At 43.3% G+C, this 72,089-nt stretch overlaps 1 protein-coding gene and 1 pseudogene across 1 annotated transcript; both read left to right on the forward strand.

The window, feature by feature from the left end:
• The first annotated feature begins 25,395 nt into the window (after window positions 1-25,395).
• Window positions 25,396-33,950, forward strand: ALOX15 (arachidonate 15-lipoxygenase). Its single transcript, XM_064270353.1, has 14 exons — window positions 25,396-25,503; window positions 25,807-26,011; window positions 26,245-26,326; window positions 26,435-26,557; window positions 26,719-26,822; window positions 27,029-27,189; window positions 27,795-27,938; window positions 29,176-29,385; window positions 31,813-31,899; window positions 31,983-32,152; window positions 32,305-32,426; window positions 32,997-33,097; window positions 33,224-33,391; window positions 33,499-33,950. Exons 1-14 carry the CDS (start codon window positions 25,396-25,398, stop codon window positions 33,676-33,678), a joined length of 1,965 nt encoding a protein of 654 aa, XP_064126423.1. The 3' UTR covers window positions 33,679-33,950.
• Window positions 33,951-54,081: 20,131 nt separating this feature from the next.
• On the forward strand, window positions 54,082-67,365 carry LOC100660889 (polyunsaturated fatty acid (12S)/(13S)-lipoxygenase, epidermal-type-like; annotated as a pseudogene).
• Window positions 67,366-72,089: the final 4,724 nt, after the last annotated feature.

Below are 72,089 nucleotides of genomic sequence, written 5' to 3' on the forward strand. Positions count from 1 at the left end.
GTTTTCTCCAAGCTATTTATGTTATTGTATTAGTTTATTTTATGTTTGCTTACTCTATCCCAGCTTCTTGCTTTGTTTTGTTTTGATATGCCCAAATAGGTTGCCTGAGTGAGCTAGCTTGGTTATTTTTGCCTTTGAAGCTCTAACGTCCTGTCACCAGATGGCCAGAGCTATTACCAGGTATATGAGCCTAGGAGTCCATTCACTTTTCTTGTATGGATTCAGCTCAGGAGTCCAAGTAGTTGGTCATCAAATGTGTGGTACAGGCTCTGTCCTACAGTCTTAGGGGGTGGGGGTGATTGATGTAGGTACAGGTATCTGGTTGCAGCAGGGGGTCACACTCCGAACAAGGCTGGTGGCTGACAACCATCCCCTGAGTGCCTGTGAGGAAAGAGTGTCCCTGTTCCCTAGAGCGTACAGGTGTGTGGGTTCTGCAGATGGACCATGGGCACCCAATGCTTTTGGTTGTAAGGACTGGCTGGTACCACTTCTCCTCAGACCCGTGTTGTGGGTGGCTAGGTACGTGGGTGGAGCCACCAGTCCTTAGGCTCCTGATGTGGGTAGGTGAGGACCCCATTTAATAGGCAAAGTGGTGTCAAACATCAAACACCCACCTCTCCACTGCACAGCTGAAACTGTTGCAGTCTGCCAAGAAGGGCCTATTCTCCTGAAACGGGCCTACACAGGTCCATGCAGAGGTGAAAAGTATTCAGTCTGTGGACCGTCTGTGCCCGAACAGGAGCTGCTTCTGTCCTGACCCCCCTAGCTTAGTGGAGCTGGCAGATTATCTTTTCCCCCAGTTGTTAATTTATTCCTTCCCCAAGGCTGGAAGAATGGCTGAGGACCTGAAGTAAGACCTATTTCAGGCCCAGGGAAATCGGCAGCCACTGAAGCTGGCTTGAGGGCTGGGAGGCGTGGTAAAATCAATGCAAGTACTTAGCTTTTGCTGAGAGTGCCTTTCTTCTTTGGTTTCAGAGGTATGTGTAGACTGTCTCTCCCTGAGGAAACCACATCCAGAACACTACTGCCAGCCCCGCCACGGTTGCTCCGGGGAATGGTGCCTGAGGATTCCCAGTGATTCAGGTTCTGCAACTCCTTGCTGCTTCTGAACTGTCTTTCCCTCCCCCTGCCACTCAGTCCATTTTCTAACTTTGCCTTTGATGTTCAGGGCTCCTAGCTTGTCATATGTATAATTGTTTCACTTGTTTTTTCGGGTGTTTGTTGTACGAGGTATCACTGGAAGCGTCTGACTAGTCTGCCATCTTGGCCCCACCTGCCTGGAGAGATTTCTTTAACCATTGCTATTTTCCAGGATCACAGGACTTGGGTAAAGTTCAACATTTTCAGTCCCCCTTTTTGTTCACAATAAATGAAATCATTCATTGCTGAACAACTCTCAGAGATGATAATAAAGCTCTTGAGTGAGGCAAGGTAGGTCCAAGAAACAATCTCCTGAGGACTCTTGTTGGTGTCTTGCCTGCAAAATCAGTTGAACCATCTGTGAAGCACGTTGAACGAATGACAACTCTTGGAGGCACTTGATGAGCAGAAAGTCTAGGAAAATAAGAATGAGAACAATTACTAAATGTTGAATAAGGGAGTAAAACCAAGAATTAAGGACTGAAAGGATCCAGTTGAGAGGGTCCCAGGACATTGGTGAAGCATCCCTAAATATTGGAGTGGGGACAGCAGTGGTGATATGATGAATTTCTTGGTTTGTGGTCCGGATGTTTTCAGTGAAGGCGTAGATATCAGATAGGTTTCTGGGAACATATGCAGAGCAGCTGCTACCAACCACTGCACAAAGGACCCCCTGAGAAGCCAGAATCATGCCCCTGTTAGACAGTTGTGAAGGACCATTCATTGAAGTTCTTTCAGTTCTCTGGGATGATGGTGGTTGGCTGAAATTGTCCACAGTCCTGCTTGCCTCCTGTGGCAAAGCGTGGAAAATTTGGGAATTACAGTGGATTTCTTGAGTGGCTGACATGATGGCATCTCTGAGCAAAAAGTTGCCCATGCATGGTCCATAGTAGGGACTAAGTCTAGGCTTACTCCCAGTCGTTTGACTTCTTGTTTTAGGACCTTTGCTAAACTGAGTGGAGCCCCTGTGTGGCACAAAAGTTTGGTGATTTGAGTCCATCCAGAGGTGCCTTGAAAGAAAAGGTCTAGTGATCTACTTCTGAAAAATCAGTCATTGATAACCCTATGGAGGACAGTTCTACCCTGACACACATGGGGTCACCATGAGTTGGAATCAACCTGACAGCAACTGGCAGTTGGTCTTTCACTTAGTATTCAAGGTTCCTCCATGGACTTATAGCTCATTTCTTTTCTTTTTTTTTTTTGAAAGTTAGAAAGGGAATTTATTGAAATGAGTAAGTTAGCTCTAGGAGTAAGCAAAGAAAGAGTTGGAGATTCACACATTAACAATGTGAGCAGCGTTGTCTCTAACCTGCAGAACGTGTCTCTGTATGAGTGGCTGTGTTGTACCCTCTTGATATCTGTGAAGTGATGGGGAATTATTTTCTGAGGTGTCCCCTCCAGCTGCTTTGAATTCTTAGCTTCAGTATTTCCTCACATTCCTGGGAACCCCAAATAAGCCTCCTTTGCTTCTCAAAAGACAGACCCTTGAGTTTGAGTTGGCGTCTTACTTGATATTTTTATTTAGACTAAAAGAATAAATTTATATATTTCCTGGAGAAAACACACACATTGGCTATAGATGATGGTTTGGGCTGAGTTTTGATTTTTAAAGATCAAGACAAATCTAGAGATAAACAATAAAATTCCATTAGGTGAGAACTTGAAAGGGACCATCTATACAAAGGCAATAAATCTGCTTAGAGAAAGTTTTTGAGATCAAATTATTAATAGTATTCAAACCCTTCAAGTTTTCTTTGTTCTTTTAAAGTAATGAGAAAGAATTCAAAACAAGCTTCCCAGTCTATCATGTATCACGAAAGCCCTAAGCACAATAGCATTTGTCTAGTATTTCATTTTTATTAAAGGTGCAACTTCCAGAGAAAGAGGCCTGTGAGTGGCCAAGAGAAACAGGAGATGAAGCCTTTCATCTCTGCTCAGTCCTTCTCATGTGACCTGGGTCAGCAATGATTGAACACGCCTGCTCTTCTTAGGAATGCGTGTGTTTACCTGGATTGTGTTCAAAATGTAAAGAAAAAAGCAAGGAAATAAAAGAGGAAAGTCAAACTGCCTTTACATTTCAGAACAGGTTTACAGTTGTCATCAGAGAGAGCTATGTTATTATGTTCGGCTCTTGAGAAAAAAAAAATTTTCCATCAAGCCAGTTGTACTTTGGAATAGAATAATAATGCTGTGCAATTCAGACTTCTCTTTTACGGCCAACGACCCCTGACTAGACTCCTCGGGGTCACCGTTGTTTTCAGTGGGTGGCGGCCCTAGCCAGTTTAAGGCTTCTGAAATTACAGTATGTGTGCCTAGCTCTGACTCTGAACTAGCTTGGGTGCCTGCAGGCAAGTGACCCCGCACTCTGCCTGGTTTGAGAAAGCCTGGGCTATCCTCAGAAGCTTGAGGTGTAGGCACACAAGACACTGGGCAGGGGAGTCCCTGTTTGCTGTCATATGGTAGGGATGATGATTAGAGACCCCTTGCTCCTTAACACCCTGCATTGGTCTTTTTTTTTTTTTTTTTTAACTTTTATTAAGCTTCAAGTGAACGTTTACAAATCCAATCAGTCTGTCACATATAAGTTTACATACATCTTACTCCGTACTCCCACTTGCTCTCCCCCTCTTGAGTCAGCCCTTTCAGTCTCTCCTTTCGTGACAATTTTGCCAGCTTCCCTCTCTCTCCACCCTCCCACCCCCCCTCCAGACAAGAGTTGCCGACACAATCTCAAGTGTCCACCTGATATAATTAGCTCACTCTTCATCAGCATCTCTCTCCCACCCGCTGACCAGTCCCTTTCATGTCTGATGAGTTGTCTTCGGGGATGGTTCCTGTCCTGTGCCAACAGAAGGTCTGGGGACCATGGCCGCTGGGATTCCTCTAGTCTCAGTCAGACCATTAAGTCTGGTCTTTTTATGAGAATTTGGGGTCTGCATCCCACTGATCTCCTGTTCCCTCAGGAGTTCTCTGTTGTGCTCCCTGTCAGGGCAGTCATCGATTGTGGCCGGGCACCAACTAGTTCTTCTGGTCTCAGGATGATGTAGGTCTCTGGTTCATGTGGCCCTTTCTGTCTCTTGGGCTCTTAATTGTCGTGTGACCTTGGTGTTCTTCATTTTCCTTTGCTCCAGGTGGATTGAGGCCAGTTGATGCATCTTAGATGGCCGCTTGTTAGCATTTAAGACCTCAGACGCCACATTTCAAAGTGGGATGCAGAATGTTTTCATAATAGAATTATTTTGCCAATTGACTTAGAAGTCCCCTCAAACCATGTTCCCCAGACCCCTGCCCTTGCTCCGCTGACCTTTAAAGCATTCATTTTATCCCGGAAACTTCTTTGCTTTTGGTCCAGTCCAACTGAGCTGACCTTCCATGTATTGAGTGTTGTCTTTCCCTTCACCTAAAGCAGTTCTTATCTACTGATTAATCAATAAAAAACCCTCTCCCTCCCTCCCTCCCTCCCTCCCCTCATTTCTTTTTATCATTGAATAATATTCCTTGGTACAGGTGTACCATAGTTTGTTTATCTATTCACCTATTGAAGGTAATCTTGGTCACTTATAGTTTTTGACAGTTATGAATAAAGCTAGTGTAAACATTACTGAGTAGGTTTTTCTGTTGACGTAAGTTTTGAATGCAGTTGAGTAAATACCTAGGAGGATGATTTTTGGATAATGTGATTACTTTGTTTAGCTTTGTAGGAAACTGATAAATTGTCTTCTAAAGTAGCTATTCTATTTTGCATTCCCAGCAGCAATGAATGAGAGTTTCTGTTGCTCCACATCCTTGTAAGCATTTAATATTGCCAGTTTTACTTTAGCCATTCTAATTGTTACACAGTGGTGTCTTATTATTGTTTCAATTTGCATTTTCCTAATGACATATGCCATCACTCGTTTGTCAGTTTCTTGTAGTGTGGTGGCTTGCAAGTTGCTGTGGTGCTGAAAGATATGTCACCAGTATTTCAGGTACCTGAGGGGTCACCCATGGTAGACAGGTGTCAGTGGAGCTCCTAGGCTAAGACAGACTAGGAAGAAGGACTTAGCATCTACTTCTGATGCTAAGATTGGCCAGTGAAACCTTATGGATAGCAGTGGAACATTGTCTGATATAGTGCTGGAAGAAGAACCCCTCAGTTTGGAAGACACTCAAAATATGACGGGGGAAGAGCTGCCTCCTCAAAGTAGAGTCAACCTTCAGGATGTGAATGGAGTAAAGCTTGCAGAACCTTCATTTCCTGATGTGGCATGACTCAAAATAAGAAGAAACAGCTGCAAACATCCATTAATAATTAGAAAATGGAATGTATGAAGTATGAATCAAGAAAAATTGGAAGTTGTCCCAAATTAAGTGGAATGCTTGAAGATTGATATCTTAGGCATTAGAGCACTGAAATGGACTGGTACTGGCCATTTTGAATCAGACAGTCACATGGTCTACTATGCTGGGAATGAAAAATCGGAGACAAATGGCATTGCATTCAACGTCAAAAAGAACATTTCAAGATCTATCCTGAAGTACAGCACTGTCAGTGATAGGACTATACCCATACACCTACAAGGAAGATCAGTCAATACAACTATTATTCAAATTTATGCACCAATTACTAATGCTAAATATAAAAAAATTTAAGATTTTTTACCAACTTCTGCAGTCTGAAATTGACCAAGCATGCAATCAGGATTGGAATGCAAAAGTTGGAAACAAACAAGAAGGATTAGTAGTTGGAAAATATGGCCTTGGTTGTAGAAATGATGCCAAGGGTCACATAATAGAATTTTGCAAGACCAATGACTTATTCATTGGAAATAATGTTTTTCAACAACATAAATGACAACTACACACGTGGACCTTGCTGGATGGAATACACAGGAATTAAATATGTGGAAAGAGACAATGGAAAAGCTCAATACCATCAGTCAGAACAAAGCCAGGGGCCGACTATGGAACAGACCATCAGTTGCTCATATGCAAGTTCAAGTTGAAGCTGAAGAAAATTAAAACAAGCCCATGAGAGCCAAAGTATGACCTTCAGTATATTCCGCCTGAACTTAGGGACCATCTTAAGAATACATTGGATGCAATGAAAACTAATGAACAAAGACAAGATGAGTTGTGGGATGACATCAAAGAGATCACACATGAAGAAAACACAGTCATTAAAAAGACATGAAAAAAAGTCCAAAGGGATGTCAGAAGAGACTCTGAAACTTGCTTTTGAACATGGAGTAGCTAAAGTGAATGGAAGAAATTATGAAGTAAAAGAGCTGAACAGAAGATATCAAAGTGTGGCTTGAGAAGACAAAGGAAAGTATTACAATGAAATGTGCAAAGACCTGCAGTTAGAAAACCAAAAAGGAAGAACTTGCTCCACATTTCCCAAGATGAAAGAAATGAAGAAAAAATTCAAGCCATGAGTTGCAATTTTGAAGGATTCTATGGGCAAAAAAAAAAAAAAAAGAGCGACACAGGAAGCATTAAAAGAAAATGGAAAGGAGAGGCAGGGCCAAGATGGCTGACTAGGTAGAAGCTACCTTGGATCCCTCTTACAACAAAGACTCGGAAAAACAAGTGAATTGATCACATAGATGACAATCTACAAACCCTGACCATCAAACACAGATCTAAAGAGTTGACCTGAGTGACAGAGACTGAGAACCAACAACAACAGGGAAGCAACCATTGCTTTCAGAGCCTGGAGCCAGTGTCCCAGTCAGAAAACCTTGGCGCCGGGCTTTGGACTGGGCGCAGAGGAGCTGAACATGGCATCCTGAGATGGCGTAACACGGGTCGCAGCACTAGGCCCCAGAAGTGACCTCGGGGGAAGCCCAGCCAGTGCACGCAGGTAGCGCAGCGATGCGGCTGACAGGAGGAGAAGTCACCAGGAGGCAGCGACTGATTTTGGAGCCTGGAGTGCGGCGTCCCAGCCAGGGAACCTTGGCACTGGGCTTTGGACTGGGAGCAGAGGAACTGACCACGGCTTCTGAGACAGCACAAGCACAGGACGCGGGCCTGACCCTCGGGGGCAATCTCTACCCAGCCAATGCACACAGGCTACACACCCCTGGGGAATCTCAGATAAAAGAGTCATCACCAAACAAGATAAGTAACTTTGTCTATATTCCGGGGTGCTACTCTCTCCTATTTATCTGATCCCTCCCCTCCCCTTCCCAGGCGCCTTCATTAACATTGGAATTTCCTGAGCCAGACCGTGAAGTGCTCTGAGGTTTTTCTTTTCCTTTTTTTTTTTTGGTCTTTTCCTAACCCATTCTCCTGGCCTGAGAGAAGCAGCTACAAAAAACCCAGGGACCAAAAATCCTTCCATAATTGAACTAAAAATACAGAACCAGCTCCAGCCAAGCATATGAGATCTACAGTTGGGCTTTCATCCCTACAGGGAACAAGGTGGCTATTATAATGCAAAGGCAATTCTGATAGGGATCTGATGGTAATTGTTTAAATGGATTACTGGAAAGACAAGTTTCCCAGGTCTGATATCTCTGCATATTCAACAGATCCCTCACTGACCCACAATGGGGAACTGAAGGCTGAAGCTCCCCCCAGACCACCTAGCCTCCTGCCTTAGGGGCCTAAGGATGGTACCAGTCTGTAGAGGTACTTGCATTGGGTGACTAAGGTACAGCTACAGAGACCATCCACCAAAGTGCTTTAGGAAAAAAGACACACCTACCTCACTGGCACTTGAGGGAAGCCTGTCAGCATCCTGCCCACCCTGGAGTGTGACCCCCTGCTGCTACTAGAATCTGGTGCACACAACCATCACCACTACTCCTCTAGGTGGATAGGTGACAGTCTGCACCACACACTTGATGACCCAAAATCAGATTTTACTCAAGAATAGTGAACGGACTCTTAGGCTTATATATCTGGTAACAGCCCAAACCAGCTGGTAATAGGACGTAAGTGATTCAAGGGCTACAACAATCAAGACAGCACAATCTAGTAGCCCATCTACGTATATTGAAAGAAAACAAAACAAGATAAGACTCAGTGAGCAAATACAAAATAAATCACCACAATATCTTATAGATGGCTTGGAGACAGCAGTCGATATCAAACCACATAAAGAAGCAGACCATGATTGCTTTTACAACTCCCCAAACTAAAGAATCAAAATCTTTCCCAAATGAAGATACAGTCCTGGAATTGCCAGACGCAGAATATAAAAAACTAATTTACAGAATGCTTCAAGACATCAGGGATGACCTCAAAAATGAAATAAGGCAATCTACAGAAAAAGCCAAGGAACACACTGATAAAGCAGTGGAAGAAATCAAAAAGATTATTCAAGAACATAGTGGAAAAATTAATAAGCTGCAAGAATCCATAGAGAGACAGCATTCAGAAATCCAAAAAATTAACAGTAAAATTACAGAATTAGACAACTCCTTAGGAAGTCAGAGGAGCAGACTCGAGCAATTAGAATGCAGAGTGGGGGACCTGGAGGACAAGGGAATTGACACAAATATAGCTGAAAAAAAATCAGATAAAAGAATTTTAAAAAATGAAGAAACCCTAAGAATCATGTGGGACTCTATCAAGAAGAATAACATGCGTGTGATTGGAGTCCCAGAACAGGGAGGGATAACAGAAAATACAGAGAGAATAGTTGAAGATCTGTTGGCAGAAAACTTCCCTGACATCATGAAAGATGAAAGGACATCTATCCAAAACGCTCACCGAACCCCATATAAGATTGATCCAAAAAGAAAATCACCAAGACATATTATCATCAAACTTGCCAAAACCAAAGATAAACAGAAAATTTAAAAAGCAGCCAGGGATAAAAGAAAGGTCTCCTACAAAGGAGAATCAATAAGAATAAGTTCAGACTACTCAGCAGAAACCATGCAGTCAAGAAGGCAATGGGATGACATACATAGAGCACTGAAGGAGAAAAACTGACAGCCAAGGATCATGTATCCAGCAAAACTCTCTCTCGAATATGAAGGTGAAATTAAAACATTTACAGATAAACACAAGCTTAGAGAATTTGCAAAAACCAAACCAAAGCTACAAGAAATACTAAAGGAAATTGGTCAGAAAATCAATAATATCAGATACCAGCACAACACAAGGTCACAGAACAGAACATCCTGATATCAACTCAAATAGAGAAATCACAAAAACAAATTAAGATTAATTTTAAAAAGAAAAAAATGCTTAAAACAGGGAATCATTGAAGTCAATATGTAAAAGATCACAATAATCAAAAAGAGGGACTAAATACAGGAGGCATAGAACTGCCATATGGAGAGGGAAACAAGGCGATATAGGACAATACAAGTTAGGTTTTTACTTAGAAAAATAGGGGTAAATATTAAGGTAACCACAAAGAGGTATAACAACTCCTTAACTCAAAATAAAAACCAAGAAAAACATAACGACTCAGCAAACATAAATTCAACTACTATGAAAATGAGGAACACACAATTTACAAAGAAAAACGTCTCAGCACAAAAAAGTGGAAAAATGAAATTGTCAAAAACACACACAAAAAGGCATCAAAATGACAGCACTAAACACATACTTATCTATAATTACGCTGAATGTAAATAGACTAAATACACCAATAAAGAGACAGAGTCTCAGACTGGATAAAGAGACACGATCCGTCTATATGCTGCCTACAAGAGACACACCTTAGACTTAGAGACACAAACAAACTAAAACTCAAAGGATGGAAAAAAATATATCAAGCAAACAACAAGCAAAAAAGAGCAGGAGTAGCAATATTAATTTCTGGAAAGATAGACTTCAAAGTTAAATCCACCACAAAGGAGAAAGAAGGACACTACATAATGATTAAGGGGACAATAGACCAGGAAGATATAACCATATTAAATATTTATGCACCCAATGACAGGGCTGCAAGATACATAAAACAAACTTTAACAGAACTGAAAAGTGAGATAGACACCTCCACAATTATAGTAGGAGACTTCAACACACCACTTTCAGAGAAGGACAGGACTTCCAGTAAGAAGCTCAATAGAGACACAGAAGACCTAATTGCTACAATCAACCAACTTGACCTCATAGACTTATACAGAACACTCCACCCAACTGCTGCAAAGTATGCTTTTTTTTCTAGCGCACATGGAACTTTCTCTAGAATAGACCACATATTAGGTCATAAAACAAACCTTTGCAGAATCCAAAACATCGAAATACTACAAAGCATCTTCTTAGACCACAAGGCCATAAAAGTGGAAATCAATAACAGAAAGATCAGGGAAAAGAAATCAAATACTTGGAAACTGAACAATACCCTGCTCAAAAAAGAGTGGGTTATAGAAGACATTAAGAAGGGAATAAAGAAATTCACAGAATGCAACGAGAATGAAAACACTTCCTATCAAAACCTCTGGGACACAGCAAAAGCAGTGCTCAGAGGTCAATTTATATCGATAAATGCACACGTACATAAAGAAGAAAGAGCCAAAATCAGAGAACTGTTCCTACAATTTGAACAAATAGAAAGTGAGCAACAAAAGAATCCATCAGGCATCAGAAGAAAACAGATAATAAAAATTAGAGCTGAACTAAATGAATTAGAGAACAGAAAAATAATTGAAAGAATTAACAAAGCCAAGAGCTGGTTCTTTGAAAAAATTAACAAAATTGATAAACCACTGGCCAGACTGACTAAAGAAATACAGGAAAGGAAACAAATACCCTGAATAAGAAACGAGATGGGCCACATCACAACAGACCCAACTGAAATTAAAAGAATCATATCAGATTATCACGAAAAATTGTACTCTAACAAATTAGCAAACCTAGAAGAAATGGAAGAATTTCTAGAAAAACACTATCTACCTAAACTAACACAATCAGAAGTAGAACAACTAAATAGACCCATAACAAAAAAAGAGATTGAAACGGTAATCAAAAAACTCCCAACAAAAAAAAAAAAGCCCTGGCCCTGATGGCTTCACTGCAAAGTTCTACCAAACTTTCAGAGAAGACTTAACACCACTACTACTAAAGGTATTTCAAAGCATAGAAAATGATGAAATACTACCTAACTCATTCTATGAAGCCACCCTCTCCCTGATACCAAAACCAGGTAATATAAAATATAAAGACACGACAAAAAAAAAGAAAATTACAGATCTATATCCCTCATGAACATAGATGCAAAAATCCTCAACAAAATTCTAGCCAATAGAATTCAACAACATATCAAAAAAATAATCCACCACGACCAAGTGGGATTTATACCAGGTATGCAAGGCTGGTTTAATATTAGAAAAACCATTAATGTAATCCACCATATAAATAAAACAAAAGACAAAAACCACATGATCTTATCAATTGATGCAGAAAAGGCATTTGACAAAGTCCAACACCCATTCATGATAAAAACTCTCAGCAAAATAGGAATTGAAGGAAAATTCCTCAACATAATAAAGGGCATCTATACAAAGCCAACAGCCAACATCACCCTAAATGGAGAGAGCCTAAAAGCATTTCCCTTGAGAACGGGAACCAGGCAAGGATGCCCTTTATCACCACTCTTATTCAACATTGTGCTAGAGGTCCTAGCCAGAGCAATTAGGCTAGACAAAGAAATAAAGGGCATCCGGATTGGCAAGGAGGAAGTAAAATTATCTCTATTTGCAGATGACATGATCTTATACACAGAAAACCCTAAGGAATCCTCCAGAAAACTACTGAAACTAATAGAAGAGTTTGGCAGAGTCTCAGGTTATAAGATAAACATACAAAAATCACTTGGATTCCTCTACATCAACAAAAAGAACATCGAAGAGGAAATTGCCAAATCAATACCATTCACAGTAGCCCCCAAGAAGATAAAATACTTAGGAATAAATCTTACCAAAGATGTAAAAGACCTATACAAAGAAAACTACAAAGTACTAGTGCAATAAACTAAAAAGGACCTACATAAGTGGAAAAACATACCTTGCTCATGGATAGGAAGACTTAACATAGTAAAAATGTCTATTCTACCAAAAGCCATCTATACATACAATGCACTTCCAATCCAAATTCCAATGACATTTTTTAATGTGATGGAGAAACAAATCACCAACTTCATACAGAAGGGAAAGAAGCCCCGGATAAGTAAAGCATTACTGAAAAAGAAGAAGAAAGTGGGAGGCCTCACTCTACCTGATTTTAGAACCTATTATACAGCCACAGTAGTCAAAACAGCCTGGTACTGGTACAACAACAGGCACATAGACCAATGGAACAGAATTGAGAACCCAGATATAAATCCATCCACATATGAGCAGCTGATATGTGACAAAAGCCCATTGTCAGTTAATTGGGGAAAAGATAGTCTTTTTAACAAATGGTGCTGGCATAACTGGATATCCATTTGCAAAAAAATGAAACAGGACCCATACCTCACACCATGCACAAAAACAAACTCAAAATGGATCAAAGTCCTAAACATAAAGACTAAAACGATAAAGATCATGGAAGAAAAAATAGGGACAATGTTAGAAGCCCTAATACAAGGCATAAACAGAATACAAAACATTACAAAAATGACGAAGAGAAACCAGATAACTGGGAGCTCCTAAAAATCAAACACCTATGCTCATCTAAAGACTTCACCAAAAGAGTAAAAAGACCACCAAAAGAGTAAAAAGATTGGGAAAAATTTTTCAGCTATGACATCTCCGACTAAAGCCTGATCTCTAAAATCTATACGATTCTGTTAAAACTCAACCACAAAAAGACAAACAACCCAATCAAAAAGTGGGCAAAGGATATGAACACACACTTCACTAAAGAAGATATTCAGGCAGCTAACAGATACATGAGAAAATGCTCTCGATCATTAGCCATTAGAGAAATGCAAATTAAAACTACGATATGATTCCATCTCACTCCAACAAGGCTGGCATTAACCCAAAAAACACAAAATAATAAATGTTGGACAGGCTGCGGAGAGATTGGAACTCTTATACACTGCTGGTGGGAATGTAAAATGGTACAAACACTTTGGAAATCTATCTGGCATTTTCTTAAAAAGTTAGAAATAGAACTACCATACAACCCAGAAATCCCACTCCTCGGAATATACCCTAGAGAAATAAGAGCCTTCACACGAACAGATATATGCACTCCTGTGTTTATTGCAGCTCTGTTTACAATAGCAAAAAGCTGGAAGCAACCAAGGTGTCCATCAACAGATGAATGGTTAAATAAATTATGGTATATTCACACAATGGAATACTATGGATCGATAAAGAACAATGAGGAATCTGTGAAACATTTCATAACATGGAGGAAATTGGAAGGCATTATGCTGAGCAAAATTAGAGGCAAAAGGACAAATACTGTATAAGACCAGTATTATAAGATTTTGAGAAATAGTATAAACTGAGAAGGACACATACTTTTGTGGTTACGAGGGGGAGAGGGAGAGAGGGTGGGAGAGGGTTATTTACTGATTAGTTAGTAGATAAGAACTACTTTAGGTGAAAGGAAGAACAATACTCAGTACACGGAAGTCAGCTCAACTGGACTGGACCAAAAGCAAAGAAGTTTCCGGGATAAACTGAATGCTTCAAAGGTCAGCGGAGCAAGGGCAGGGGTTTGGGGACCATGGCTTAAGGGGACTTCTAAGTCAATTGGCAAAATAATTCTATTATGAAAACATTCTGCATCCCACTTTGAAATGTGACGTCTGGGGTCTTAAATGCTAACAAGCGGCCATCTAAGATGCATCAATTGGTCTCAACCCACCTGGATCAAAGGAGAATGAAGAATACCAAGGTCACACGATAACTATGAGCCCAAGAGACAGAAAGGGCCACATGAACCAGAGACTTACATCATCCTGAGACCAGAAGAACTAGATGGTGCCCGGCCACCACCGATGACTGCCCTGACAGGGAGCACAACAGAGAACCCCTGAGGGAGCAGAAGATCAGTGGGATGCAGACCCCAAATTCTCATAAAAAGACCAGGCTTAATGATCTGACTGAGACTAGAGGAATCCCGGCAGTCATGGTCCCCAAACCTTCTGTTGGCCCAGGACAGGAACAATTCTCGAAGCCAACTCATCAGACCTGGAAGGGACTGAACAATGGGTTGGAGAGAGATGCTGATGGAGAGTGAGCTACTTGTATCAGGTGGATACTTGAGACTGTGTTGGCATCTCCTGTCTGGAGGGGAGATGGGAGGATAGAGAGGGTTAGAAACTGGCAAAACGGTCAAGAAAGGAGAGACTGGAAAGAGGCAGCGGGCTGACTCATTAGGGGGAGAGTAAGTGGGAGTATGGAGTTAAGGTGTATATAAGCTTATATGTGACAGACTGACTTGATTTGTAAACTTTCACTTAAAGCACAATAAAAATTATTCAAAAAAAAAAAAAGGAAAGAAAATGGAAAGAATACACAGTCACTGTACTAAAAAGAATTGGTCAACATTCACCATTTCAGGAGGTAGCATATGATCAAGAATCAATGGTACTGAAGGAAGAAGCCCACACTGTACTGAAGGCATTGGCAAAAAACAAGGCTCCAAGAATTGACAGAATACTAATCAAGATGTTTCAACAAATGGATGCAACACTAGAAGTGCTCATTTGTGTATGCTAAGAAATTTGGAAGACAGTTACCTGGCCAAATGACTGGAAGAGAGCCATATCTGTACCCATTCAAAAGAAAGGTGATCCAAGACAGTGCAGAAATTATCAAACATTGTCATTAATATCACACGCAAGTAAAATTTTGCTGAAGATAATTAAAAAACTCTTGCAGCAGAGCATCGACAGGGAACTGCTAGAAATTCAAGCCAGATTCAGAAGAGGATGTTGTTGTTCGGTGACCTCGAGTCATTTCCAACTCATAGCAACCCTATGTACAACAAAACGAAACACTGCCCAGTGATGAGCTATCCTCACAATCGTTGTTATGCTTGAGCCCATTGTTGTAGCCACTGTGTCAATCCATCTCATTGAAGGTCTGCCTCTTTTTTGTTGATCCTCTGCTTTACTAAGCATGATGTCCTTCTCCAGGGACTGGTGCCTCCTAATAACAGGTCCAAAGTACGTGAGACAAAGTTTCACCATCCTTGCTTCTAAGGAGCATTCTAACTGTACTTCTTCCAAGACAGATTTGTTTGTTTTTCTGGCAGTCCATAGTCTATTCAACATTCTTCGTGAACACCATAATTCAAAAGCATCAATTCTTCTTCAGTCATCCTTATTCGTTGTCCAGTTTCACATGCATATGAGATGACGGAAAGCACCTTGGCTTGGGTCAGGTGCACTCTAGTCCTTAGAGTGACGTGTTTGCTTTTTAACAGTTTAAAGAAGTCTTTTGCAGCAATTTGCCCAATGCAATGTGTCTTTTGATTTCTTGACTGCTGCTTCCATGGGCTTTGACTGTTGATCCAAGTAAAATGAAATCCTCAACAACTTCAGTATGGATTTTTGTTTCCTTTAGGTTGAGGAGTAATCCATACTGAAGGCTGTAGTATTTGATCTTCATCAGTAAGTTCCTCAAGTCCTCTCCACCTTCAGCAAGAGGATGTGGAATGAGGGATATCATTGCTGATGGCAGATGGATCTTGGCTAAACACAGAAAATACCAGAAAGATGCTTACCTGTGTTTTATTAACTATGCAAAGGCATTTGACTGTGTGGATCATAACAAACTATGGGTAACTGTGGTAAGAATAAGAATTCCAAAACACTTAATTGTGAACATGCATAATCTGCAGAAAGACCAAGAGGCCATCATTCAAACAGAACGAGGGGATCCTGCATGGTTTAAAATTGGAAAAGGTGTGCACCAGGGTTGTATTCTTTCACCACATTTATTCAATATGTATTCTGAGCAAATAATCCAAGAAGCTGGACTATATGAAGAAGAAAGGTGCATCAGGATTGGAGGAAGACTCACTAACAACTTGCGATATGCAGATGACACAACCTTGCTTGCTGAAAGCGAAGAGGGCTTGAAACCCTTACTGATGAAGATCAAAGACTACAGCCTTCAGTATGGATTACACCACAATACAAAGAAAATAAAAGTTCTCACAACTGGACAAGTAAGCAACAGCATCCTAAACAGAGAAAATATTGAAATTGTCAAAGACTACATTTTACTGGGATGCACAATCAAAGTCCACAGAAGCAGCAGTCAAGAAATCAAATGATGTATTGCACTGGGCAAATGTGCTGCAAAAGACCTCTTTAAAGTGTTGAAAAGCAAACATGACACTTTGAGGACTAAGGTGTGCCTGACCCAAGCAATGATATTTTCAGTCATCTCCTATGCAAGTGAAAACTGGACAACAAATAAGGAAGACTGAAGAAGAATGGATGCCTTTGAGTTATGGTAGTGGCCAAGAATGTTGAACATACCATGAACTGCCAGAAGAACAAACAAATCTGTCTTGGAGGAAGTACAGCCAGAACGCTCCTTAGAAGCAAGGATGGGCAGACTTCATCTCACATACTTTGGACCTATTATTAGGTGGAACCAGTCTTTGGAGAAGGACATCATGTTTGGTAAACTAGAGGGTCAGTGAAGAAGAGGAAGACCCTCAATGAAATGGATTGACACGGTGGCTGCAACAATGGGCTCAAACATAGCAATGATTGTGAGGATGGTACAGGACTGGGCAGCATTTCATTCCATTACACACAGGGTCACTATGAGTTGGAACTGACCTGATGGCACCTAACAACAACAAAGGACATATGATGTTGAGCATCTTTTCATATGTTTACTTGCCATCTGTGTATCTTCTTTTATGAACTATTAGGCTTTTTTGCCCATTTTTTGTTTGTTTTCTTATCATTGAGTTTTAAGAGTTCTCTATATATTTTGGATATAAGCCCTTTATCAGATATATGTTTTGCAAATTTTATTCCAATCAGTGGCTTGTCTTTTCATTGTCTTTAACAGTGCCTTTCACAGAGCAGGAGCCATTAGGTTTCTTTACAGAGAGAATAGGGGTGTTGCAGGAGCTGGTCTGAGACCTTCAGTTGTTTCAGCATTTAAAGGATGTTGGGATAGTTTAAGGAGGGATATGGTGGGGTCTATTCCCACTCTTAACGGCTCCGTTTCCCAAACACATCCTCTTATGTCTGTTGGTACTATAGCTCAAAAGGACTCAGGAATATGAGTGAGCACTTCCTAAATGTAGGACTGTCAATGACTTGAGGCAATGTGAGGGACATGGAACATGGAAGTTGAGTTGATCTCTCAGAGCTGTTAGGGAGCAAAGGTGAGTTGGGGAGGAGTCAGGGACTTCAAGAGTTAGTCCTAGAGTGAGCATAAAATACTAACATTCCAATTAGAAAGTAAATCTTCCATAATAGATTAATAGATGTTGTGAGATTTAAAAAAATATGGTGGGCATATGGGGTCTGTCATGGATTGAATTGTGTCCCCCCAAAATATGTGTATCAGTTTGGGTAGGCATGATTCCCAGTATTCTATGACTGTCCACCATTTTGTCATCTGATGTGATTTTCTTCTGTGTTATAGGTCCTATCTCTATAATGTCAAAGAGATAAGATTAGTGGCAGTTATGTTAATGAGGCAGGTCTCAATCTACAAGATTAGATTGTGTTTTAAGTCAATCTCTTCTGAGATATAAAAGCGAGAAGGCAGCAGAGAGATACAGGGACCTCATACCACCAAGAAAGCAGTGCCAGGAGCTGAGCCCATCCTTTGGATCCAGGGTCCCTGAGTGGAGAAGCTCCTAGACCAAGGGAAGATTGATAACAAGGACCTTCCTCTAGAGCCAACAGATAGAGAAAGCTTTCCTCTGGAGCTGATGCTCTGAATTTGAACTTGTAGCATACTAGACTGTGAGAGAATAAATTTCTCTTTGTTAAGAAATTAGCTTGTGGTTTGAAAAGGGGCAAATCATGTGGCAAATTACCTACCTCTCCATGGGGGTGGTTTGCATAATCAAAGTGATTATGGTGGGGCATTGTGAGGTGTTTAGGGTGGAGTACGTGGCTCCAGTGTCTATTGGACCTGTCTATAGGGTGCCTGTTGACCAGGATTGTTATTTCACCAGTGTGTTTAAGGTTATTTCATGGGCAGACAAGAACAGACCCCTCAATGGGGAGTCACTAAGACACTTTTCCTTTTTGGACAATCTTTAGACCAATATTCCCTTTCCTTGCAATATTTACAGGTATCATGGCCTTGGTGTCATGGTCATGTTTCTATGATGTTGAACAGATTTTGACAGACCTTCCAGACTAAGACAGACTAGAAGTAAAGGCCTGGCCATCTACTTTCAAAAATCAGCCAATGAAAACCCTATGGATCACAACAGTCCATCTGCAACTGATCATGGGGATGGTGCAGGACTGGGAAGCATTTTGTTCCATTGTGCATGGGGTCTCCATGAATCAGGGGTTGACTTGAAGGCAGCTAACAACAACAGAGTACATTATGGTACATCCAAACAATGGCAGCCTTAAGAAAGAACAAGGAAGCTCTTTATGTACTGATATGGAATGACCTCCCGATTTACGTCACAATATGTGACAGCATCTGCGGAAGGTACAAGGTGCAGAACAGTGTGCAAAGTATGCTACCATGTGTGGGAAAAGGACAGAAAGGATAAGCATGCAGTTCCTTGTAAAAGTACACGGAAGCAACTGGTAACAGTGGTTGCTGGGAGTGGTAGAACTGGGTGGATTAGAGCCAAGAGGGAGGGAGGCACTATCAAATACCACCTTGTGCTTTTTGAATTTTCAATCACATGAGTATTCTTCATACTAAAATAATAAGCAAACTAGAAAGTAGTGTGTCATAGATATATTTTCATTTACTTCATTTACTTACCAGGTTTATAGTCCTCTTTAATGTTACGTTAATATTCCCTTATTATTTACATTGTCTGGTAATTATTTCTTTGCCTCTGTCTCCTCCAAGGGAAGGAGTGATTTATAATTGATCTTTCATTCAGTGACTTTCAGCAAACACTGATTGACACCCATAAGCCCTGGCACTGTGCTAAACCCAGGGGAAACACAAATAAAGAAGTCATGCTGGGAATGTGGTCCCTGCATAGGAGGAGCTCACATTCGTGGGGGATTGTTGCTGCTGTTGTTGGGTGCTGTCAAGTCAGTTCTGACTCATAGCGGCCCTATACAACAGAGTAGAACTGCCCCATAGGGTTTCCAAGGAGCAGCTGGTAGATTTGAACTGCCAACCTTTTGGTTAGTAGCCGATCTCTTAACTGCTATGCCACCAGGGCTTCTTAGAGGCAGGGGGCGGGGGATAGAGACATGAAATAGATAATTACAATGCAGTATTAAGTAAGTAAAAGTAGACATGCACACAAACAGTGAAAGCACTAGAGAGGAAAGCTGATTAGCTCTGGTGAAGGAGGGGGGAGGGGTGAAAGTGCCAGGGAAGACTTCACTGAAAAACTGAAGTCTAACCAGGGTTTGGAGATCCTGGGTGGTGCAAACCAGTCGTGCTGGACAACTTGCCTAAAGGTTGGTGGTTGGAACCGACGCAGCAGCACTGCAGAAGAAAAAAGAGCCTGGTCATCTGCTTTAGTAAAGATTACAGCCAAGAAAACCCTATGGAGCTGTTGTACTCTGTAACACATGGGGTTGCCATGAGTAGGAATCAACATTTTTTTTTTATTTAATTGGTAAGCATGTTTGAGGTCCCTGGGTGTGCAAACAAAGTGCTCTCTGCTAACGGGAAGGTTGGCTATTAGAGTCCATCCAAAGGCACCCTGGAAGAAAAGCCTGGCAATCTACTTCCAAAAAATCAGCCATTAAAAACCCTATGGGGGAAAAAACAAAAGAAAACAAAAACCAGACTCTACAGAGCACCGTTCTACTTTGACATGAATGGCTCCATAGCAACTGGTAATCAGGGTTTGGGAGGATCACTAGGATTTCCAGGAGTTAATACTGCAGAGCATCTGTCAATTTGTTGTACTGTGGTGGCTTGAGTGGTTGCTGGGATGCTGGAAGCTATGCCACTGGTATTGCAAATACCAGCAGGGTCACCCATGGCAGACAGGTTTCAGTAGAGGTTCCAAACTAAGATAGACTAGGCAGAAGGACCTCGTGGTCTACTTCTGAAAAAATTAGCCATTGAAAACCTTATGAATAGCAGTGGAACACTGTCTGATATTTTTCCGGAAGATGAGCAGCTCAGGTTAGAGGGCACTCAAAAGATGACCAAGGAGGAGTGGTCTCCTCAAAGCAGAGTCAACCATAACGATGTGGACGGAGTCAAGCTTTCTGGACCTTAATTTGCTGAAGTGGCACGACTCAAAATGAGAAGAGACAGCTGCAAATATCCATTAAAAATAGAAATGTGGAATGCATGAAGTATGAATCTAAGAAAATTGGAAATTGTAAAAAACGAAATGGAATGCATAAAGATCAATATCCTAGCATTAGTGAGCTGAAATGGACTGGTATTAGCCATTTTGAATCAGACAATCATATAGTCTACTATGCTGGGAATGAGAACTTGAAGAGGAATGGCCTTGCATTCGTTGTCAAAACGAACATTTTCAATATCTATCCTGAAGTAGAATGCTGTCAGTGATAGAATAATATCCATACACCTACAATGAAACAGTTAATACAACTATTATTCAAATTTATTCACCAACCACTAAGGCCAAAGATAAAGAAATTGAAGACTTTTTACCAACTTCTGCAGTCTGAAATTGATCAAACATGCAATCAAGAGGCATTGATAATTACTGGTGATTGGGATGTGAAAGTTGAAAACAAAGAAGAAGGAACAGTTGGAAAATATAGCCTTGGTGATAGAAATGACGCCGGAGATCCCACGATAGAACTTTGCAAGACCAACGACTTCTTCGCTGCAAACATTTTTTTCAATAACATAAATGGAAACTATATATGTGGACCTCACCAGATGGAACACACAGGAATCAAATCGACAACATCTCTAGAAAGAGATGATGGAGAAGCTCAGTATCATCAGTCAGAACAAGGCCAGGGGCCGACTGTGGAACAGACCATCAGTTGCTCCAATGCAAGTTCAAGTTGAAGCTGAAGGAAATTAGAAAAAGTTCACAAGAGCCAAAGTACAACCTTGAGTATATCCCACCTGAATTTAGACACCATCTCAAGGATAGATTTGACTCATTGAACACTAATGACCGAACACCAGACAAGCTGTGGAATGACATCAAGGACATCAGACATGAAGAAAACAAGAGGTCATTGAAAAGACAGGAAAGAAAGAAAAAACCAAAATGGATGTCAGAAGAGACTCAAACTTGTTCTTGAACATACAGTAGCTAGAGCAAATGGAGAAAAGAGCTGAACAGAAGATTTCAAAGGGTGGCTTCAGAAGACAAAGTGAAGTATTACAATGAAATGTGCAAAGACCTAAAGTTAGAAAACCAAAAGGGAAGAACACTCTCAGCATTTCTAAAGCTGAAAGAGCTGAAGAAAAAACTCAAGCCTCAAGTTGCAATGCTGAAGGATCCTAAGGGGAAAAATATTAAACGACGCAGGAAGCATCAAGAGAAGATGGAAGGAATACACAGAGTCACTGTACCAAAAAGAATTTGTTGACATTCAACCATTTCAAGAGGTAGCATATGATCAGGAACTGATGGTGCTAAAGGAAGAAATCCAAGTTGCACTGAAAGCATTGGCGAAAACCAAGGCTCCAGGAATTGACAGAATACTAACTGAGTTGTTTGAACAAATGGATGCAGCACTGGAGGTGTTCCCTCGTCTCTGCCAGGGAATTTGGAAGACAGCTACCTGGCCAACCGACCGGAAGAGACACATATTTGTGCCTATCCCAAAGAAAGGTGATCTACCAGAGTGTGGAAATTACAGGACAATATCATTAATATCATTCAAAATTGGTTGCAGCAATATATTGACAGGGAACTGCCAGAAATTCAAAAGGGATTCAGAAGAGGATGTGAAACAAGGTATATCATCGCTGATGTCAGACGGATCTTGGCTGAAAGCAGAGAATACGGAAAGATACTTACCTGTGTTTTATTGACTATGCAAAAGCATTCAACCATGTGGATCATAACAAATTATGGATAATATTGTGAAGAATGGGAATTCCAGAACACCTAATTGTGCTCATGAGGAACCTATGGATAGACCAAGAGGCAGTGCTTCGAAATGAACAAGGGGGTAGTATGCGATTTAAAGTCAGGAAAGGTGTGCGTCAGGGTTGTAGCCTTTCACCATACATATTCAGTCTGTATGCTGAGGAAATAATCCGAGAAACTGGACTTTATGAAGAAGAGCTCAGCACCAGGATTGGAAGAAGACTCATTAACAACCTGTGATGTGCAGATGACACAACCTTGCTTGTTGAAAGTGAAGGGGACTTGAAGCACTTATAAATGAAGATCAAAGACCACAGCCTTCAGTATGGATTGCACCTCAACATAAAGAAAACAAAAATCTTCACAACTGGACCAATAAGCAACATCGTGATAAACGGAGAAAAGATTGAAGTTGTCAAGGATTTCATTTTATTTGGATCCACAATCAGCGCCCATGGAAGCAGCAGTTAAGAAATCAAATCACGCATTGCATTGAGCAAATGTGCTACAGAAGACCTCTTTAAAGTTTTAAAAACCAAAGATGTCACTTTAAGGACTAAGGTGCGCCTGACCCAAGCCATGGTGTTTTCAGTTGCCGCCTATGTATGTGAAAGCTGGACAGTGAATAAGGAAGGCTGAAGAAGAATTGATGCCTCTGAATTATGGTGTTGGTGAAGGATATTGAATATACCATGGTCTGCGAGAAGAACTAACAAATCTGTCTTGGAAGAAGTACAATCAGAATGCTCCTTGGAAGCAAAGATGGCAAGACTTCATCTCACATACTTGGGACTTGTTATCAGGAGGGACCAGTCCCTGGAGAAGGACATCATGCTTGGTACAGCAGAGGGTCAGTGAAAAAGAGGAAGATCCTCAGTGAGATGCATTGACACAGTGGCTGCAACAATGGGCTTAAGCATAACAACCATTGTGAGGATGGCCCAGAACAGGGCAGTGTTTCGGTCTGTTGTACATTAGGTTGCTATGAGCCAGAACCGACTGAGAGCACCTAACAACCACAACAGTACTGCAGGTGTAAAGGCCTGGGGCAGGGGAACAACACTGGCTGCCGTTCTGGGAAACACTAGCTGCAGCCTAAAGTGCGGGGCAGGAGATGAGGATGGGCGTGGAATGAGCTGGAGGAGAGCAGGCCAGGTTGGTAAGGACTCTGAATGCCAAGGAGTTTGGATTTTTATCCTGCAATAATAGGTAGCAGAGGCTTTTAAGCTAGAAAGGAATGGGCCCCCGAGCCTGGCACAAAGGAGGCAAGTTTTCAAAGGTGGTCGAATTAATTCCGTGGCCCGACTGTACCTTCCACAAATGCTGCCACAGAGCAGGTCTCCTCACTCTCTTCACTCTCCTCTGCAACTTTAAGCATGACCCTTGACCGGGCGAGCTAGCTGTGAGGGCCGTGTGTGTGTTGTGTGTGTGTGTGTTTTATCGCTGGCTACACACACACAGACACACACAGACACACACACACATACCTTCTGGCCCTGGCTTTGATTTCTTCCTGTTTGCTTTCTGTCCAAATCCTCACCTGCTTCCCCCTTTGGTCCTCCTCCCACCAGGATAACCTACCACACCCTCTACCCCCTGCCAGAACCTGAGTCCTCTGACTTGGGGCTGAGCTCAGCACTGTGGAGGCGGGGTCTCGGGCCCTGTTATTTGCCACCTCCACTCTTCCCCATCAGAAGGCTCGACACGTCCTTGGGCAAGATGCCTGTCTACCGCGTCCGCGTGTCCACCGGGACCTCGCTCTGCGCGGGCTCCAATAACGAGGCGCAGCTGTGGCTGGTGGGCCAGCACGGGGAGGCGGCAGTCGGGAAGCGCCTGCGGCCGAGCCGGGGTGAGGTGAGAGAAGGCCGGCCGGGGTGGGCTGCGCCCTGGCCCCAAATCTGTCAAAACCTGGGAGGACGCGTCCTCGGTCGGCCTGCAGCTCCTGGCTGCAGAGAGCGCTCGCAGCTGGGCGCGAAGAGCGCACCGAGACCGCGGGGTAAAGCACTTGAGGGCGATATGTGGCACACAGTTGGCGCTCAAAAAATGCTCCCGCAGCCCGGTCTCCTTGGTATTGAGGGGATACCCCTGTGCGCCCCTCGTTCCACAGAGCTCTGCTATCTCGAAACTCAGTGGCCCTGGGATCGGCCTGGCCATCTCCTGTTTTACGTATTCCTTTTTTTTTTTTTTTTAAAGCCGGTACTCAGACCTCCGCGGTTCCTAAATCTCCGGCCCTGCGTGCCAGCTTTTTCACAGGGGAAAACAAACAGAAGCCAAGAGACGGGAACCGCCTCAATTTCCCCACCCCTTCACTTCTGCCTGGTGTTCGCCCCCAGTTTCCTTGGTGATGCAGTGGTTAAGCTGTCGGCTGCTAACCGAAAGTTTGGCGGTTAGAACGCACCAGCTGCTCCACAGGGAGAAAGATGTGGAAGTTTGCTTCCGTAAAGATTACAGCCTTGAAACCCTATAGGGTAGTTCTACTCTGTCCTATAGGGTCGCTATGAGTTGGAATCCACTCAACGGCAGTGGGTTTTTGGTTCGCCCCCAGCTCCGTTTTTCCCTTCGGCCACCCCTCAATTGCCAATTCCCATTGCCTACCCCGCTCTCTCTTCCAGACCCCCACATCCGATGTCTGTCCTCCGACACCTCAAAGGCACAAGGCCTAAGGAGAACCTCCCCTCCCTAGATTCCTAGGCTTTGTTTCCAGTTTCCTCCAGCTCCCTGAGGTCAAAAACCTGAGGGTCAGTCTCCCCTCCTCCCTCCCTTCGCCTCCTTGTACCCGGCATCTTGCGTGCGTATCTGTGCTCTGATGTCCACCCAGCCCCGGACCACCAGTAACCTTCGGAACCTGAGTCGCCTTCACCCTCTTAACCGGCCTCATTGCCTGCAGCCAGAGCGAGGTCTCCCAAATACATTCCGGCCTTTGTCATCTCCCAGCTTAAAATGCCTGGTGGCTCACTTGTCCTCAGGGCCAAATCCAAACCCCTTAACTTGACCCCCGAGACCCCATCACGGTCTGGTCCAACTCATCTTCCCACACCGGCGCTCTGCGCTCCATCTCCAAGCCACTGCTCCCCCTCCCGTCGCCTCTGCCTGGCACCGCTTCCCCCTCCTTTTCTTCACTCGCACTCTCCCTGGGTAAATTCTCTCCACTTCCAGGTTTCCGCTGGGATGGAATTTCGCCCCAGGCCGCCTAGGGCCTTGGTCGGGCTGGAGGGGCGGGGAGGACGTCTTAACAGCTGTAATTCCCTGGTCCACAGCGTGTCTCTGGGCTCAACTGTGAGCTCGCCAAGGGCTCGGCGCTGGGTTCCGTGTCCTGCACAGCTCTCAGCACAATCAGTTACTATAGGGGGGAAAGCCTCCCAGCATCCCTCCCTCCACTGCTTCACCCAGAACAAAAGACTCGACAACCCCAGTGGTGGAGTCGTGGGGCCACCGGGTTGATGCGCGCCCTTACTCTTTCTGTCTTCTTGCGCCGCTTTCCCGGAGACCTAGCTGAAGGGCGTCCAGGGGGACCAGGGCTCACCCACTTACCCCTTCCGGTGGGCCCCGCAGACCCCGGGCCTCTTCTGACCCCTGCAGGAGGAGGAATTCAAAGTGAACGTGCGGGAGTACTTGGGGCCACTGCTGTTTGTGAAATTGCGCAAACGGCACTTCCTTCAGGACGACGCCTGGTTTTGCAACTGGATCTCTGTGCAGGGCCCCGGGGACAGCGGGGACGAGTTCAGGTTCCCTTGTTACCGTTGGGTGCAGGGCGATGGCGTCCTGAGCCTGCCCGAGGGCACTGGTGAGCGCAGAGTGGGGGTGTGGGGAGGCCTCTGGGGCTTGCGGGAAGCTGGCGGGGCGGGGGGGGGGGGGGGGAGGAGAAAAAGAACAGGGTGCGAGGCCTGCACAGAGTGGTGGCATGGAGGCCGAGGGGGTGATTCCAGCAGAGACCAGCCAGAGGGTGGGCTGGGGTGCAGGGATGGGAGAGGCTCTCAGGAGAAGCCTCATTGCCCGTATCCTCCTCCCCCTCTCCAGGCCGCACGGTGGTTGACGACCCTCAAGGCGTGTTCAGGAAACACAGGGAGGAGGAGCTAGAAGAGAGAAGGAAGCTGTACCGGTTAGCCCTTCTCCCAGGCCCGGCTCTTCCTGACCCCATAGGGCGTTACTGACCCTTCCTGAGCACTGATGCCTGACTTCATTACCCTCCCCTTCCACTCCCACACAGGTGGGGTAACTGGAAGGACGGGCTTATCCTGAATGTGGCCGGGGCCAACATATGTGACCTCCCAGTAGATGAGAGGTTCCTGGAGGACAAGAGAATTGATTTTGAAGCTTCACTAGCCAAGGGGTGAGAACAAAGGGGTGGGTGAGAGGGAGGTGTCCTGGTCCACCTGAGGCCCGTGGGCTATGGACTGTACAGGGCTGGGCCAGCCCAAGGTAGGTGCCTGTGGTTGCAATGTTTGACTTTAAGACTGTCTCACAAACTCTTTTTCTCATCCTTCCCTGAAGGCTGGCAGACCTAGCTATCAAAGACTCTTTAAATATTCTGACTGGCTGGAATGATCTGAGTGCCTTCAACCGGATTTTCTGGTGTGGCCAGAGCAAGTTGGCTGGTCAGTCCCCCCACCCCACTACTTTCCCCAGGACCCTTACCCCAGATCCCACCCAATCCAGGGAAATTGACGGAACCAGGGATGGGAGACCAGATACCTGGGCCTTGAGGTGGGCTGGGGTCAGGTGGGGATGTGGATGGTTCAATGGGGGTTGGAAGGACCAGAGCTCAGATCCCACCTGTGTGCTCAACAAATGCCATCTCCAGAACGGGTGCGGGATTCCTGGAAGGAGGATGCTTTATTTGGGTACCAGTTTCTCAACGGTGCCAACCCCATGGTGCTCAGGCGCTCCATTCATCTTCCTGGCCGTCTAGTGTTTCCTCCAGGGATGGAGGAGCTGCAGGCCCAGCTGGAAAAGGAGCTCCAGGTAGGGGCATAAAAGACCTAAGGAGGCCATGGATGGAGAAGGAATGAAATGGGGTGGGGTCATCATCAACAGTGCTGCTGCAGGGCCCACTTGTGGGCAGGGTTTACTGCCAGACAGCGAGAAGGGATTCACCCTGGAGAAGTGCAGCAGCATGGCCACACTGTGGAGGGAGGGTGTGTGGTGAGCGGATGGCCGATAGAGACAGAGTCAAAATGAAGAAATGTAACTGGGCCTTGGTGTTAAGGACTCACGGGTGATGTGGCTCTTGGAGTAAGAGAATCAGGGTCGGGGCGGGGCTGTTAATCAAGAGCCAACATGGGACAACTGAAAGAGAAAATTCAAGTGGGGTTATAAGGTAAAGCAGACTTGGGTTTGAATCCTGGCTCTGCTAGTTGTAAGCTCAGGCAAGATACCCAACCTCTCAGACCATCTGTTTTGTCTTCTGTAAAACTGGGGCTAATTCAAGCACACATAAGGATTATGTGGGGCAATAAGCACCCAGTCCATTGCCTGATCCAAAGTAGGTGATGGAGACATGTTAGTTCCCTTCTTCTTCTCCCTTCTGGGAGCCTCATGCTGATGGCAACCCTCCACATCTCATCCAGAAAGGCACCCTGTTTGAAGCTGACTTCTCCCTGTTGGATGGTATCAAGGCCAATGTCATCCTGTTTAGCCAGCAGCACCTGGCAGCCCCTCTGGTCATGCTGAAGCTGCAGCCTGATGGGAAACTCTTGCCCATGGTCATCCAGGTGAGGGACCCAGGACTCCTACTCCCCAGAGCTTGGCCCTCTCAGCTCAGCCCCTCATCCACAAACGCACTTTGTACAAGGGCATTGTGATATGGCACGGGGCGAGGCATAAAAGGATGAAATAGACAAAGTCCTTGACTTTTAGGGGTTGCAGCCAAGCTGGAGAGCTAGACCAGGCAAGCCTGAACAAGCCGCTAGTACTGCAGGAGTCCCCAAGGACAGAGACATTCAGGGAGGGATCAACGAGGTGGGGTGGGCAAGAGTGAGCCTGGGAGGAGGGTCAGGGCTGTAGGCAAGCAGCAAGGAGGGGGAATGGCCTCCCTCTAGGGAGAAGAAGGGCTGGGCTGAGGAGTCAGGAAAGTCCCAGTGGATGGTTGAACTGGATTACAGGGGACTGATGTGCAGTGAGAGGGGTCCACAGTGTGGTGGGCCTTCGATGCCAAGCTAAGGAGTGTGAACATGGGAAGCTGGTGAAGGCTGTTGCCAAAGATACTTTGGGCACATTATACTGCTGGCAACAGTGTTTGGAATGCACTGGAGAAGGGAGATACTGGACACAAGGATTTGGGATGCTACAGGTATTTGCCCAGGTGGAGGCAATGGGCTCTGATGGGGGCAACAGTAGAGGGGGTGGAGAAGAAAGGCAGATAGGAGTGCAGAGGAAGATTGAACTGGCCTGGATTCAAGGAGAGGAAATAGAGCAGCCAAGTAAGGCACTTGTGTGTGGGGGGAGCAGAAACAGCACACATGGGAAGAGGAAAAGATGCTGAGGTGCCCTTTTGTCTTGGCAATTTTGAGGTAAGGGCGACACTTTCAAATTGTAATGCCTAGCAGGCAGCTGAGGACAGGAGACTTAGTCCTCTGTGTGGAGGCGGTGTTGAAACATCAGAGAGAGGCTGAGATTTCTGAAAAAGAGTGCGGGGTGAAGGAAGCAAGGGTTTGGATTTGCCCACACTGAGGGATGGGAAGAGGATGGGAGCCTGGAGAAGGCAGTGGAGGGTGGCGTCTGCAGAGGGCTGAGGGCAGAGATACTTGCCCAATGTCAGCAGGATGAGTGGGTAGAAACGGAGGCAAAGACAGAGCAGCCGTAGGTGGGGTGAGGGAGTAGCAGCAGTAAGACGGGGAAGGCCAAGCAGATTTGGAGGAAGAAGGTAGAGGTTAAATCTGCAAGGGAGGCAGAGCCTGGCAAGCACCTGCCTTCATTCCTCTCTTCCCTACACTCTCCTTTCCGCTCTAGCTCCAGCTGCCACAGGAAGGATGTCCCCCTCCACCACTTTTCCTGCCCACAGATCCCCCGATGGTCTGGCTCCTGGCTAAATGCTGGGTCCGGAGCTCAGACTTTCAGCTCCACGAGCTGCAGTCTCATCTTCTGAGGGGACACTTAATGGCTGAGGTATTCGCTGTGGCCACCATGCGGTGCCTGCCATCGATGCATCCTATCTTCAAGGTACCACCTCGTTCCCTGCTCTCCTGCCTGCCCCTGTCTCTGCACTGTGGCACATTCCAGCTCAGTAGGCGCCCTCTCTGGGAACTCAGGGTGTGGGGTGAACCAACCAAGGAAAGACAAACCAGCAAGGAGTGGGGGCATGCTTGCCATGCCTTCTCAACAGGGCAATAATGTCATTTCCCAAGGAAGGGAAAATGATTCTTGGCAGGGGAGGGGGAGTCTTACTCTTTTCGTGTTTAAAGCACAGATATACGTACAGTATAAGTGAGTTCCTGGGTGAGGCAAACAGTTAACACACTCAGCTGTTAACTGAAAATTTGGAGGTTCAAGTCCATCCAGAGGTGCCTTGGAAGAAAGGCCTGGCAATGTACTTCCAAAAAAAGCAGCCATTGGAAACCCTGGGGAGCACAATTCTAACGTGACACACGTGAGAGCTCCATGAGTTGGCATTGACTGATGGCAAGTGGCTCACATACCATGGGTCCAGCCAGGAAAAACGCCGAACTCACTTCCACCGAGTGGATTCCGACTCATAGTGACCCTATAGGACGCAGTAGAGCTGCCCCATAGGATTTCCAAGGAGTGGCTGGTGAATTCGAACTGCTGACCTTTTGGTTAGCAGCCTAAGCCTTGCAAATGATTGAGGATTCCATCCAATCAGAGGGACCATGCAAATAACGTAAAAGATTTTTTCCAGCCGATCTTTGAAGAATTCTAGTAACACCTAGGCCAATTAGTGGAACTCAAGCCAACAGCGGTAGCCTGATTTATTACAATTAGAAGAAAGTATTCATCCATTAAAACAGTTTATTGGGTGCTTAAAAAAAAAAATGGCAAGAACCACTCTATATACCAGCAGTAAATAAGACAGGCAAGGTCCTGACTTTTTGGAATTTTCATTTCAGTGGAACAATAAAGACTATATAACATATCAGCTGAGATAAGTAGGTAGAGAATTAAATCAGGGTGATATGATAGGTGATATGATATGATAGGGAAAGGTGAGTTTAGATAGAGTGGCCAGGAAAGGTCCCTCTAAGGAGGTGACATAGAGTCTGAGACTACAAGAAGCCAGCCATGAGATGATCAAGGGTGTCATGGATTGAATTGTATCTCCAAAAAATATCTGTCAACTTGGCTAGGGCGTGATTCCTACTATTGTGTGATTGTCCACCATTTTGTCCCCTGATGTGATTTCCCAGTTGCTGTAAATCCTGTCACTATGTTAATGAGATGGATTAGCAGCAGATATATTGATGAGATCTGTAAGATTAGATAGTGCCTTGAGCCAATCTCTTTTGAGATGTGGAAGAGAGAAGTGATCAGAGAGACATGGGGACCTCATACCACCAAGAAAGCAGTGCCAGGAGCAGAGCGTGTCCTTTGGACCTGAGGTTCCTGCATGGAGAAGCTCCTAGACCAAGAGAAGATTGATGACAAAGACCTCCTCTAGAGCCGACAGAGAAAGCTTTCTCCTGGAGCTGATGCCCTGAATTTGGACTTCTAGCCTACTAGACTGTGAGAGAATAGATTTGTCTTTGTTAAAGCCATCTACTTGTGGTATTTCTGTTATAGCAGCACTAGATAACTAAGACAAAGGGGTACAGTGTTCCAGGCAGAGAGCAGCTAGTGCGAAGACCTTGAGGCAGAATGAGCTGCTCATGTGTGAAGAACAGAAAGAAGGCGAGTGTAATGGACAAAGGGGAGAGGGAAGGAGAGGTGAGGGGAGCAGGCAGGGGCTAGCCCAGGCATGCTCAACAGGACAATGTCACTTCCCAAGGAAGCAAAATGACTCTTGGTAGAAGGGACGAAAAGTAACTGTTTTTATGTGTAAAGCACAGAAACACAGACAGTACACAAACATATATATACAGTGTATCTGGGATAGTAACATTTCACAGCAGGAGGGGTAATTAGGAAAAAATGTCTAAAAAAGTGCCTTAAACCAGTTGCCATTGACCTGACTCTGACTCATGGTGACCCCATGCGTGTCAGAGTAGAACTGTGCTCTCTAGTGTTTTCAGTGGCTGATTTTTCGAAGAAGATTGCCAGGCCTTCCTTTTGAGGTACCTCTGGGTAGACTCGAACCTCTGACTTTTTGGTTGGCAGCCATGTGTGTTAACTGTTTATACCATTAAGGGGAGTGATAATGAAAGAAAAGTGGAGAAACACTGGGCTAGACTTTGGGTAATCTTCAAAGAAATGGAGAATGGTTTATTGCAATTGTCATAAAGTAATAAGTCAATGCTTTGTGGAACTAATTAGGAGATGCAAATCAGTTGGAAACTCTTGGTGTTGATGGGCCATGAACTCGGAGTCTATGCTTTCCCAATGACCAGGAGCCTTTCCTGCTTTTCAGCCCTGTTTCCTGCAGGGACCTGCCACAGCCCTCTCTGACGCCGCCCTTCCCTGCTTCTCTCCCTCTAGCTTATGGTTCCCCACCTGCGATACACCATGGAAATTAACGTCCGGGCCAGGAATGGGCTGGTCTCTGACATGGGAATTTTTGACCAGGTATGGGGAGAGGATGAGGATGATGGGCCTCCTTCTCCCTTCTGGCCTCAGGGAAGCTGATCCTGCCCATCCCTGCTCCTCAGGTGGTGAGCACAGGTGGAGGAGGCCACGTGGAGCTGCTTAAGCGAGCTGGAGCCTTTCTAACCTATAGCTCGTTTTGTCCCCCTGATGACTTGGCTGACCGGGGGCTCCTGGAAGTCAAGTCTTGCTACTATGCCCAAGATGCGCTGCGGCTCTGGGAAATCACCTTTCGGTGAGGCTGGTGGGGGTGGATGGAGAAGAAGGGTGGAGAACAGAAGGTCTGTGTCTTGGGGGAGGGGAGCTAACCTGGCCATGTGGGCAAGGAGTGGAGGGCCTGGGCTCTCTGTCAGCAGCAACTTTCTCCCCTGACCCCTTGGTTGGCAGGTATGTGGAGGGCATTGTGAATCTCCACTATAAGACAGATGTGGCTGTGAAAGAGGACCTTGAACTGCAGGCCTGGTGTCGAGAGATCACTGAAATTGGGCTGCAAGGGGCCCAGGACCGAGGTAAGATGAGCGCCTGACTGGAGGCCTCAGACGCTTCTCCTTGGAACCTCCCCAGAATCCTCTCTACTTCTGTGGAATCTTCCAGAAGCATTTCCAACCCCCATGAAAACTCCCAAAGGCTTTCCTAGAATCCCTACCCTCTCAGCTAGAGATCGGTCCCATCCCATTCACCCAGAACCCCTTTAGGTCCTAGATGCCAGTGGTTGCTGGTAGATGTTTAACAACTGACTCTCCACAAAAAAAGTCCTAATTCGTCACATTTGTCAGTTTCCATGGTGTAAATATTCCCACTATGGTCAATTTCAAGCTACCAATGTGAAGTCAACCAATTTGCTAAACTCCTGAAAATTTAACAAAGTCTGCTGTCATGAACCAGTATGAGCCAGCTCCAGCACACCACTGAGGGGGAGAGGCATGTCCCCATCTTAATCCCTTGTCAATTCCCACAATAGTTACTGAGAGTTCTTGGTCCACCTTCTCACTCCTCATTTTCCCCCTCTCTGCCTTGTCTTTCTGAGCTCTGCTTCTATTCCTGGCCTCAAAGCTTCTAACTCTCCTCACCCCTCGCAGGCTTTCCCATCTCCTTACAGTCCTGTGACCAGCTTTGCCACTTTGTCACTATGTGCATCTTTACCTGCACCGGCCAGCACTCTTCCATCCATCTGGGCCAGGTACTTACCATAGGGTGGCAGCTGAGAATCTGAGGCCTGGAGAGGGGGAGGGGATTGTGTGCAGGTCTGCTGAGGGGTTTTCATGCTTAGTAGACCTTGACTCTAGACATCTGACCCCCTCCTTAGCTGGATTGGTACGCTTGGGTCCCCAATGCACCCTGCACAATGAGGCTGCCCCCACCCACCACCAAGGATGCAACACTGAAGACGGTGATGGAAACACTGCCCAACTTTCACCAGGCTTCTCTCCAGATGTCCATCACTTGGCAGCTCGGCAGACGCCAGCCCATTATGGTGAGAGCCAGATGCCTGGGCTCCTGAGCAGACAGCTACTGTGGAAGGTATGGTACCCCAAGCTGGGGGTCATTAGGCTCTCAGCTGCCTTTTTCTTTCCATCCCAGGTGGCTGTGGGCCAGCACAAGGAGGAGTATTTCTCAGGTCCTGAGCACAAGGCCGTGCTGGAGAAGTTCAGAGAGGAGCTGGCTATCTTGGACAAGGAAATTGAGATCCGGAATGCAAAACTGGACATGCCTTATGAGTACCTGCGGCCCAGCCTGGTGGAAAACAGTGTGGCCATATGAGTGCCCTGAGCCTTAGTTGTTTCAGCCACAACCCCTCCCTTTAATGGTTTCAGTCCCATCCTCCCCAACCCCTGCCCTCTTCCCAATCCCACCCTCCCTAAAGAGTTACCTTGTCATTTGCCCCTAGTGTGCAATTTTTGCTCTAGATGCACCACCCAGGGACCTTGGTCCCCCTTCCTTACTCTCTCTCTTCCTACTTTCTTTCCTCCATTTCCTCCTCCCTCATCATTCAGATGTCCCATAGGGCAAATAATAATAATAATAATAAAAATCCAAAACCAAACCAGCTGCCATCTAGTAGATTCTGACTGTGCTCCATAGGGTTTTCAAAGCTGTGACCTTTTAGAAGCAGATCACCAGGCCCTTCTTCTGAGGCACCTCTGGGTGGATTTGAACTACAAACCTTTCGGTTAGTAGCCAGGTGTTTAACCTTTTCGTGCCACCTATGGACTCCTGTTTCAAGAGTAGAATACGGTGATAATACACGTTACTCCACACTTTTTATGAATCAAATATTATTTTGAATCTACACCAAGTTTAACAACAACAAAAAGATATTTTAAACTAATGACAGAAAAAAGAACTTAGACCAAACTATCTTAAATAAAACATTGGCAAACAGAATATAACACATCAAAAAAACTTTTCTTTCTAAATGCAAAGGATTTACCACACACCCTGAAGCTAGACAGGACACAAAGCTAATCACACCCTGAAGCTAGACATGACACAAAGCTAATCATTAACACGGAGCGTCTCGAAGTCATGGATTGAATTGTCTCCCCAAAATACGGGTCAACTTGGCTAGGCCATGATTCCTAGTATTGTGTGGTTGTCCTCCATTTTGTGATTTGATGTAATTGTCTTGTGTTGTAAATCTTAATCTCTGCCTGTGGTTGATGAGGCAAATTACCCTCTGCTATTGAGTTGATTCTGACTCCTAGGAACCCTATAGAACAGAGTAGAACTGTCCCATAGGGTTTCCCAGGCTGTAAATCTTTATGGAAGCAGACTGCCACATCTTTCTCCCAAGGAATGCCTGATGGGTTTGAACCACCAACCTTTTGGTAGCAGCCAAGGGCTTTAACCACTGCCCCACCAGGGCGCCAAGGAAAGATTAGGTTATGTTAAAGAGGATTAGGGTGGGATGCAACACCCTTAATCAGGTCATAGCCCTGATTCAATGTCAGAGGAGTTTCCCTGGGGTGTGGCCTGCATCACGTTTTATCTTAAAAGAGATAGAAAAAGAGAGAAACAAACAGAGAGAGGGACCTCTTGCCGCCAAGAAAGAAGAGCGAGGAGTGAAACGTGTCCTTTAGATTCGGGTTCCCTGGCTGAGAAACTCCTAGATCCAGGGGAAGATTGATAACAAGGGCTTTCCCACAGAGCCAACAGAGAGAGAAGGACTTCTCCTGGTGCTGGTGCCTTGAATTTGGACTTCTAGCCTTCGAGACTGTGAGAGAATAAATTTGTTTGTTAAAGCCATCCACTTGTGGTATTTCTGTTATAGCAGCACTAGACAACTAAGACACTCAAAATTTTTGATTCCCGAGAATTTCATTTCATGACTCACTTAGATAATGATAAACTGAGTTAAACTGGCTAAACTGAAGAAGCTGCTGGTGGGGGAGGCATTTGGCCTTGGGGCTTCGGCATGAGGGATCACTATCTTGGTACACCTGTACCCCACTTGCAGTTCACCAGTTGGAAAGCTCCATATTAATATAACTAACTGGAAACATACTAAAAACTCATGATTATCTTAATGACCGCAAGAGAATCAATAAAATCCAATTTCTATTTCTGATTAAAATGTTGTAAAAATAAACTTATTTCCTGTTATAATGATTTGTGGATATTTTAAAGCAGAAACTAACAGCATACACAAATCAAAATTGTATTGTTTCCTTTACAATATGAACAGGGTTGGTCCTGCTCTGATTCTATTTACTTCAACCAAGACTGGTTCTTGAAGGAAGAATAGGAAATTAACAGCTGAGAGGTGGGGGTGGATTTTTAAGCTGGAATCTAGGAACACCAGTGAGGAGGCAAGAGAGAGCCTTGGCATAGTCTTCAGACCAGAAATAGTGCAGTCTGGGGAGTGGGCAGTGGGCGTGGGAGTGGGGCTGGGAGAGGAGTGGTGGGAAGCGGCAGTCTCCTGGACAGCCTGCTTTGCAATGCCAGGAAATTAGACTGGACCTTTAGGAAACCAGTTGCCACCAAGTCGATTCTGATTCATGGTCACCTCACATATGTCAAAGTAAACTTTTTCATAGGTTTTCAGTGGCTGATTTTTCAGAAGTAGAAGGCCAGGCTTTTCTCTCGAAGTGCCTCTGGATGGACTCAAACCTCCTACCTTTTGATTAGTAGCTGCGCATGTTAATTGTTTGAACCACCCAGGGACTCTGAGCCTTTAGGAAACAGGTAGCCGTTGAAGGATTTTAAGAAAAGGTGTGATAAGGCCCTGGAAGTCAAACTCTGTGCGAGGGAGCCCCTTCTCCTTGGGGCACACTCCCTCCTGCTTTGGGGCCACATTCCCTTCTTTTGGGGGCCACACCCCTTCTTTTGGGGGGCCACAGTCCTTTTTCCTTGGGCTGTACCCTCTTCTCCTTGGGGGCACCCTGCATTCTTGGTTCCTTGCTGGGTATTTTCATTCTGCCAGCTTTTCTTTTAGTCCTTGACAGATAAAGCCTCAGATCCTATTACTGTTTAGAAAGGAACTTTTTAGAGTTCCAGGTTTATTACAAACAAGCCTGTAGAGGGAAAATCAAGGCAAACACTTAATGTTCTCTAGCACGTGGAGTCATGCCCTTAGAATAAAAAGTGAGGCCATAGACAATGAGCTAATCCTCCCTTTGGTGGTGGATTGGGTAGACCTATGCAATTAATTGTGGCCCACCAAGGGGATTGGTCAGTTTTGCCATCCCGCTAGGCTTAGAAGAAAGTCAATTACACAGCAGAGAGAGGACCCCACCACCACCAAGGAAGAACAGCCAGGAGCAGAGAGCATGTCCTTTGCCCCTGGGATCCCTGCGTTGAGAAGCTCCTGGAACCAGGTGAAAGACGGAGAGAGAGAGAGAGAGAGTGCTCTCGAGAAGCACCAGCAGAGAAATGATGGCAGGAGACAGCATGGTGAGCTTCCTAGCTCATGGAGCACAGCTGAGAAGAGGCTGTCCTGATGGAAGAACTGTATCCTGAGTGTTCCTGAACGTGAATTATAACCTGTTACTTTCCAAATAAACCCTATAATTGTGAGTATTGTCTGTGAGATCTGTATAGCTATTGCAATGAATTATGGAACCCAACAGAGAGGTAGAGAGTGTCGTGGAAGGGAAAGTTGGTGTCAGAATTGGCAAAGATGGTAGAGAGAGGAGGCATGTCTGACCTTTGCCTCATAGGAATCAGCCTTGGGCTGTTGCCCTTGATTCTCTTTCCCCCTTTTGAACTTAGAGGAGGTCAGACACCACCCCCACGCCATTTTTTTTTAAAGTTAGAAAGAATCACAGCAAGCATAGCCTAAAGATAAAGGACTGTAAAACATATAAGACATAGGAGGTAACAGTAAACTTTTGTCAGGATAGTTTTAGGTAAACTCTTGAAAACAACCTCTAGTACACAGTTTCGAGATAACAAGTTTCAAAATAATTTCACCTGAGAAGAAGGAACTTTTATCCTAATATAGGTATTGCTTATATTCTTAGTGTTATGAATTCATTTATGCTTCCCACCCCCCCCCAAAAAAAAAATATGTTGGAAATCCTAGCCCCTATGCCTGTGGTTATGATCTCATTTGGGAATGGGTTTTCTTTGTTATGTTAATGAGGCAGTATTAGTGTAGGATGTGTCTTAAATCAATCTCTTTTGAGATATGAAAGAGCAGATTAAGCAAGCAAGCAAAGAAGCACAAAACGGAGGGAAGATACATGTCACATGATCACCAAGGAACACAGGAACAGCTGAAAAGAGATAAGTACCTTCCCCCACAGTGGACAGGGAGAGACAGAGCTTTTCCCTGGAGCCGGGACTTTGAATTCAGACTTCTAGCCTTCTAAACTGTGAAAGTAGCCCTGGTGGCACAGTGGTTAAGAGCTCAGCTGCTAACTGAAAGGCCAGCAGTTCGAATCCACCAGCTGCTCCTTGGAAACCCTATGGGGCAGTTCTACTCTGTCCTGTAGGGTTGCTATGAGTCAGAATCGACTTGAAGGCAATGAGTTTTAAGCTGTGAGAAATTAAATTTCTGTTTGTTAAGCCACCCACTGGTGGTATTTCTGTTATAGCAGCACTAGATAACTAAGACTTTTAGTGTCTTCAAGGTAAAAGTCTGGGAAATATTGTCTAGATTTTACCTTTATCCAACAAAACATAATTGCTAGTTCAGTGCTTTGTCTTCACAATGCTGATATGTCAGGTCTTTGAATTCTTTGCAAGGTTCCTCATTCTACTGCCTATTGAGACTTTTAGCCTCTGTCTTCAGTTACAATTGCCAGCCAGGGCTGATTGGAACAGCACAGAGTCTTTACTTTTCTCTTTCCACAGATCAGAACACTGTTTTGCTATGAGATAGGAGTGGGGTGCAGGCCTGAGTGAGGCCAGCTGCCTGGACCCCACTCTCTGGGGAGGGGAGCCTTGAATAATGAGTTGGGTTTAAACACATGAAGGGTTGGGTAGGGCATACCTGGTAGAAAACCAAGAGTGGGCAAAGGCCTGGAGGTGGGAATGGGACAGAGATGGTGTCTTAGTCAGGACTCTCTACAGAAGTAGAATCAGGAATATATATACACACACACCATGTGTCTGTCATTTTGTCATACTGTGGTGGCTTATGTGTTGCTGTGACACTGGTATTTCCAATTCCAGCAGGGTCACCCTTGGTGGACAGGTCTCAGTGGAGCTTCCAGACTAAGACAGACTGGAAAGAAGGACCTGACAATCTACTTCTAAAAAAATTGGCCAGTGAAAGCCTTATGAATAGCAGTGAAACATTGTCCGATATAGTGCTGGAAGATGAGCTGGGAGGCATTCAACATACGACTGGGGAAGAGCTGCCTCCTCAAAGTAGAGTCGACCTTAATGATGTGGATGGAGTAGAGTTTTTGAGACCTTGATCTGCTGATGTGGCACAACTCAAAATGAGAAGAAACAGCTGCAAACATCCATTAATAACAGGAATGTGGAATGTACGAAGTATGAATCTAGGAAAATTGGAAGTCATTAAAAATGAACCTGAACACATAAACATCAATATTCTAGGCATTAGTGAGCTGAAATAGACTAGTATTGGCCATTTTGAATTAGACAATCATATGTTCTACTATGCCAGGAATGACAAATTGAGGAGGAATGATGTCGCATTCATCATCAAAAAGAACATTTCAAGATCTATCCTGAAGTACAGTGCTGTCAGTGGCAGGATGGCATCCATAGGCCCACAAGGAAGACCAGGTAATATGAGTATTATTAAAATTTATGCACCAACCACTAAGGCCAAAGATGAAAAAATTGAAGATTTTTGCCAAATTCTGCAGTCTGAAATTGGTCAAACATGCAATCAAGGCACATTGATAATTACTGGTGATTGAAATGTGAAAGTTGGAGACAAGAAGGATTGATAGTTGGAAAATATGGCCTTGGTGATAGAAACGATGTCAGAGAGAGAATTTTGCAAGACCAAAGACTTTCTTCTTACAAATACCTTTTATCAACAACCTAAATGGTGACCATACAGGTGGACCTCACTAGATAGAATACACAGGAATCAAACTGACTACGTCTGTGAAAACAGATGCTGGAAAAGCATCAGTCAGAACAAGGCCAGGGGTCAACTATGGAACAGACCATCAATTGCTCATATGGAAGTTCAAGTGGAAGCTGAAGGAAATTAGAACAAGTTCACAAGAGCCAAAGTATGACCTTGAGTACATTCTACCTAAATTAGAGACCATCTCGAGAACATATTTAAAGCATTGAACACTAACGGCCAAAGGCAAGTTGTGGAATGACATTAAGGACATCATACATGAAGAAAGCACAAAATTATTAAAAAGACAGGAAAGAAAGAAAAGTCCAAAAGAGATGTCAGAAAAGACTCTGAAACTTGCTTTTGAACGTAGTGTAGTAGCTAAAGTGAATGGAAGAAATAATGAAGTAAAAGAGCTGAACAGAAGATTCCACAGGGCTGCTTGAGAAGACAAAGTAAACTATTATAATGAAATGTGCAAAGACCTGGAGTTAGGAAACCTAAAGGGAAAACTTGCTCTGCATTTCTCAAGATGAAAGAAATGAAGAAAAAAACTGAAGTCTCAAGTTGCAATTTTGAAGGATTCCATGGGCAAAAAATTAAATGACACAGAAAACATCAAAAGAAGATGAAAGGAATACACAGAATCACTGTACCAAAAAGAATTGGTCAACGTTCAACCATTTCAGGAAGTAGCATATGATCAAGGACTGATGGCACTGAAGCAAGAAGTCCACACTGCACTGAGGTATTCGCAAAAAAAACAAGGCTCCAGGAATTGACAGAATACCAATTGAGATGTTTCAACAAAGGGATGCAACACTAGAAGTGCCCATTCGTCTATGCTAAGAAACTTGGAAGACAGCCACCTGGCCAACTGATCGGAAGAGATCCATATTTGTGCCTATTCCAAAGAAAGGTAATCCAACAGAATTATCAAACAGTATCATTAATATCACATGCAAGTAAAATTTTGCTGAACATAATTAAAAAACGCTTGCAGCAGTGCATTGACAAGGAACTGCCAGAAATTCTAGCCAAATTCAGAAAAGGATGTTGTTGTTAGGTGCCGTCGAGTCAGTTCTGTACATAGCAAACCTATATACAACAGAAGGAAACACTGCCCGGTCCTGCACCATCTTCACAATCATTGTTATGCTTGAGCCCATTGTTGCAGCCACTGTGTCAATCCGTCTCATCGAGGGTCTTCCTTTTTTTCACTAACCGTCTACTTTACCAAGCATGATATCCTTCACCAGGGACTGGTGCCTCCTAATAAGAGGTCCATAGTATGTTAGATGACGTCTTGCCATTCTTGCTTCTGAAGAACATTCTGGCTGTACTTCTTTCAAGACAGATTTATTTCTTCTTCTGGCAGTCCATGGTTTTAATTACCGTAGCTATGTAATATGTTTTGATGTCCGGAATTGTGGGGGTTCCTATTTGCTCTCCTTCAAAATTGCTTTGGCTATTCAGGGTCTCTTGTCTTTCCATATAACATTGAGGATTGGTTTTTCCATTTCTGCAAAGAATGCTGTTGGAACTATGGTGAGTTTTAAGTCGTGATAAATGAAATGTAAGTTGTGATTGGATTGGTGCTTGCCTGAAATGTGAAAAATGAAGATTTGGAGGTTGCAACCTTATAGAAACAGATCACTAGGGCTTTCTTCTGAGGCATCTCTGGGTGTCACCAACCTTTTTGTTAGTAGCTGATTGCTTAATCATTTTCGCCACCCAGAAACATTGGAGGTTGAGTAAGTGGAAGGAATATGTCACCAAAGTATAAGAAGGATCTTCTTTAAACAGAAGTTCAAGATCTTGAGCATAATCGTGAGTCACAGGTAGAGGTGAAGTTTGTCAGAGATTGGAGTCAATGGGAAGAGTAACAGAGTGTTTCTAATTTTGAGGAGGAAGGAAAGACAGTGTTATTGGCTAAAAGCATGAACTTGAGAAGGGAGTTACTGAGAGATGGTAGCAACATAACACTGTGGTCACAGCTGTGACGAGCAGGAAGTGTTGTGACCATTCACGTTCCCAGGATTCTGAAGCATCGAGAGATACGGCTGCAGTGAATGGCGTAGCATCAGAGAAAAACTAGATTTTACAATGCAGTTTCAGTTGACATCGAGTTGATTCTGACTCATGTGTGTCACAGTAGAACTATGCTCCACTGGTTGTTTTTTTTTTTTAATTTTTATTGTGCTTTAAGTGAAGGTTTATAAATCAAGTCAGTCTCTCAAACAAAAATTTATATACACCTTGCTATACACTCCTAGTTGCACTCTGCCTAATGAAACAGCACACTCCTTCCTTCCACTCTCTATTTTCATGTCCATTTCGCCAGCTTCTGACCACTCTGCCCGCTCATCTCCCCTCCAGACAGGAGCTGCCCACATAGTCTCATGTGTCTACTTGATCCAAGAAGCTCACTCCTCACCAGTATCATTTTCTATCCTATAGTCCAGTCCAATCCCTGTCTGAAGAGTTGGCTTTGAGAATAGTTCCTTTCTTGGGCTTACAGAAGGTCTGGGGACCATGACCTCCAGAGTCCTTCTAGTCTCAGTCAGGCCATTAAGTCTGGTCTTTTTACTAAAATTTGAGGTCTGCCTCCCACTGTTCTCCTGCTCCTTCAGGGATTCTTTGTTGTGTTCCCTGTCAGGGCAGTCATCGGTTGTAGCCAGGCACCACCTAGTTTTTCTGGTCTCAGGCTGATGTAGTCTCTGGTTCATGTGGCCCTTTCTGTCTCTTGGGCTCATAATCACCTTGTGTCTTTGGTGTTCTTCATTTTCCTTTGGTGCAAGTGGATCAAGACTAATTGATGCATCTTAGATGGCCGCTTGCTAGGGTTTAAGATCCCAGACACCACTCTCCAAAGTGGGATGCAGAATGTTTTCTTAATAGATTTTATTATGCTAATTGACTTAGATGTCCCCTGAAACCATGGTCTCCAAACTCTGCCCCTGATATGCTGGCCTTCGAATCATTCAGTTTATTCAGGAAACTTCTTTGCTTTTGGTTTAGTCCAGTTGTGCTGACCTTTCCTGCATTGTATGTTGTCTTTCCTTTCACCTAAAATAGTGAAAACCTCTCTCCCTCCCTCCCTCACCTCTCGTAACCATCAAAGAATATTTTCTTCTCTGTTTAAACTATTCTTCAAGTTCTTATAATAGTGGTCTCATACAATATTTGTTCTTTTATAATTGACTAATTTCACTCAGCCTAATGCCTTCCAGATTCCTCCAGGTTATGAAATGTTTTATGGACTCATCATTGTTCTTTATCGATGTGTAGTATTCCACTGTGTGAATATACCACTATTTATCCATTATCCGTTGATGGGCACCTTCGTTGCTTCCAAATTTTGCTGTTGTAAACAGTGCTGCAATAAACATGGGTGTACATATACCTGTTTGTGTAAAGGCTCTCATTTCTCTAGAATATATTCCAAGGAGTGGGATTGCTGGATCTTATGGTAGTTCTATTCCTAGCTTTTTAAGGAAGTGCCAAATCAATTTCCAAAGTGGATGTACCATTTTACATTCCCACCAGCAGTGTATAAGTGTTCCAGTCTCTCTGCAACCTCTCCAACATTTATTATTTTGTGTTTTTTGGATTAATGCCAGCCTTGCTGGAGTGAGATGGCATCTCATTGTAGTTTTTATTTCATTTCTCTAATGGCTAACGATCGTGAGCATTTCCTCATGTATCTGTTAGCTACCTGATTGTCTTCTTTGGTGAAGTGCCTGTTCATATTCTTTGCCCATTTTTTAATTGGGTTATTTGTCCTTCTGCAGTTGAGTTTTTCCAGTATCCTGTTGATTTTAGAGATCAGACCCTGATCAGAAATGTCATAGCTAAAAACTTTTTCCCAGTCTGTAGTTAATCTTTTTACTCTTTTGGTGAAGTCTTTGGATGAGCATAGGTGTTTGATTTTTAGGAGCTTCCAGTATCTAGTTTCTCTTCTGCATTGTTAGTAATGTTTACTATACTGTTTATACCATGTATTAGGGCTCCTAGCGCTGTCCCTATTTTTTCTTCCATGATCTTTATCATTTTAGATTTTATATTTAGGTTTTGATCCATTTTGAGTTTGTTTTTGTGCATGGTATGAGGTATAGGTCTTGTTTCATTTTTTTGTAGATGGATATCTAGTTATGCCAGCACCATTTGTTAAGCAGACTGTCTTTTCCCCATTTAACTGACTTTGGGTCTTTGTCAAATATCAGCTGACCATATGTGGATGGATTTATGTCTGGATTCTCGATTCTGTTCCACTGATCTGTATACCTGTTGTTGTACCGGCTGTTTTGACTATCGTGGAGGTATAATAGGCTCTAAAATCAGGTCAGAGCAAGGCCTCCTACTTTATTCTTCTTGTTCAGTAATGCTTTACTTATCCAGGGCCTCTTTCCTTTCCATGTGAGGTTGGTGATATATTTCTTCATCTCATTAAAAAATGTCGTTGGAATTTGGATCAGAATTGCATTGTATCTATAGATGGCTTTTGGTAGAATAGACATTTTTACAATGTTGAGTCTTCCTATCCATGAGCAAGGTAAGTTTTCCACTTATGTAGGACTCTTTTGGTTTCGTGCAGTAGTGTCTTGTAGTTTTCTTTGTATAGGTCTTTTACGTCTCTGGTAAGATTTATTCCTGAGTATTTTATCTTCTTGGGGGCTACTGTAAATGGTATTGATTTGGTGACTTCCTCTTCAATGTTCTTTTTGTTGGTGTAAAGCAATCCAACTGATTTTTGTATGTTTATCTTGTATCCTGATAATCTGCTGAACTCTTCTATTAGTTTCAGTAGTTTTCTTGAGGATTCCTTAGGGTTTTCTGTGTATAAGATCATGTCATCTGCAAATAGAGATACTTTGACTTTTTCCTTACCAATCTGGATGCGCTTAATTTCTTTATCTAGCCTAATTGCTCTGGCTAGGACCTCCTGCACAATGCTGAATAAGGGTGGTGATAAAGGGCAACCTTGTCTGGTTCCCGATCTCAAGGGGAATGCTTTCAAACTCTCTCCATTTAGGATGATGTTGGCTGTTGGCTTTGTATAAACGTCCTTTATTATGTTGAGGAATTTTTTCTTCTATTCCGATTTTGTTGAGAGTTTTTATCATGAATGGGTGTTGAACTTTGTCAAATGCCTTTTACACATCAGTTGATAAGATCATGTGGTTCTTGTCTTTTATGATGGATTACAGTAATTGTTTTTCTAGTGGTGAACTATCCGTGCATACCTGATGTGAATCCCACTTGGTCATGGTGAATTATTTTTTTGATATGTTATTGAATTCTATTGGCTAGAATTTTGTTGAGGGTTTTTGCAGCTAAGTTCATGACAGATATAGGTCTGTAATTTTCTTTTTTTGTAGTGTCTTTACCTGGTTTTGGTAACAGGGGTATGCTGGCTTCATAGAATGAGTTTGGGAGTATTCCGTCCTTTTCTATGCTCTGAAATACCTTTAGTAGTAGTTGTGTTAACTCCTCTCTGAAAGCTCGGTAGAACTCTGCAGCAAAGTCGGCTGGGTCAGGAGTTTTTTTTGTTGGGAGTTTTTTTATTACCTTTTCAATCTCTTCTTTTGTTATGGGTCTAGTTAGTTTTTCTACCTTTGTTTGTGTTAGTTTAGGTACGTATTGTGTTTCTAGAAATTCATGCATCTCTTCCAGGTTTTCAAATTTGTTAGAGTACAATTTTTTATTGTAACCTGATATGAGTCTCTTAATTTCAGTTGGGTCTGTTTTGATATTACCCATCTCATTTCTTATTCCACTTATTTGCTTCCTTTTCTGTTTTCTTTTGTCACCTTGGCCAATGATTTATCAATTTTGTTAATTTTTTCAAAGAACCAGCTTTTGGTCTTGTTAACTATTTCAATTGTTTTTCTGTTCTCTATTTCATTTAATTCTGCTCTAATTTTTATTATTTGCTTTCTTCTGGTGCCTGAGGGTTTCTTTTGTTGCTCTCTTTCTATTTGTTCCAGTTGTAGGGATAATTCTTTGATTTTGGCCCTTTCTTCTTTTTGGATGTGTGAATTCATTGATATAAATTGACCTCTGAACACTGCTTTTGCTGTGTCCCAAAGGTTCTGATAGGAGGTGTTTTCATTCTCACTGGATTCTATGAATTTCTTTATTCCATCCTTGATGTCTTCTACAACCCAGTCATTTTTGAGCAGGGTATTGTTCAGTTTCCAAGTGTTTGATTTCTTTTCCCTGCTTTTCCTGTTGTTGATTTCTTCTTTTGTGGCCTCATGGTCAGAAAAGATGCTTTGTAATATTTTGATGTTTTGGACTCTGCTAAGGCTTGCTTTATGACCTAATATGTGGTCTATTCTAGAGGATGTTCCATGTGCATTAGAAAAGAAAGCATACTTGGCTGCTGTTGGGTGGAGTGTTCTGTATATGTCTATGAGGTCAAGTTGGTTGATTGTGGCATTTAGATCTTCCATGTCTTTATTGAGCTTATTTCTGGATGTCCTGTCCTTCACCGAAAGTGGTGTGTTGAAGTCTCCTACTATAATTGTGGCTCTGTCTATGTCACTTTTCAATGCTGATACAGTTTTTTTTTATGTATCTTGCAGCCCTGTCATTGGGTGCATAAATGTTTAATATGGTTATGTCTTCTTGGTATATTGTCCCTTTAATCATTATATAGTGTCCTTCCTTATCCTTTGTGGTGGATTTAAATTTAAAGTCTATTTTGTCAGAAATTAATATTGCCACTCCTGTTCTTTTTTGATTGTTGTTTCCTTGATATTTTTTTTCCGTCCTTGAAGTTTTAGTTTGTGTCTCTAAGTCTAAGGTGTGTCTCTTGTAGGCAGCATATAGACGGATCGTGTTTTTTAATCCATTCTGCCACTCTCTGTCTCTTTATTGGTTCATTTCAGCTTAATTATAGATAGGTATGAGTTGTTTTTTTTTTTTTTATGAGCTTAGTGTTGTCATTTTGATGTCTTTTTTTGTGTGTTGTTGACAGTTTCTTTCCCCCACTTAATTTTTTGTGCTGAGAAGTTTATCTTTATATATTGTCTTTTCCTCTTATTTGTTGTTTATTGATCTTGTTTCTGCTGAGTATTTTTTTCTTGTATTTTATTTTGATGAGTAGGATTGTTAGTCTCCTTTGTGGTTACCTTAATATTTACCCCTATTTTTCTATTTTGAAACCTAACTTTAATTTCTTTATATCGCCTTGTCTTCCTCCCCATATGAAAGATCTATGATTACATTTCTTAGTCCCTCTTCATTGTTTTAATGTTGTCTTCTTTTACCTAATGACATCGCTGTTTCCCTGTTTTCAGCATTTTTTTTAATCTCGATTTATTTTTGTGATTTCCTTATCTGGGTTAACATCTGATTGCTCTGTCCAGTGTTCTAGTCTTGGGTTGATATCTGATATTATTGATTTTCTAACCAGAAAACTCCCTTTAGTATTTCTTATAGTTTTGGTTTGGTTTTTACAAATTACCTAAACTTCTGTTTATCTGGAAATGTCCTAGTTTCACCCTCATATTTGAGAGACAGTTTGCTAGATATATGATTCTTGGCTGGCAATATTTTTCCTTCAATGTTTTATATAAGTCATCCCATTGTCTTTTGCCTGCTTGGTTTCTACCAAGTAGTTTGAGCTTATTCTTATTGACTGTCCTTTGTAGGTGACTTTTCATTTATCCCTAGCTGCTCTTAAAATTCTCTCTTTATCTTTGGTTTTGGCAAATTTAGTTATATGTCTTGGTGACTTTCTTTTAAAATCTACCTTATGTGGAGTTTATTGAGCATCTTGGATAGATATCTTCTCATCTTTCACGATACCAGGGAAGTTTTCTGCCAACAAATCTTCAACAATTCTGTCTGTATTTTCTATTATCCCTCCCTCTTCTGGTACTCCAAACACTTGTAGGTTATTTCTCTTGATAGGGTCCCACACAATTCTTAAGGTTTCTTCATTTTTTTAAATTCTTTTATCTGATTTTTCTTCAAATATATTGGTTCTTCAGGCTCACCAATGCTGCCTTCTGCTTGCTCAATTCTGCTGCTCTGACTTTCTATTGAGTTGCCTAATTCTGTAATTTTATTGTTAATCTTCTGAATTTCTGATTGCTGTCTCTCTATGGATTCTTGCAGCTTATTAAATTTTTCATTATGTTCTTGAATAACTTTTTTAATTTCTTCAACTGCTTTATCTGTGTGTTCCTTGGCTTGTTTTGTATATTGCCTGATCTCCTTCCTGATGTCTTGAGAGTTCTGTATATTAATCTTTTGTATTCTGCATCCAGTAAATCCAGGAAGGCATCTTCGCCAGGAAGATCCCTTGATTCTTTGTTTTCAGAGCTTGTTGAAGTGATCATGGTCTGGTTCTTTGTGTGATTTGATATCAACTGTTGTTTCTGAGCCATCTATAAGTTATTGTATTAGTTTATTTTGTGTTTGCTTACTGTATCCTAGCTTCTTGCTTTGTTTTTGTTTTGATATGCCCAAATAGGTTGCTTGAGTGAGCTGGCTTGATTATATTCACCTTTGAAGCTCTGACATCCTTTCACCGGATGACTAGAGCTATTACCAGGCACTGGAGCCTAAGAGTCCATTCACTTTTCTCGTATGGATTCAGCTCGGGTGTCCAGGTAGTTGGTCATCAAGTGTGTGGTACAGGCTCTGTCGTATAGTCTTAGAGAGGCAGGGGTGATTGGTGTAGATACTGGTATCTTGTTGCAGCAGAGGATCATGCTCTGAACAAGGCAGGGGGCAGATAAGTGTCCCTCAAGTGTCTGTGAGGAAGGCACTTCCCTGTTCCCTAGAGCACACAGGTGGGTGGGTTCTGCAGATGGACCATGGGCACCCAGTACTTCTGGCTGTAAGGACTGGGAGGTAACAGTTATCCTTGGACCCCTGTCACTGGTGGCTGGGTGACCCAAGTGGAGCCACCCATCCTTAGGCCCCTGATGTGGGTAGGTGAGGACCCAGTTTAATAGGCAAAGTGGTGTCAAACATCAAACAACCACCTCTCCACCGCACAGCTGAAACAGTTGCAATCTGCCAACAAGGGCCTATTCTCCTGAAATAGGCGCACACAGGTCCATGCGGGGTGGGGGGGAAAGTATTCAAAGTCTACAGACCATTTAAGCCTGGACAGGAGCCGCTTCTGTCCTGAGCTCCCCATGTTAGTGAAGCTGGCAGATTACCTTTTCCCCCAGTTGTGAATTTATTCCTTCTCCAAGGCTGGGAGAATGGCCCAGAGCATGCAGCAGGATCTATCTCAGGCCCAGAGAAATCAACAGTTGCTGAAGCCGGCTTGGGGGCTCAGTGTGCGGTAAAATATACTCAAGTACTTAGCTTTTGCCGAGAGTGCTGTTCTTTTCTGATTTCAGAGGTGTGAGTAGGCTGTGCGGCTGCTGTTTCTCCCTGAGGAAACTGAAGCTGAACACTACCACCAGCCCGCCAGAGCTGCTCCTGGGAATGGTGCCTGAGGGATCCTGGTGATTCAGGCCTAGCAGCTCCTTTCTGCTTCTGAACCATCTCTCCCTTCCCTTGCCACTCAGTCCATTTTCTAACTTTGACTTTGATGTTCAGGGCTCCTAGCTTGTCAGAAATAGAATCATCTCACTTGTTTTTTCAGGTCTTTATTGTAAGAGGGTTCACTGGAAGCATCTGACTACTCTGCCATCTTGTCCCCACCCCCTCCATTGGGTTTTTAATGGCTGCTTTTTCAGAGGTAGATCACTAGTTCTTTCTTCTGAGGTGCCTCTGGGTGAACTCGAACCACCAACCTTTTCATTAGCAGCTAAGCACATTAACCATTTTTTAACACCCAGGGACTCCATATTTAACAATACCCCTATGAGTCGATTCCAACTCATAGCAACACTAAACGACATAGTAGAACTGTCAGGTAGGGCTTCCAAGGCTGTAATTGCTACAGGAGCAGACTGCCACATTCATTTTTCTCCCAAAGAGCCACTGGTGGGGTTTGAACCACCAACCTTTCAGTTAGCAGCTGAGCACTTAACCACTGCACCACCAGAGCTCCTTGATCATCTATGCTTAACCAACTTAATGGGTAACTGACACTCCCCATCTTCTCTAGAAAACACTGAAATGCCCACAGCATGCCAAACACATGTAGATAGCTAAGAGACTAATTTCTGACTTACCTTGTACTTTGATGTCCTCCAGTTGAATCTTATGTTTATCAAGAATAGTTGTATAAGCTTTCAAAACTGTTTATGTCAGTTGTATTTGTTACTGTAATTATGCAATTTATAAAGAAACTGATGTAATTTGAGTATAAACAGAAAGATATGGTTTTTATTAAAACCAAGCTGATTATTTTTTTACTTTATAAGTAGGAATCATTTTAAAAATAACTATCAAATTAGTAATTAGGAGTAGGGAAGACAACTGTAAAGTATTTGGGGAAAACTAAAAATCTAGACAGATGCTGCATTTAGTTTTCTTTATAAGAACCTATAGATTCCAGCTCCACTTAAAATAAATACCTATTTACTTGGTGTGGCTTATGTAAGAGAGACCTAAGGGAGCTCTTATTATGGTCCCACACACAAAGAAAAAATTTTGCCCCTATATAAAAAAATTCATGAATGACTACACATTTATTGTTTCACTTAAAATGTATAAGACAACTGGAATAGAATTGAGAGCCCAGAATTAAACCCACATATCTATGGTCAACTGATTTTTGACAATGGTGTTAAGTCCATTAGATGGGGAAAGGAGAGGCTCCTCAAAAATAGTGTTGGGGAAATTGGTTTTCCACATGCAGAAAAATGAAACAGGATCCATGCCTCACATCATATGCAAAAACAAATTCAAAACGTGAAAACTAAAACCACAAAATTCTTAGAAGAAAAAGCAGGGGCAATGCTGTCAGGCCTACCTTTTAACAGTGGATTATCTAACATAACAACAAAAACACAAACAGCAAAAGACAAAATAAATAAATGGGACCTCATAAAAATTAAAAACTTTTGTTCATCAAAAGACTTTACAAAAAAAGTGAAAAGACAAGCTACTGACTGGGAGAATATCTTTGGAAATCATGTATCTGATAAGAATCTAATAACCAAAATATATATATATAACCTCAGCAATTTAGCAACAACAAAAAATCCAATCAAAAAATGGTTAAAGGAAGTAAATAGACACTTTATCAAAGAAGACATTCAAATGGCCACCCAACACATGAAAATATGCTCAATGTCATTAGCCATCAGAGAGATACAAATCGAAACCACAATGCGATACCATTTCACTCCCACTAGGATGACTAAAATTAAAAAAAAAAAAAACAGAAAATAACAAGCGTTGGCAAGGACATGGGGCAATTGGAATTCTTATCCATTGCTGGTGGGAATGCAAAAGGTACAGCCATTGTGGAAAAGAGTGTGGCACTTCCTCAAAGAACTATAAATAACACTGTCATATGACCCAGCTTTTCCACTATTAGGAATATACCCAAGGGACTTGAAAGCAGCGATGCAAACAAACATATGTACAGCAATGTTCTTTGCAGTATTATTCACAATAGCCAAAAGGTGGAAACAACCTCAATGCCCATCAATGGATGAATGGATAACCAAAATGTGGTACGTACATACATACAATGGAATACTACTCAGCCCAAAAGAGAAATGAAGCCTTGATACATGTTACAACGTGGATGGAGCCTGAAGAGATTATGCGGAGTGAAATAAGCCACTCACGAAAGGACAAATATTGTATGACCTCACTTATATAAAGAGACAAGAACAGGCAAATTTGTAGATACCAAAGTTTATCACTGGTTACCAGGGGTGAAAGGGAGGGGAGAAGGTGGAGTTATTGCTTGTGGAACACTGAGTTTCAGTTTACGGTGATGGAAAAATTGCATTGATAAAGGGTAGGGTTGCATAGCCCTTAATTGCTGTCAATAAGTTGTACACCTGAATTGAAAAAAGATGTGTGATAGATACACTTACAAAAAAAAGCAACTGCTGAGTTTGCTTCATACAACCAAATATCTCATGGGTTTGGTTTCTTGCTTTGTAGGTTTAAGGTCATGGTTTTATGGAACATTCCAGTTAATTGGCCTAATATATTGTGTTTAGTGCTTCTGTTCTATCTCCTAGTTTTTTGTGTGGTGCCTGGAGTCTTAAAATCTTGCAAGTGACCATGTAAGGTACAGCAAGTGATCTCTATTCAGCTGGAACAGCAGAGGAAGAAGGAGAGTCAGGAACAGGAGGAAGAAAAGGAATGTGTGGCTAATTGCCTCCATGAACAACTGCCTCCTTTGCCATGAGACCGGAAGAACTGGATGGTGCCTGGCTACTATTATTAAATGTTTTGATCAAAGATTCTATAGAAGAATACTGATCAAAAGGGAGAAAATGCAGAACAGAAAAAAAAGGAGACCCTCAAAAAAAAAAAAAAGAAAATGTGGAGCAGAATTTCAAATTCCCATAGAATTCAGATTTTCTGGAGTCATGGAGCCTGGATGAACCCCTGAAGCTATTGCCCTGAGATAATTTTTAAATCTTAAACCAAAAATATTCCCTGAAGTCTTCTTAAAACCAAATAATAGTTTAGCTTAACTAGTAAAGAATGTCTGCCTTGACCATTGCACTCTTTTAAGAACTATCTATATGGGATGAAATTGACAACAGCAACTTGAAACATTAGATAGGAAACTTAGGGGGTCAGTGAGTTTATGTTAATGGGGAGGCACAATTCTGAAAAGGAGAGTGAGAATTATTTCACAGCTTGAAGAATGTAATCAGCGTCACTGGATTGTACACACAGAAATCGTTCAGTTGATGTATGTTCTACTGTGTATATTCTCAAAAAAACAAAAAAATGTTTAAGGTATGTCTGTGTATATATATATATAATACATACAATATATAAAATATATATATTTTAACTGCATAAGATCTTTTATTGTTTCCTTCGGAGAGAAGTCTACCATTAGGCAGACCCAGAGTTGATCTGACAGCTTAACAAAGTCAAGGTGCTGAGTTGGCACCCCTTGATTTTCTTGAACTGGCCCTCCTCGTGGTCACAAGATTGTTGCTGCTATTCCATCTATCGCCTAATAAATCCAAAGGAGGAAGTGGGGAGGAGGTGGAGTGGCAGAAATGCAATGGTTCTTTTCCTTCCTCTGTTTCTCTATAATGAGGAAGTCAATCTTTTCCAGAAGCCACCTGCAGCCTTCTGCTTACATCAGGTTGATCAGAACTGAGTCACATGACCATCCTTAGACAACCCCTGGCAGAGGGAATGGGATTGCTTGGACTAATCATGATTTATTCCCTGGTATTGGGCACACAACTCTTCCACACTTTTTAGGAACTGTCTGCTCAGTTTTGATTGTCATTTGTCACTTTGGCATACTGTCAACATCTCCATTTATTTCTTTAAACTATGCAACATTCTTGTTATATATTGTGTGTCTGATAGTTTCAATATATGTGCTTTTTATGGGCCTGAGTCTGCAAATTGTGGTGTCTGCTGACCCTAAGTCATGGTAGCCGGTTTCTGTTCTCATGGGTCTCTTTTTCTGTGTATTCTTTTTCTCAGTTTGTAGCAAATATATATTTAACAAAACATTTGCCATTTCAGCTTTTTTGCATGTATAATTCAGCGACATTAATCCAGTCATTGTTCTACCATCACCCCGATCCGTTTCCAAATTTTTCCATCACCCTTAACAGGACGCCTGTATAATTTTTTCTTCCAACTGTAGCCAACTATTTTGATTAACTGACGATTTCAAAATGACAAGATGTAAGGAATTTAAACAAAAAGCTGTGGATTCAAGGCCTTTGGTTCACAGTAGAACAGGAAGGCCAGGAAAAAGGCAAGCTGAGTGGTCAGGAGGGCTGCCTCGAAGGGGTGAGTAGAAATGAACATCCAAAGAAGGAGGCTGAGAAGGATTTGCACCTGTGTGGCCCAAAGGCTTAAGTGCTTGAAAGGCTGGCTGTAAGAACCCACTCAGAGGCACCTTGCAAGAATGGCCTAGCAATGTGCTTTAGAAAGGTCATGGCCTTGAAAACACTGTGGAGCAGTTCTCTGGACACATGGGGCTGCCATCTTGTGGGCAACTAACAACAACAACGGCAATTGTCCCCCGGGAGGAGGAGGAGAGCAAAGGCTTGGAAGGTGGGATGGGGAAGAAAGGGTCCTGAAAGAGGTGCCAATGGGGCACATTCCAGGTTCTCAGAGTTGCGTGCAGGCCCCAAAGAGCCAGTATCAGGGTTGCCCCGTGGGAAGCTTCATGACTCAACCAGAAGGGGAATTCTAAACTCCCCACTCTTGGCTAGACAGCAAACCCCATCTACTTCACCTCCCCGCAACTCTCTCTTGCCGAGAAAGTTGGTTTACTCACTTTTTATTTTAAAGGCTTCCACACTTCAAATCATTCCACCTCCCTCATCTCCACGGCCTGTTGCTGTCTTATCCATTTATTCACCGGAATGGGGTGGGGGTGATCGCTAGTGTTTAGCTGTCATCATCCGGGGGCTGGCCTGTCCAGGTCCTGGCTGGGTGTGGAAGTCGCGTCAGGGATTGTTTGCCAAGCGCATATGGGTGGGGCTGCGCCTTCTGGAGTTACTGTGAGAATCTCCTCTCCCGCCAGTACAGAGACGCTAACTGAGCGGGATACCTACATCTGAATGGGGGAGGATCCTGTGGGTGGAAGGGCGACCTGGAACCCCAACACAACGTGAACTCGGTCTGGGTGTGGTTTTTCCAGGGTTGGGTCTCAGATCCTATTAATTGTTGATTTTCCCCCAGTCGCACTCAATCCAGGCAAGATGGGCAAATGCGCTATCCGCGTGGGCACTGGGGACTCGCTCTGTGCGGGCTCCTGCAACGCGGAGCAGCTGTGGCTGGTGGGCGAGCACGTGGAGGCAGACCTAGGAAGCAGCTGCGGCCGGTGTGGCGCACGGTCGGGGCAGGCGGCAGCCGGGCTCGGCCAGGGGACCTGGGACCCTGCGGAAGCCACGGGGTTGGTGAGGACCGGGGGAAGGGGAGGTGGCGACGAGGAGGAGCCCGGGGCGCTAGACCTCAGCAGCTAGAAGCGCCCGGGAAGCGGGGCCAGGGAGTGAGGCCAGGCTGAGGCTGGGGTGCCTGGTAGGAAAAGGGAAAGCGAGAGGGACAGGAGAAAGAGCGGCATTTCCCAGCTTGGCTGGAAGGAGTAGAGACGAGACGCCGGCTGGGGCGCGCAGCGGTTTCTGGGACGCGGCCGGGGACCAGGGGCTGGAGCCCCACAGACCGAGCTACTCCGACTCGGAGTCAGGTCTCTCCTGGGGCGTGGTCACTGACCACTGACCAGCCGTCCTCTCTGAGGACTTCCAAACCTGCCTTTGGGTTCTGTCCTGTCGGGTAGCGGAGTTTGAGATCCACGTCCTCCTACAGCTGGGGCGCCTCCTGCTGGTGAAGCTGCGCACGCTCAGAGGCCTGTTGAATGTCGACTGGTTGTGGAAGCGAATCAGAGTGCATGGCCCTGGGACTGAAGGCGAGATCTTCCTCCCCTGCTACCTCTGGATGCAGGGCGACGGGATTCTCTGTCTACCCGAGGACACTGGCGAGGGAGGGGCGGGGGGTAGTACCTGGAGGGCTGGAGAAAACAAGGGTCGGAGGGATGCTGTGACATAAAAGGGAAAGATGAGATGGGGAAGGGGGAGGTGAAAGAGATCAGGCAGAGGAGGGGGGAGGGGGTGGGGAGCCAGGCGGAAGGGTGTGAAGGGAGGACTGTGCTGTTGGGTACCCCCCGCCCCAACCCGGGCAGTCAGTGATGACCCCCAGAACCTATTTAAAAGGAGGAGCTGGAGGAAAGAAGGAAGGTGTGTTGGTGAGCCTGGGAAAGCCTCTGTTCCTCCGGGAGACTCCGAGAAACCTGCCAAGTAAAAGACGGATTAATCCTGCCTTGGAAACTCTTATCAGGCAGTTCTAGTCTGTCCTGTAGGGTCGCTATGAGTCGGAATCCACTCGACGGCAATGGGTGGTGATGGTGTAGCAGGGAGTAGGCAGCGGGACCATCCCAGGAAGGAGTGATTCCTCGAAGACAAGGATTTTGACTTCAATTTCAATCCAGCAAAAGTGAGTGCTGAGTTGAGGCCCGACACTTGCATCCCAGGGTGGGGAGGTGGGATCCTTTCTTGATCTTCCTGCACTGCCATTCTTTCCACGGGTTGAAGGACTTGGCCACCAAGGGGACAATGGATTCCGTAAAATCTATAGAGATTGAAAGATTTCAACAAAGCACCTCCATGTGAAAAGACTGCTCTGGCTGGTTAGTTACACAACCTTCCAAAACTATGTACATATTTATATGTCTATATAAAGAAGAGGGAGGAAGGATTAGGCACGTCAGTGGAAGGAGGAGCTCAGAGCTCACGGTGTGCTCCTCAGCTGATGTCCCTAGAGCGGGTTAACGATTCCTTCTTCGGTTATGAGTTCCTCAGCTGTGCAAACCCCATGCTCTTGAGGCATTTCATGAGCCTCCCAGCCTGGCTGGTGCTGCCTCTAGGGATGGAAGTCTTGAAGGTCCAGCTGGAGAAAGAACTCCAGGTGCTGCGCCCTACCCTGTTCACCTACCACTCCAGCCATTCTCCCCAGCCCCTTTCTCTTTGCCTCCTTCTTCCTCCCCCTCCCCTTTCCCATGTCTCTGCAATACTCCCTCCATCTGCACTCAGGCTGTCTCAACCTTGGCACTACTGTTGTGGTGGCTGTCCTGTGCATTGTAGGATGTTTAGTAGCATCCCTGGCCTCTACCCACTAGATGCCAGTAGTATTCTTCCGGTTGTGACAGCCAAAAAATGTCTGTACCCATACCCATTGCCATTGATTCCAACATGTAACGACCTTATAGGACAGAGTAGAACTGCCCCATATGGTGTCCCAGGAGCAGTTGGGGGATTCAAACTGCTGACCTTTGGGTTAGCAGCCAAGCTCTTAACCACTGCACCACAGGGCTCCAAAAAACGTCTTTAGACGTTACCCAATAGCCTTTTTTTTGGGAAGAGGGAGAGAATCATCCATGGCTGAGAACCACTGATCTACACCATCTCTCCTTCTTCGCCTGGTCATCTTCCATCTCCACTGTCATCTTGTACTTCTTTATTATACGTCCGTCAACCTTAGGAAAGATTTCCTGCTTCTGGATGTTTACATTTGACTAAGGCCTGCAGAGTAGGAGTTAAGGGAAGACTTTGGTTTGGGGGTTGCATTGTAGAAAGTCAGAAACTTTACCTCAATGAGCCCCAAGTCTGAGGGAAGACACAACACATGGAATCCTTGCCTTCAGGGCTGCATTGGGGAAAGGGATTAGTGTTTAAGGTAAAAGACTTGGATGGGTATAGGGAGGACCCACCCTGGCAAGTAAGAGAAGGGTAGATCTGAAACTGACCCAAACCCTTTATCTACCCTTCCCTCCACCATCCAGGCTGGATCTCTGTTTGAAGTTGATTTCTCTCTGTTGGATGGGGTCAAGCCCAATGTCAACACTTTTAAGCAGCAGCATATGGCAGCCCCTCTGATCATGCTGAAGCTTGAGTCTGATGGAAGACTCTTACCCACAGTCATCCAGCTTAGAGACCCAGGCATTCTGCCCCCAGCCATTCCTTTAGGACTTAGACCCACAAGCCCTCACTCCCCACTCCCCCTTCTGCTCTAGCTTCAGACATCTCATCACGGATACCCCCCACCTCTGCTGTTCCTGCCCTCAGATCCCCCTATGGCTTGGCCCCTGGCTGAGATCTGGGTCTGAAGCACTGATTTCCAGCTGCACCAGTTACAGTCACATCTGCTGAGAGGCTATCTGGTGGCTGAGGTTATTTCTGTGGCCACCGTGAGGAGCCTGCCCTGCCTGCATCCTATCTACAAAGTATTTCAGCATCTCTGTCATTCTGCATTTGGCTGCCCTGCAAATTTTATACTCCTAGCCTCAGGAGGCTACCTAGAGTCTAACCTTGTGGCATAGTAGGTTAACAGCAATCTCATATTAGATGTGGACACACACACACACACTCACAGAGATACACACACAGAGACACACACATACATTGTGCTGTGGAAACATTCAGAGCGCATACCTGCTAGGAGTTGGGGAAAGTGTGAGAATAGGCTTTACAAAGGAGTTGAAATTTGGGCTAAGGAGTTTTCCAGGTAGGTAGTGAGGGAGGGGACGTTCTAGTCAGAGAGCTCTGTAGATACAAGGAAAGAAAGGTGCATGGATAATGGCAGATATTAGGTTTTATTTAAATATAGAGTGCAACTTGGGTGAGGAGGAAAGGGAGGTAGTAAATGATGGGAGAGAAAGCATTTTATGTGGGTGGGGAGAAGAATAAAGAGATCCATTATGACCATATGAGTTTCTCAATGCCTATAGATGTCCATTTGAAAATTCCAGGAGGGCAGTTGGATACATAATCCTGGAGCTTCTGGAAGAGGTCAGGGTTGAAGATGTAAAATTGAATGTTGTTAGAAAGTAGAAGTATTAAAAGCCATTTTACTAGATGAAGTTCCCTAGAATTTACAGCTAGAGCAGAGAATTTGGTTCAGAATATAACTCTAGGGAACCCTGACCTTTACAAGTTGAGAGGGAGGACTGGAGTGAGAAAAGGAGCAAGAGAAAGGGCATCCATTGAGGTAGGAGGAAAACAAACAATTACTGTGTCTTGGCAGCCAAGAGAAGAAAGTGTTTCAAGAGGGTGGATGACTCTTTGTCTCAAAGCTGCTGAGGTCAAGAAAGTTATAAACAGAGAAGTGACAATTGGATTTGTCAACAGGGAGGTAATGGTATGGAGGTGATGGAAGCTGGTAGGTGTGGGATGGGCAAAACACGTGAGATGAGTAAGTATAGACAATACAAGATGATTCTTTTAAGAGGACTCACTGTGAAAGGGAAGAAAGAGCTAAAGGGGCTAAAGGCAAAGGGTGTGGAATCAAGGGTGGGTCTTCTTTTGTAGGGTATACGATACCAAGCACGTTTGTAGACTGGTAGAAACTGCTGCTGCAGGAGTGAAGTCCCGGGGAAGGTAAAAGGGAATGGGTTCAGGGTTTTAGGGTCAGGGTCAGCATCAGGATCAGGGTTTTAGGATTCAAGTTTAGAGTGTTAAGGGTAGGATTATGGTATTAGGGTTTAGGGCATTGTGTTGGGGTTTAGCTTTAGGGCTTTAGAGTTAGGTCAAGGTTTAGGGTTAGGTTTAGGGTACTAGGGTTTTGGTTGAAGGATTAGGGTTTTGAATTAGTTTTAGGGTATTAGGGTTTAGTGTTAAGTCTAAACCTAACTCTAAACTCTACACCTAAAATAAAATAATAGGGACGAGCTCCTTAGTACAAACGGAGGAATTTACCTCTGAAGGGGGTAGAGATACTTTTACCGTGGTGATAAGAGAGAAGGCAAAGGAATGGTTTCACATATGGCGAGCCTGCTGGTTTTTGTGGTGTGAGACAAAGGATTCCTAGAATTCTTACAAATAACATGAGACTGTACAATACATTAACTCCTGAAACCTTTGACCTTTGGAGACACTGAGACAACATTTCCCCATTTCTCTTCTCCCAAATCTTACCCAAACACAGTTCTGACAGTCACTCCTTTTCATGAAGACCCAGTCTCTCCTCTCTTTTCTGTCATTGAGTGTTTAATTTCTCCCCCCCTCGTGGATCCAGGAGCCCTGGTGGTGCAGTGGTTAAGAGCCCAGCTGCTAACCAAAAGGTTGGCAGTTTGAATCCACCAGCTGCTCCTGGGAAGCCCTTTGGGGCAGTTCTACTCTGTCCTATAGGGTTGCTATGAGTTGGAATTGACTTGACAGCAACAGGTTTTAATGGATTTTCATGCATCCTGGGATCCCTCTTATTTGACCGTGTCTCACCTCTTTCTTCTGCAGCCAGCTCCTGATCCCCGTTTTTGATACACCATGGAGATCAACATCCTGGCCCAGAGTAATCTTGTCTCTGAATGGGGGATTTTTGACCCGGTATAGAAAGGGATGAGCAAAGAAAAAGGAGGGCTTAATGTTGGAAGATCCTCAAGAGGTGTTTCTCTTACCCACCTTTCTCCCCATCTCTACTCCCTCTGTACAGGCTTCTCCCTTCCTCCTAATCTGCCTCACACATGAGTAGCCTCCTGGTTATACGGACCAGCATCAACAGGACCTTTAATCTCATACTTCTTGATGCTACTGTCCCTCCCCCACAGGACATGGTTAACCCTAGTTTATCTGCTGTGGATTTGTCCTCAGGTGGTGAGCAGTGGTAGTAGAGGCCATGTGGACATACTGCAGAGAGACATGGCTTGTTTGACCTATTGCTCCTTCTGCTCTCCTGATAACCTGGCTGACCATGGGCTCCTGGATGTGAAATCATCTCTCTATGGCCAAGATGCCCCCAGGCTTTGTGAAATCATCAGCAGGCGAGGGTAACAAAGAAAGGGAGGGCCCAGTAGGCCTGTTAGAGAAACTAGAAGGATCATAGGTTCAGAAGGTCCTGTAGTGACCCCCTGAGATCGACTATCTTCTTCACTGGGGAGCAGGAGTGTGAAGGGGGTGGTCGGTCTTTTCTACAAGAGTGATGAAGCCATGAAAGATGACCCAGAGCTACAGGCCTGGTGCAGAGAGATCACTGAGACTAGACTTCAGGGAGCCCAGGACCATGGGTAAGGCACAGATTCCTCCCCACTGACCTTGTGTCAACTCACATCTGTCTGTCAAGAATTCACATCTTCTCACCACCTAGCCTTGAAGACCTGGTACCTCTCCAGAGCTTCTCCAGAAATCCTAAAGATCACTCCAGATTTCCCCAGCCCCATTCCTTTCTTACCCTGCATACAGGTTCTCCATCCTCATGCACTGAAAGCTCCTTCTATAACCCAGATATACAACTTCTCTTAAGTATTTTCCCTCATCCTTTCCTACCTCCTCCTCCCCATAGCACCAAGGTTCATCCCAAGTGCATAAATATTTTTTATTAAATTTCTTACTGCTGTAAAAATCTAGATAATACATTTGCCAATTCAACATTTTCTTTCTTTCTTTTTTTTTTTTTAGTTGTTCCTTAAGTGAAAGTTTACAGCTCAAGTTATCTTCTCATATAAAAATTCGTACATATATTGTTGGGTGACCCTAGTTGCTCTCCCTGTAATGTGACAGCACACTCCTCTCTTTCCACCCTGAATTTCCCATGTCTGTTCAACCAGCTCCTGTCCCTTTCAACCTTCTCATCTTGCCTCTGAACAGGAGTTGCCCATTTAGTCTCATGTATTTACTTGAGCTGAGAAGCACACTTTTCACAAGCACCATTTTATGCCTTATTGTCCAGTCTAATCTTTGAAGAGTTGGCTTCGGGAATGGTTTTAGTTTTGGGCCAACAGAGAGTCCTGGGGCCATGTCTTCCAGGGTCCTTCCAGTCTCAGTCAGACCATTAAGTCTGGTCTTTTTACTAGAGCTTGAGTTCTGCACCCCACTTTTCTCCTGCTCCATCAGGGATTCTCTGTTGTGTTCCCTGTCAGAGCAATCATTGGTGGTAGCCGGGCGCCATCTAGTTCTTCTGATCTCAGGCTGATGGAGTCTCTGGTTTATGTGACCCTTTCCGTCTCTTGGGCTAATATTTTCCTTGTATCTTTGGTGTTCTTCATTCTCCTTTGCTCCAGGTGGGCTGGGACCAACTGATGCATCTTAGATGGCCACTTGCTAGCTTTAAAGACCTCGGACACCACTCACCAAAGTGGGATGCAGAACTTTGTCTTAATAAACTTTGTTATGCCAATTGACCTAGATGTCCCCTGAAACCATGGTGCCCAGACCCCCGCCCCTGCTACTCTGTCCCTGGAAGTGTTTGGTTGTATTCAGGAAACATCTTAGCTTTTGGGTTAGTCCAGTTGCGCTGACTTCCCGAGTATTGTGTGTTGTCCTTCGCTTCACCTAAGATAACTCTTGTCTAACATCTAGTTAGGGAATACCCGTCTCCCTCCCTCCCCACCTTCATAACCATCAAAAAATATTTTCTTCTGTGTTTAAACCTTTTCTTGAGTGGTCTCATACAATATTTGTCATTTTGCAACTGGCTAATTTCACTCAGCGTAATGCCTTCCAGATTCATCCATGTTATGAAATGTTTCTCAGATTCACCATTGTTCTTTAACATTGCATAGTACTCCATTGTGTGAACACACTGTAATTTTTTTATCCATTCATCTATTGATGGGCCCCTAGGTTGTTCCCATTTTTTGCTATTGTGAACAGTGCTGCAGTGAACAGGGGTGTGCATATATCTATTCGTGTGAGGGCTCTTATCTTTCTAGGATATATTTCAAGGAGTGGAATATGGTACTTATCTTTCTAGCATTTTAAGGAAGTGCCAATCAATTTCCAAAGTGGTTGTACCATTTGACATTCCCACCAGCAGTTCGTAAGTGTTCTAGTCTCTCCACAACCTCTCTGACATTTAGTGTTTTGGGTTTTTTGGATTAGTGCCAGCCTTGTTGGGGTGAGATGGTATCTCATTGTAATTTTGATTTGCATTTTTCTAATGGCTAATGATGGTGAGCATCTCCTCATGTATCTGTTAGCCGTCTGAATGTCTTCTTTGGTGAAGTGTCTGTTCATATCATTTGCGCATTTTTTAATTGGGTTGTTTTTTGTTGTTGAGGTTTTCCAGTATTGTGTAGATTTTAGAGATTAGACCCTGAGTGGATATGTTGTAGCCAAAATATTTTTCCCAGTCTGTAGGTTGGTCTTTTTACTCTTTTGGTGAAGTCTTTTGATGAGCAAAAGTGTTTGATTTTTAGGAGCTCCCAGTTATCTAGTTTCTCTTCTGGTATTTGTACATTGTTAGTAATGTTTTGTATTTTGTTTATGCCATGCATTAGGGCCTCTAGCATTGTCCCTATTTCTTCTTCCATGATCTTTATCATTTTAGATTTTATATTTAGGTCTTTGATCCATTTTGAGTTAGTTTTTACGCATGGTGTGTGGTATGGGTCTTATTTCTTTTTTTTTTTCAAGATGAATATCCTGTTGTGCCAGCACCATTTGTTAAAGAGACTGTCTTTCCCCCCATTTAAGGGACTTTGGGCCTTTGTCAAATATCAGCTGCTCATAGGTGGATGAAGTTACGTCTGGATTCTCAACTCTGTTTCATTGCTCTATGTATCTGCTGTGCCAGTACCAGGCTGTTTTGACTACCATGGCGTTATAATAAGTTCTAAAACCAGGTAGTGTGAGTCCTCCCACTTTGCTCTTCTTCTTCCGTAATGCTTTACTTATCCAGGGCCTCTTCCCTTTCCATATGAAGTTGATGATTTGTTTCTCCATCTCATTAAAAAATGCCATTGGAATTTGGATACAGACTGCATTGTACTTGTAGATAGCTTTTGGTAGAATTGACATTTTCACAATGTTGAGTCTTTCTATCCATGAGCAAGGTATGTTTTTCCACTTATGTAGGACTCTTTTGGTTTCTTGCAGTAGTGTCTTGTAGTTTTCTTTGTATAGGTCTTTTACGTCCCTGGTTAGATTTATTCCTAAATATTTTATCTTCTTGGGGGCTACTGTAAATGGTTTTGATTTGGTGATTTCTTCTTCAAAGTTCTCTTTGTTGGTATAGAGGAATCCAACTGATTTTTGTATGTTGGTCTTGTATCCTGATACTCTGCTGAACTCTTCTATTAGTTCCAGTAGTTTTCTTGTGGATTCTTTGAGGTTTTCTGTGTATAAGATCATATCATCTGCAAATAGAGATACTTTTACTTCTTCCTTACCAATTTGGATGCCCTTCAATTCTTTTTTTAGCCTAATTGCTCTGGCTAGGACCTCCAGCACAATGTTGAATAAGAGTGGTGATAAAGGGCATCCTTGTCTGGTTCCTATTCTCAAGGGGAATGCTTTCAGACTCCCTTCATTTAGGATGATGTTGGGTGTTGGCTTCGTATAAATGGCCTTTATTATGTAGAGGATTTCCCTTCTATTCCTATTTTGCTGAGAGTTTTTATCATGAATGAGTGATGGACTTTGTCAAATGCCTTTTCTGTGTCAATTGATGAGATCAAGTGGTTCTTTTGTTTTATTTATGTGGTGGATTACATTGATTGTTTTTCTAATGTTGAGCCATTCCTGCATACCTGGTATGAATCCCACTTGGTCATGGTAAATTATTTTTTTGATATGTTGTTGAATTCTACTGGCTAGAATTTTGTTGAGGATTTTAGCACTATGTTCATGAGGGATATTGGTTTGTAAGTTTCTTTTTTTGTTTTGTTTTGTCATGTTTTTACCTGGTTTTGGTATCAGGGTTATGCTGCCTTCATAGAATGAGTTTGGGAGTATTCCATCATTTTCTATGCTCTGAAATACCTTTAGTAGTAGTGGTGTTAACTCTTCTCTGAAAGTTTGGTAGAATTCTCCAGTGAAACCATCAGGGGCAGGGTTTTTTTGATGGGAGTTTTTAAATTACCTTTTCAAACTCTTCTTTTATTATAAGTTTATTTAGTTGTTCTACCTCTGTGTTAGTGTAGGTAGGAGGTGTGTTTCCAGAAATTTGTCCATTTCCTGCAAGGTTTCTCCTGAGTAGTCTGAGCTTAGTCTTATTGACTCTCATTTGTAGATGACTTTTCATTTATCCTTAGCCACTCTTAAAATTCTCTCTTTATCTTTGGTTTTGGCAAGTTTGATTATAATATGTCTTGGTGACTTTCTTTTTGGATCTACTTTCTGTGGGGTTTGATAAGCTTCTTGGATAGATATCTTCTCATCTTTCATAATATCAGGGAAATTTTCTGCAAACAAATCTTCAACAGTTCTCTCTGCATTTTCTGTTATCCTACCCTTGTTTTGGTACTCCAATCACTCATAGGTTATTCCTCTTGATAGAGTCCCACATAATTCTTTGGGATTTCTTCATTTTTTAAAATCCTTTTATCTGATATTTCCTCAAATAAGTTGGTGTCAAGTGCTTTATCTTCAATCTCACTAATTCTGATTTCCATTGTCTCAATTCTGCTCCAGTGACTTTCTATTGAGTTGTCTAATTCTGAAATTTTATTGTTAATCTTTTGGATTTCTGTTTGCTGTCTCTGTATGGATTCTCACAGCCTGATAAATTTGTCATTATGCCCTTGTATAGTCTTCTTAGTTCCCTCTGTTGTTTTGTCTGTGTGTTCCTTGGGTTTTTCTGCATTTTGCGTGATCTCCTTCCTGATCTCTTGAAGAGCTCTGTGTATTAATCTTTTGAGTTCTACCTCTGGTAATTCCAAGAAACTCTCTTCTTCTAGAATATTTCTTGATTCTTTGTTTTGCACACTTGCTGAAGCCAGCATGGTCTGCCTTTTTATGTGATTTGATATTGACTGTTGTCTCTGAGCCATCAGTAAGTTATTATACTTATTTATTTTATGTTTGCTTACTGTGTTTTAGCTTCTTGTTTTGTTTTGTTTTTATATGCCCACATAGGCTGGTCATTTAAGCTAGTTTGATTATTGACATCTTTCAGGATCTCACGTTCTGTCACCAGATGGTTAGAGCTGTTACTAGGTATGTGAACCCGGGAGTCCATTTACTTTTCTTGTATGGATTCAGTTTAGTTGTCCAGGTCGTCAATCACTAAGTGTGTGGTACAAGCTCTCACCTATAGTTCCAGATGGACAGGGGTTATTGGAGTAGGTCCAGGTTTCTGACTGCAGTAAGGGGTCATGTGCTGAGCAAGGCAGGGGCTGACAGCTGCCCCTAAGTGTCTGTGAGGAAAACACGTCCCTGTTCACTAGAGCATATAGGTGGGTGGGTTTTGCAGCAGGACTATGGGCACCCAGTGCTGTTGGCTGCAAGGACTGAGAGGCAACATTTATTCTTGTACCCCTGTCACAGGTGGCTAGGTGGTGTGAATAGAGCCACCAGTCCTCAGTCCTTGATGTGGGCAGGTGAGAACCCTGCTTAATGGGCAGAGCAGTGTCAAATGTCACAAACCTGCCACTCCACTTTATAGCTGATACAATTGAAATTAAGCTTCAGATATATATCCTGTTGTATTGTGCTAATGAGGGCCTACACTGTTGAAGTGGTCCAACACAGGTCCATGCAGGGGTGAAAGGCATTCAAAGTCATGGACCTTTTATGCCTGCCTAGGCAAAGGAGCTGTGCCTGCCCTGAGCTCCTGGCTTAGGGGAGCTGACAGATTATTTTTTTCTTTTTGTTAATATGTTCCCTCTCCAAAGCCAGGAGAATGGCTCAGGACACACAACGGATTCTACTTCTGACCCAGGGGACATGACAGTCACTGAAGCTGGCCTGGACCCAATGCAGAGTGGGGAGGGGGCAGGTAAATGGGAGAAAGGTTCTTCCCAAAACGGGTGTTTTTTGATCCACATGGTAGTTTAGATGCACGTACTTATCTTTTGCCAATTGAGCACCACTTGTCACTGGTTCTGAAACGTTGAGCAGTCTCCCTGCCGCTTGGTCTCTCCCAATGTGTAAAACATGTCCTGAGTGCCACTGTTTGCATCACCACACATGCCAGCTGATCCAGCCTGCAGGGTGTTGGTTCCTGCCAGGTCAAGTCCAGCAACTCCTCCCTGCTTCTGAACGGTCTATCCCTCTCCCTGCTGCTCAGTCTAATTCCTCAACTTTGCCTTTGATGTACAGAGCTCATAGATTGTCATATATAATCGATTCACTTGTTTTTTTGGGTCTTTGTTGTAAGAGGGACCACAGGAAGCACCTGACTACTTCGCCATCTTGGCCCCACCTTGCCAATTCAACATTTTTCACATATACAATTCAGTGAGATCAATTATATCAATCATGTTGAGCAACCACCACCAATAACCTTTGCCAAATTTTCCATCCCCATAAACAAAAACTCACTGCTTCCTAAACAATAATTCCCCCCACTTCTCTTTGCTCCCATTCTTGGTAACCACTAGTAAAACTCTGACCTCTATATATTTGCTTATTCTAGGTACTTCATATTAGTAAGATAATACAATATTTGTCCTTTTGTGATTGCCAAGCCCATAAACATTTGAATACTCACTCACTATGTGTCAGCTCTAGAACCTAGAGGCCAAGGCCACAAGAAAAATTCTTTTCTGCATCTCCAAATGTTTGGTCACTGCCTGAGATCTGTCTCATGTCTTGGTCTAAAAGCCTACATTCTCATTTTACCCAGGTTCCCTGTCTCCTTAGAGTCCTGTGACCAGCTCTGCCATTTTGTCACTATGTGCATCTTCACATGTTTCTGCCCACCTGGGCCAGGTAACCTGTTGTGATCATCCTCCAAGATCTTCTGGAATGCAGAGAATGGGGAATCAAATGCCTGGGTCATCAGCCTGAGTATCCGAGTGGCTTTTCTACCTGTAGCTGGATTGGTACTTCTGAATCCCTAATGGCCCATGCACCATGCGGAACCCCCTGCCCATCTCCAAGGATGTGACAGAGAAAGATATAGTGGACTTACTGCCCACTCTCCAGTAGGCTCGTATGCAGAAGACTTTCACCAAGTTCTTCAGCCAGTGCCAGTCTGTCATGGTTAGAGACAGCTGCCTGGGTCCTGGGGAAGGATTCAGCTTGAGTGAGGGGTAGTAATCTTGGCTGAGGGCCTCAAGGAGCTGAGCCATCTTGTTCTTCACCTCTCAGATGGCCTTGGAACAGCACAAGGAGGACTATTTCTCAGGCCCTGAGCCTCAATCTGTGCTGAAGCAATTCCAGGAGGAGTCGGCTGCCATGGACAAGGAAATTGAGGTCCAGAATATGGCCTGGACTTGCCCTATGAACCCAGCATGGTGGAGAAGTATGACCATCTGAGAGGCCTGAGAGGCCTTGCCCACCTCAGCTCCCAAAGCTCTGCTGTCCCTAAGTACCTTTTGAGTACTCCATCCTCCTTGGGCCACATCCCGTGATGAACAAACTGTCCCCAAAGCTATGTGGTCAGAATGCCCAGAGCTGCCTAGTGACACAGCTCTAGGGGGTCCATAATGAACAGTTCCCCATTGAATGTTATAACCTGGCACCTCCTGTCATCCAGTCCTGTATTTTCTCCACCTTTAATCCCTCACATCCCTTTTCTCCTTCCCAAAGGATTGGTTTATATCTATTTTTTTTAAAGTCTGATTAAATAATAAAGTTGATAATGCATGGTGAGGGAAGGGAGTGGGAGAACAGGCCTTACTTTTTTTCCAGCTTCCTTATTCAGATTCCAAGGGAGAAAAGAAAGATGTTTTCCTGGAACTGAAATTTCTTCCTGCAATCCACTTCCATCAAGGATTTCTTTAAGTCTCTCTTAGTTAAAGTATAGACATTCTGGCTGACTGAACCCAGAGGGTTGAGGAATCTGGTTCTTAACAATGGTTTTTGGCCTGAGGCTTCTCTGACTCCCCTACCAAAATATCCTTGAGGCGACTTCCCATAAGGCCTCCTGTGATACTCCTAGTCCTGTCCACCCTCTGCCATGTCCCGGTCTCCAAGTGTATCTCACTCTTCCTTTCAGCCTTTTCCAAGGATGCTTGTCATACCCTCCTCTTTATTTTTGCTTCCTTCTAGCACCATTGAAAGGTGTCATATAATAGTCCTAGACAATGAAGATAGATTGACAGATAAGGAACCAGTAAGCCAGGTATTATATTAGGAGTTTTAAATGTATGATCTCAATTCATCTTCACAATACCCATGTGGTTGGTATCACAATCCTCATTTTATAACTGAGGAAAGTGAGAGCTGGAGAGGTTAACAAAGAAATGACTAGTAACCAAAATGCAACAAGATCAAATTCCAATTGGTAGGAGAAATCAAAGTCCAAGACTGTGGCCATAAAAAGAGTGTTAAAAAGCTAAATCATAAAATGAAGAAGTCAATGAAGGCTTAGGCTAGAATCTGATGGACTGAAAAAGAAGGGACCGATAAAGAAAATGGATGTTTTAAAGAATATTATACATTCAATTTATTTATGCCCCATATATTTCCAAAAAATGACGTATACAATAAGTTTAAAAATCTAGAAACAGTTAATCTGTACAAATTCACTATTGATACCTCCAAAGTTTTGATGTCCCAGTCCAGTCCCTGCTTCAAAAACGGGAAGCTGAGTTTCAACTCATAACTTGGTTCTTTGAGGTGGATAATAAAGGAACTTTCTAAAATAGCTACAGAGACCATAGAATCACAAAATCTTTGAGTTGTCTACCTAGAAATTTGTTGGTTAAGTGGAATGATAGAAAGAACTTGAAGACTGACTGAGTGTCAAAGGAAAGAGAGGGAATGAGGGAAAGTCAAAGACGAATCTGAGGTTTTGAGTCTGGACATGACTGGGCTAGAAATATAAAGATTTGGAGGGAAGGTTGTTTGAGGGGAAATGATTGGGCAATTACAGGAAGAAATTAAACAGACAATTGGAGAGGCCAAAAAGGAGGTTAGATCTTTAATTCGAATGGCCTACTGTGAGTTGAATTTATGAACAAAAGAAAAAAGTGGATAGAAGAGTAGGAGGCCAAGGATACCTTGAGATATACTCATACTTAGGGATTTAAAAGGTAAAAATGAACCTAGAAAATGAGAAATCTAGTTTGGGAGGTAAGAAGAGAAACTGGATCTAGGTCCCAGAAGCCAAGGGACAAGACAGATTGCAGGCAACTATGTCTTTTCAAATCTTCTGTCATCATTTCACATCCACTCAGTTCTGTCTCCTATTTTCCAGTTCCTAGATACAATTACCTCTCCCTCATTTCCCTCTCCAGGCTGCTTCCTTATCTTCCCCACCAGGTTTTCTCAGCAAGTGTCCTCATCTCTTCTGCACAACACACTCATTATATCCTCAGTCCCGCTTTCAAATCATTCTACCCTAATCTCCCAGGAGATTAGGGTCTGGTACCACCACTCTTCTTTTACAGAGGTAATCTTTACCCAGGTGCCTCTGCATAAAGAGGGCTTACTGCTACTTCTAAATCTTAGCAGTGATTCCCATACAGACTACTACTTCTAGATTTCCTATGAAGTCAACTCTCTTCCTATTTCTGCAACAAACTCAAATTGCCTTCAGGAATCATTGGTAAATTCCATTGTCCTGACTTTGATCAGTCCTTTACTCCTTAGTCCATTTCACATTGTGTAGGATCATGCTATTATAAAAGTCCAGGTGGTGTTATTTGCATTGTGTTCTAGAATGTTTCCTAGAGTTGTGCAGCATAGCAGCCATCTGTAAAAGATGATAGTGAAAGTGTCTTGAGTTCTGGAGCTACACGGATCCTATTAGGCTGGGAGAACCAGTCTCGAGTTCATCTCTTCATCTTTCTCTCATTTCATTCCACTGCAGCATACTAGCAGGTCTTTTGTATTTATTTCTGGCCCATAGAGGGCTCTCTATTCAAAACCATGGGATTGTCTCTTCACTTTGCCAACAAAGTAAAGAGACAACCTACAGAAAGGGAGAAAATTTGGGGGAACTGTATAACAGACAAGGGTCTAATATCCAGAATAAATAAATTACTCCTACGACTTAACAAGGAAAAGACAAAAAACACAATTGAAAAATGAGCTAAGGATCTGAATAGACATCTCACCAAAGATGATATTCAAATAGCCAACAGACGCATGAAAAGATGCTCAACATCATTAGCCATCAGAGAATTGCAAATCAGAACCACAACGAAATACCACTTCACTCCTGCTAGGATAACTAAGATTAAAAAAAAAAAAAACCCATAAAATAACAAATGTTGCTGAGAGTATGAAGAAATTGGAACTCTTATCCATTGCTGGTGGGATTGCAGAAAGGTGCAGCTGTTGTGGACAACAGTGTAGTGGTTCCTCAAAAAAACTAAAAATAGAACTGCTGTATGACCCAGCAATCCTACTCATAGGAATATACTCAAAAGACTTGAAGACAGAGACTCAAATACTTGTACACCAATGTTCATTGCAACACTATTCACAATAGTCAAAACGTAGAAACAGCCTAAATGCCCATCAACAGATGAATGGATAAACAAAATGTGGTACATACATACAACAGAATACTATGCAGCCAGAAAGAGAAATGAAGTTCTGATACTTGCTATAACATGGACGAACACTGACAACATTATGTTAAGTGAAATAAATCAATCACAAAAGAACAGATACTGTTTGATATCACTTATATAAAATGACAAGAATAGGCAAATATATAGAAACCAAAGTTTATTGGCGGTTACCAGGGGCAGGATGGAGGGAGAAAAGGGGAGCTATTATTTGGGAAGCAGTGAGTTTCTGTTTGTGATGATGGGAAACTTAGCCAGATTAGGGGTAAACTTTGCACAACTTATTAATGCAATTGATATCACTACGATATACTTTTGAAATCTGCTGAAATGACAAACATTGTACAATACCTATTGAAAAGAGAGAGACCAGCCTCTGATGCTGCTCATGTATAGCCAAACACTTTATGGGATTTGTTTTTTTGGTTTGGAGGTTTATTGTCAGATCTCACAGGACATCTCAGTCATTTGGCCTAATACTGTTTCTCAGTGCTTCTTTCTTATCTCTTAGTTCATTGCGTAGTGCCTGGGGTCTTAAAGTCTTGTCAGCAGCCACGCAGGGGACAACAATAGGTCTCCATTCACCTGGAGTAGCAGAGGAAGAAGGAAAGTCAGGAGTTGGAAGAGGAAAAGCTGCCACCATGAACATCTGCCTTCTATTCTATGAGACCGGAAGAACTAGATGGTACCCAGCTATCATTACTGAAAATTTTGATCTAGGATTCTGTAGAAGAATCCTGATCAAAAAGGGTGATAAAAGGGAACAGAATGTCAAATTCTAATGAAATTCAGACTTTCTGGAGCCATTGAGGCTGGATGAATATCCAAAACCATTGCCCTGAAATAATCTTTAAACCTTAAGCCTCAAACCAAAACTTTTCGCAGAAGTCAGCTTTGAACCAAACAACAGTTTAGCCTACTTAGTAAAGTATTCCTGCCTTGAGCATTTTGCTATCTCAAAGACTTACCTCTGTGGGATCAAACTGATAACAGCACCTCGAAAGATTAGGCAAGAAGCTTAGGGGCAATGATTTGGAGAAGGATAGTGAGAATGGTTACGCAACTTGATGATTGTAGACAATGCCACTGAATTGTACAGGTGGAATTTGCCAAACTGTTGTATCCTTTGCAGTGTATATTTTCACCAAAAAAAATAGTTAAAAGCAGACGTGGTATTGTCACCAAACTTCCACCAGGCTACTGAGTCGTCTTAGCATTTCCTCTCCTCCAGAGGATATGAATTGATATTTCTTCCTCTTTTTGGACTGGTCAAAAGCAATGTAACACAACAAATAACCTATCATTTTAAAAGAGGACAGTAAGCAATTATAACTAAAAGGATAAAATGCTATAGCATTCAGGCAATGGTGAAATAAGTACTTTGGGTAAACCAATTCTGTTAAGTCTTTTTTTTTTTTTAACAAAATTTTGTTGTTGTTGAGAATACACACAGCAAAACATATACCAATTTAGGAGTTTCTACGTGTTCAATTCGGTAGCATGGATTACATTCTTTGAGTTGTGCAACCATTCTCACCCTCCTTTTCCAAGTTGTTCCTCCCCCAATTAACGTAAACTCACTGTCCCCTAAAGTTCCTGTCTAATTTTCGAGTTGCTGTTGTCAATCTGATGCTGTATGGATACATCTTAAAGAGCACAGTGCTTAAGGCAGAC

The sequence above is a fragment of the Loxodonta africana genome, chromosome 18 (genome assembly GCF_030014295.1).
Source record: "Loxodonta africana isolate mLoxAfr1 chromosome 18, mLoxAfr1.hap2, whole genome shotgun sequence".
NCBI classification, from domain to species: domain Eukaryota; kingdom Metazoa; phylum Chordata; class Mammalia; order Proboscidea; family Elephantidae; genus Loxodonta; species Loxodonta africana.

What these genes read in the sequence shown, in the direction of transcription:
- ALOX15 (XM_064270353.1), top strand. Translation starts at nt 25,396, where the DNA reads ATGGAATTTCGCCCCAGGCCGCCTAGGGCCTTGGTCGGGCTGGAGGGG. An exon ending in GCGTGTCTCTGGGCTCAACT is followed by an intron (nt 25,504 to 25,806) that starts GTGAGCTCGCCA and finishes TGACCCCTGCAG; the next exon opens with GAGGAGGAATTCAAAGTGAA. An exon ending in CTTCCATCCATCTGGGCCAG is followed by an intron (nt 33,098 to 33,223) that starts GTACTTACCATA and finishes CCCCCTCCTTAG; the next exon opens with CTGGATTGGTACGCTTGGGT.